The 70,686-nt window shown below is 43.6% G+C and overlaps 6 protein-coding genes across 10 annotated transcripts; 4 read left to right on the forward strand and 2 right to left on the reverse strand.

Moving 5' to 3' along the window:
- Nucleotides 1-26,834: 26,834 nt before the first annotated feature.
- Nucleotides 26,835-29,371, forward strand: LOC124684127 (protein trichome birefringence-like 38). Its single transcript, XM_047218515.1, has 5 exons — nt 26,835-27,016; nt 28,204-28,387; nt 28,517-28,692; nt 28,804-28,962; nt 29,065-29,371. The coding sequence occupies exons 1-5, from the start codon at nt 26,835-26,837 to the stop codon at nt 29,369-29,371; spliced, it is 1,008 nt and encodes a 335-aa protein (XP_047074471.1).
- Nucleotides 29,372-33,868: 4,497 nt separating this feature from the next.
- LOC124697591 lies at nt 33,869-42,330 on the forward strand. Of its 5 annotated transcripts, none has more exons than XR_007000814.1 (9): nt 33,869-34,172; nt 36,137-37,337; nt 37,696-37,756; nt 37,856-37,953; nt 38,194-38,284; nt 38,597-38,644; nt 41,280-41,381; nt 41,771-41,829; nt 41,951-42,330. XR_007000814.1 is itself a non-coding variant. In XM_047230173.1 (7 exons), the coding sequence occupies exons 1-6, from the start codon at nt 36,328-36,330 to the stop codon at nt 41,807-41,809; spliced, it is 1,347 nt and encodes a 448-aa protein (XP_047086129.1). In that variant the 5' UTR covers nt 34,179-36,327; the 3' UTR covers nt 41,810-41,829; nt 41,948-42,330. The 5 variants fall into 5 exon arrangements, 2 of the variants coding, with proteins under 2 accessions (XP_047086129.1, XP_047086123.1); XR_007000815.1 differs by lacking the exon at nt 33,869-34,172 and having other exon boundaries at nt 34,179-36,382; nt 36,482-37,337; XR_007000813.1 differs by lacking the exon at nt 33,869-34,172 and having other exon boundaries at nt 34,179-37,337.
- A 10,766-nt stretch (nt 42,331-53,096) lies between these two features.
- Nucleotides 53,097-56,771, forward strand: LOC124661422 (putative clathrin assembly protein At5g57200). The gene is made up of 15 exons (XM_047199278.1): nt 53,097-53,183; nt 53,329-53,398; nt 53,518-53,615; nt 53,797-53,935; nt 54,010-54,137; nt 54,236-54,328; nt 54,408-54,458; nt 54,555-54,620; nt 54,712-54,777; nt 54,867-54,947; nt 55,234-55,311; nt 55,414-55,590; nt 55,679-55,757; nt 55,961-56,079; nt 56,388-56,771. Exons 1-15 carry the CDS (start codon nt 53,097-53,099, stop codon nt 56,769-56,771), a joined length of 1,716 nt encoding a protein of 571 aa, XP_047055234.1.
- Nucleotides 56,772-57,124: 353 nt separating this feature from the next.
- On the reverse strand, nt 57,125-58,097 carry LOC124684128. The gene is made up of 2 exons (XM_047218516.1): nt 57,590-58,097; nt 57,125-57,384 (listed from the first exon to the last, which is right to left on the reverse strand). The coding sequence occupies exons 1-2, from the start codon at nt 58,008-58,010 to the stop codon at nt 57,290-57,292; spliced, it is 516 nt and encodes a 171-aa protein (XP_047074472.1). The 5' UTR covers nt 58,011-58,097; the 3' UTR covers nt 57,125-57,289.
- Nucleotides 58,098-60,981: 2,884 nt separating this feature from the next.
- LOC124684129 (diphthamide biosynthesis protein 3-like) lies at nt 60,982-63,020 on the forward strand. Its single transcript, XM_047218517.1, has 2 exons — nt 60,982-61,322; nt 62,759-63,020. Exon 1 carries the CDS (start codon nt 61,076-61,078, stop codon nt 61,319-61,321), a length of 246 nt encoding a protein of 81 aa, XP_047074473.1. The 5' UTR covers nt 60,982-61,075; the 3' UTR covers nt 61,322; nt 62,759-63,020.
- Nucleotides 63,021-63,302: 282 nt separating this feature from the next.
- On the reverse strand, nt 63,303-67,530 carry LOC124697617 (TBC1 domain family member 5 homolog A-like). The gene is made up of 5 exons (XM_047230185.1): nt 67,466-67,530; nt 66,907-67,010; nt 66,194-66,370; nt 64,134-65,740; nt 63,303-63,758 (listed from the first exon to the last, which is right to left on the reverse strand). The coding sequence occupies exons 3-5, from the start codon at nt 66,324-66,326 to the stop codon at nt 63,633-63,635; spliced, it is 1,866 nt and encodes a 621-aa protein (XP_047086141.1). The 5' UTR covers nt 66,327-66,370; nt 66,907-67,010; nt 67,466-67,530; the 3' UTR covers nt 63,303-63,632.
- Between the last annotated feature and the right edge of the window lie 3,156 nt (nt 67,531-70,686).

A 70,686-nucleotide genomic window follows, 5' to 3' on the forward strand; every position in this document is an offset into this window, starting at 1 on the left:
TGTTCATCTCGTTCTTCGTTTCTCCACTTTTCCCCTTTTGATTTCGGGTCGATTTCGCAAGATTGGGCCACAAATTGGGTCTTAGACCTCATCACTAGGGGAATGCATCTTGTATTCGTTTGCCAATTACGGGGTTGCCGGAGTGACAGAAACCTAAACCCCCATTGGTATATCGATGCAGGAGGGATCGCAGGATCTCAGAGTTTAAGGCTGTGGTTAGATTTATCTTAATTACTTTCTTGTAGTTGCGGATGCTTGCAAGGGGTATAATCACAAGTATGTATTAGTCCTAGGAAGGGCGGTACATTAGCATAGGTTCACCCACACAACACTTATCATAACAATGAAGATTATTTAGCCGTATGTAGCGAAAGCACTAGACTAAAATCCCGTGTGTCCTCGAGAACGCTTGGTCATTATAAGTAAACAAACCGGCTTGTCCTTTGTGCTAAAAAGGATTGGGCCACTCGCTGCAATTGTTACTCTCGCACTTTACTTACTCGTACTTTATTCAACTGTTACATCAAAACCCCCTGAATACTTGTCTGTGAGCATTTACAGTGAATCCTTCATCGAAACTGCTTGTCAACACCTTCTGCTCCTCGTTGGGATCGACATTCTTACTTATCGAAAATACTACGATACACCCCCTATACTTGTGGGTCATCAACGCACTGCTTAGATGAGACCGAAGGTGCTTATTTGAATAAATGTAAGAAGGTTGTGTACCTGGGGCATCGTCGATTTCTTCCAAAGAGGCACCCCGTCAGAAAGAAAGGCAATCATTTCGGAGGTGAGGCGGATCACCGGAGAAGCCCGAACTCCGTACCGGTGATGCTTTACTTGATATGGTCAAGGACATAAAAGTAATATTTGGAAAGGGTCCTGGCGGCCAATCTGTTCCGAAAGACGACGTTACCGGACACGCACCCATGTGGAAGAAAAAATCTATATTTTGGGATCTACCCTATTGGAAAGTCCTAGAGGTCTGCTCTTCAATCGACGTGATGCATGTGACGAAGAATCTTTGCGTGAACCTGCTAGGCTTCTTAGGCGTGTATGGGAAGACAAAAGATACACCAGAAGCAAGGGAGGACCAGTATCGTATGAAAGTCCCAAAGAACAAGCAAGAACAGAATTACAAGGATGCAGGGAGTCGCTTAAGTCCTGGCAGCTACGCTCTTACCAAAGCAGAGAAGGAAATCTTTTTTGAAGTCCTTTACAGTATCAAGGTGCCGTCTGGATTCTCATCAAATATAAAGGGAATTATAAATATGGCGGAGAAAAAATTCCAAAACCTGAAGTCGCATGACTGCTGATACGTCTCCAACGTATCTATAATTTCTTATGTTCCATGCTACTTTATTGATGATACCTACATGTTTTATACACATTATATGTCATTATTATGCGTTTTCCGGAACTAACCTATTGACGAGATGCCGAAGGGCCGCTTGTCGTTTTCTCGCTATTTTTGGTTCCGAAATCCTAGTAAGGAAATATTCTCGGAATCGGACGAAATAAATGCCCAAGCATCCTATTTTTCCACGAAGCTTCCGGAACACCCGAGAGCCACCAGAGGGGAGCCCTGGTGGGCCCAGATGATAGGGCGGCGCGGCCAGGGCCTGGGCCGCGCCCCCCTGTTGTGTCACCGCCTCGTCGACCTTCCGACTCCGCCTCTTCGCCTATTTAAAGGTCCCTGACCTAAAACCTCGAGACGGAAAAGCCACGGTACGAGAAACCTTCCAGAGCCGCCGCCATCGCGAAGCCAAGATCTGGGGGACAGGAGTCTCTGTTCCGGCACGCCGCCGGGACGGGGAAGTGCCCCCGGAAGGCTTCTCCATCAACACCACCGCCATCTTCATCAACGCTGCTGTCTCCCATGAGGAGGGAGTAGTTCTCCATCGAGGCTAAGGGCTGTACCGGTAGCTATGTGGTTAATCTCTCTCCCTATGTACTTCAATAGAATAATCTCATGAGCTGCCTTACATGATTGAGATTCATATGATGATGCTTGTAATCTAGATGTCATTATGCTAGTCAAGTGGATTTTACTTATGTGATCTCCGGAGACTCCTTGTCCCACGTGTGTAAAGGTGACAAGTGTGTGCACCATGTGGGTCTCTTAGGCTATATTTCACAGAATACTTATTCACTCGTTATGAATGGCATAGTGAAGTGCTTATTTATATCTCTTTATGATTGCAATGTGTTTTGTATCACAATTTATCTCGTGTGCTACTCTAGTGATGTTATTAAAGTAGTTTATTCCTCCTGCACGGTGTAATGGTGACAGTGTGTGCATCGTGTAGTACTTGGCGTAGGCTATGATTGTGATCTCTTGTAGATTATGAAGTTAACTATTGCTATGATAGTATTGACGTGATCTATTCCTCCTTTCGTAGTGTGAAGGTGACAGTGTGCATGCTATGTTAGTACTTGGTTTGGTTATGTTGATCTGTTATGCACTCTAAGGTTATTTAAATATGAACATTGAATATTGTGGAGCTTGTTAACTCCGGCATTGAGGGTTCGTGTAATCCTACACAGCTTAGTGGTGTTCATCATCCAACAAGAGGGTGTAGAGTCTAGCATCTATCTATTTATTCTGTTATGTGATCAATGTTGAGAGTGTCCACTAGTGAAAGTATGATCCCTAGGCCTTGTTCCTAAATACTGCTATCGCTGCTTGTTTACTGCTTTACTGCATTTATACTGCCTACAATATTACTACCATCAACTGCATGCCAGCAAGCACTTTTCTGGCACCCTACTACTGCTCATATTCATTCATACCACTTGTATTTCACTATCTCTTCGCCGAACTAGTGCACCTATTAGGTGTGTTGGGGACACAAGAGACTTCTTGCTTTGTGGTTGCGGTGGTTGCATGAGAGGGATATCTTTGACCTCTTCCTCCCTGAGTTCGATAAACCTTGGGTGATCCACTTAAGAGGAAACTTGCTGCTATTCTACAAACCTCTGCTCTTGGAGGCCCAACACTGTCTACAAGAATAGAAGCACCCGTAGACATCAAGCACTTTTCTAGCGCCGTTGCCGGGGAGGAAAGGTAAAAGGCACTCATACTCCGGTCCCATGTAAAGTACTTTTCTGGCGCCGTTGTGTGTGTGCTCGAAGCTATTTCCTTTAGATCCTGCAATTGCATCTTTTTGTTTCTTGTTTACACTAGTTTGGCATAATGGACAACAATGAGCTTCTTATTCTATTTCCTGATTTAAGACATGGATGGTTTGATGCGAAAATTAAAAAACCCATGGAACATATTAGTATGAACGCTTTGAACACCATTGTTGCTAATGATATGAAAAATTCTAAGCTTGGGGAAGCTGGCTTTGATGAGCATGATATTTTTAGTCCCCCAAGCATTGAGGAGAAAATTTACTTTGACAATACTTTGCCTCCTATTTATGATGATTATAATGATATTGGTCTTTTAGTGCCGCCTACTATGGAGAGTAATTTTTATGATGATAATACTATGCCTCCTACACTTGATGAGAATAATAATGATAGCTACTTTGTTGAATTTGCTCCCACTACAACTAATAAAATTGATTATGCTTATGTGGAGAGTAATGATACTTTTATGCATGTGAATAAGAATGCTTTATGTGATACTTATATTGTTGAGTTTGTTCATGATGTCTCTGAAAATTATTATGAGAGAGGGAAATATGGTTGTAAAAATTTTCATGTTACTAAAACACCTCTCTATATGCTGAAATTTTTGAAGCTACACTGGTTTTATCTTCCTATGCTTGTTACTTTGCTCTTCATGAACTTGTTTATTTACAAGATTCCTATGCATAGGAAGCATGTTAGGCTTAAATTTGTTTTGAATTTGCTTTTTGATGCTCTCTTTTGCTTCAACTACTATTTCTTGAGAGTGCATCATTGAAATTACTGAGCCCATCTTAATGGCTATAAAGAAAGCACTTCTTGGGAGATAACCCATGTGTTTTTTCTTTACTACAGCACTTTTGTTTTATATTTGATTCTTGGAAGTTGTTACTACTATAGCAACCTCTCCTTATCTTTATTTTATTTCATTGTTGTGCCAAGTAAAGTCTTTGATAGCAAGGTTGATACTAGATTTGGATTACTGCGCAGAAACAGATTTCTGTCTGTCACGAATCTGGGCAGAATTCTCTGTAGGCAACTCAGAAAAATCTGCCAATTTACGTGCGTGATCCTCAGATATGTATGCAACTTTCATTCAATTTGAGCATTTTCATCTGAGCAAGTCTGGTGCCACTTTAAAATTCGTCTTTACGGACTGTTCTATTTTGACAGATTCTGCCTTTTATTTCGCATTGCCTCTTTTGCTGTGTTGGATGGATTTCTTTGTTCCATTAACTTCCAGTAGCTTTGGGCAATGTCCAGAAGTGTTAAGAATGATTGTGTAACCTCTGAACATGTGAATTTTTAATTATGCACTAACCCTCTAATGAGTTTGTTTCGAGTTTGGTGTGGAGGAAGTTTTCAAGGGTCAAGAGGAGAATGATATACTATGATCAAGAAGAGTGAAGAGTCTAAGCTTGGGGATGCCCCCGTGGTTCATCCCTCATATTTCAAGAAGACTCAAGCATCTAAGCTTGGGGATGCCCAAGACATCCCCTTCTTCATCGACAACTTATCAGGTTTCTTCTCTTGAAACTATATTTTTATTCGGTCAGATCTTATGTACTTTACTTGGAGCGTCTGTTTGTTTTTGTTTATGTTTGAATAAATGCTTGTGTGGGAGAGAGACACGCTCCGCTGGTTCATATGAACACATGTGTTCTTAGCTTTTAATGTTCATGGCGAAGGTTGAAACTGCTTCGTTAATTGTTATATGGTTGGAAACGGCAAATGCTACATGTAGTAATTGATAAAATGTCTTGGATAATTTGATACTTGGCAATTGTTGTGCTCATGTTTAAGCTCTTGCATCATATACTTTGCACCCATTAATGAAGAAATACATAGAGCTTGCTAAAATTTGGTTTGCATAATTGGTCTCTCTAAAGTCTAGATAATTTCTAGTATTGAGTTTTGAACAACAAGGAAGACGGTGTAGAGTCTTATAATGTTTACAATATGTCTTTTATGTGAGTTTTGCTGCACCGGTTCATCCTTGTGTTTGTTTCAAATAACTTTGCTAGCCTAAACCTTGTATCGAGAGGGAATACTTCTCATGCATCCAAAATCCTTGAGCCAACCACTATGCCATTTGTGTCCACCATACCTACCTACTACATGGTATTTCTCCGCCATTCCAAGCAAATACTTCATGTGCTACCTTTAAACAATTCAAAATCTATTATCTCTTATTTGTGTCAATGTTTTATAGCTTATGAGGAAGTATGTGGTGTTTATCTTTCGATCTTGTCATTTACTTTTGACAGACTTTCACAATGGACTAGTGACTTCATCCGCTTATCCAATAATTTTGCAAAAAGAGCTGGCAATGGGGTTCCCAGCCCCAATTAATTAACTTGCATTAATAATTCTCTTCACATGTTTTGCTCTGATTCATCGATAAGCAACTTAATTTTGCAAATAGACACTCCTTCATGGTATGTGATTGTTGGAAGGCACCCGAGGATTCGGTTAGCCATGGCTTGAGAAAGCAAAGGTTGGGAGGAGTGTCATCTAAAAAATAAAAAAATAAAAACTAAACTAAAATACATGTGTAAACAAAAGAGAAGAGGGATGATCTACCTTGCTGGTAGAGATAACGTCCTTCATGGGAGCCGCTCTTGAAAGTCTGGTTGATAAGGTAGTTAGAGTACCCATTACCATTCGTTGACAACAACAAACACTTCTCAAAACTTTATTTTATGCTCTTTATATGATTTCAAAACTTGAAAAGCTCTAGCACATGATTTAATCCCTGCTTCCCTCTGCGAAGGGCCTTTCTTTTACTTTTATGTTGAGTCAGTTCACCTATCTCTCTCCACCTCAAGAAGCAAACACTTGTGTGAACTGTGCATTGATTCCTACATACTTGCATATTGCACTTGTTATATTACTTTACATTGACACTATCCATGAGATATACGTGTTATAAGTTGAAAGCAACCGCTGAAACTTAATCTTCCTTTGTGTTGCTTCAATACCTTTACTTTGATTTATTGCTTTATGAGTTAACTCTTATGCAAGACTTATTGATGCTTGTCTTGAAAGTACCATTCATGAAAAGTCTTTGCTTTATGATTCATTTGTTTACTCATGTCATTACCATTGTTTTGATCACTGCATTCATTACATGTGTTTACAATAGTATGATCAAGGTTATGATGGCATGTCACTCCAGAAATTATCTTTGTTATCGTTTACCTGCTCGAGACGAGCAGGAACTAAGCTTGGGGATGCTTGATACGTCTCCAACGTATCTATAATTTCTTATGTTCCATGCTACTTTATTGATGATACCTACATGTTTTATACACATTATATGTCATTATTATGCGTTTTCCGGAACTAACCTATTGACGAGATGCCGAAGGGCCAGTTGTTGTTTTCTGCTGTTTTTGGTTCCAGAAATCCTAGTAAGGAAATATTCTCGGAATCGGACAAAATCAATGCCCAGCATCCTATTTTTCCACGAAGCTTCCAGAACACCCGAGAGCCACCAGAGGGGAGCCCTGGTGGGCCCAGATGATAGGGCGGCGCGGCCAGGGCCTGGGCCGCGCCCCCCTGTTGTGTCACCGCCTCGTCGACCTTCCGACTCCGCCTCTTCGCCTATTTAAAGGTCCCTGACCTAAAACCTCGAGACGGAAAAGCCACGGTACGAGAAACCTTCCGGAGCCGCCGCCATCGCGAAGCCAAGATCCGGGGACAGGAGTCTCGTTCCGGCACGCCGCCGGGACAGGGAAGTGCCCCGGAAGGCTTCTCCATCAACACCACCGCCATCTTCATCAACGCTGCTGTCTCCCATGAGGAGGGAGTAGTTCTCCATCGAGGCTAAGGGCTGTACCGGTAGCTATGTGGTTAATCTCTCTCCCTATGTACTTCAATACAATAATCTCATGAGCTACCTTACATGATTGAGATTCATATGATGATGCTTGTAATCTAGATGTCATTATGCTAGTCAAGTGGATTTTACTTATGTGATCTCCGGAGACTCCTTGTCCCACGTGTGTAAAGGTGACAAGTGTGTGCACCGTGTGGGTCTCTTAGGCTATATTTCACAGAATACTTATTCACTGTTATGAATGGCATAGTGAAGTGCTTATTTATACTCTTTATGATTGCAATGTGTTTTGTATCACAATTTATCTGTGTGCTACTCTAGTGATGTTATTAAAGTAGTTTATTCCTCCTGCACGGTGTAATGGTGACAAGTGTGTGCATCGTGTAGTACTTGGCGTAGGCTATGATTGTGATCTCTTGTAGATTATGAAGTTAACTATTGCTATGATAGTATTGATGTGATCTATTCCTCCTTTCGTAGTGTGAAGGTGACGAGTGTGCATGCTATGTTAGTACTTGGTTTGGTTATGTTGATCTGTTATGCACTCTAAGGTTATTTAAATATGAACATTGAATATTGTGGAGCTTGTTAACTCCGGCATTGAGGGTTCGTGTAATCCTACACAGTTAGTGGTGTTCATCATCCAACAAGAGGGTGTAGAGTCTAGCATCTATCTATTTATTCCGTTATGTGATCAATGTTGAGAGTGTCCACTAGTGAAAGTATGATCCCTAGGCCTTATTCCTAAATATCGCTATCGCTGCTTGTTTACTCGTTTTACTCGCATTTATACTGCCTACAATATTACTACCATCAACCGCATGCCAGCAAGCACTTTTCTCGGCGCCGTACTATCGCTCATATTCATTCATACCACTTGTATTTCACTATCTCTTCGCCGAACTAGTGCACCTATTAGGTGTGTTGGGGACACAAGAGACTTCTTGCTTTGTGGTTGCAGGGTTGCATGAGAGGGATATCTTTGACCTCTTCCTCCCCGAGTTCGATAAACCTTGGGTGATCCACTTAAGGGAAACTTGCTGCTGTTCTACAAACCTCTCGCTCTTGGAGGCACAACACCGTCTACAAGAATAGAAGCACCCGTAGACATCAACTCGCCACATTATTATGACGCAGCGTGCTTCCGGTTGCACCGAGGGGGCTTCCGTCGGAAAATGTTCGAATACCCATTGTGAAGCTATGTGCATTCCTTAATGCAATATCTCGGAAGGTAATCGATCCAGCTAGTCTTCCAAGGTTACGGAAGGATGTGGTGCAATGTCTTGTTAGCTTTGAGTTGGTGTTTCCACCATCTTTCTTCAATATTATGACACATCTCCTGGTTCACCTTGTCGAAGAGATTGCCATCCTCGGTCCTCGTCTTTCTACACACTATGTTCCCCTTCGAGAGGTTCATGGGGGTCTTAAAGAAATATGTTCATAACCGTGCTAGGCCGAAGGAAGCATCTCCAAGGGCTATGGAACAGAGGAGGTCATCGAGTTCGTGTTGACTTTATTCCCGACCTTAAGTCGATTGGTGTTCCTGAATCCCGACATGAGGGGCGACTAAATGGAAAAGGCACGCTAGGAAGGAAATCAATGATATGTAGGGACGGCATTTCTTTCACTCAAGCACACTACACAGTTCTACAAAGTTCCACCTTGGTGGCCCCGTATATCACTGATCACAAGAATATTGTACGCTCTGAATATCCGGGCAGTCCGAAGACCTGGATTACACATAAACATATGCGGACATTCGGCGGTTGGCTCCGAACACATCTCATTAATAACAACGATATTGGAGATCGGTTGTACTTGTTGGCCGGGTCACCATCTTCGACTATACCTGACTTTCCAGGGGTACGAGATAAATGGAAATACCTTCTACACGTTCGCCCAAGATAAAAAGAGCACCAACCAAAACAAGTGGTGTCCGCATTGATGCAACAAACTCTAACAGGTGGGGAAAAGGACACATATTATGGTTACATAGAGGAGATATGGGAACTTGACTATGGACCTTCTTTTAAGATCCCTTTGTTTCGGTGCAAATGGTTCAAGCTTGATGGAAAAGGGGTAAAGGTAGACCAGCTGTACGGAATAACAACAGTGGATCTCAACAATCTTGGTTACAGAGACGAACCATTCGTCCTAGCCAATGAGGTGGCTCAGGTTTTCTATGTGAAGGACATGTCCTCCAGACCGAAGAAAAGAAAACATAAGGAAACGAGCTCATCCGATGAGCCAAAGCGTCACATAGTTCTTTCAGGGAAAAGAACCATCGTGGGAGTCGAGGACAAGACAGACATGTCGAAGATTATAATAAGTTTGCTGAAATTCCGCCCTTCACAAGGTGAACATTGATCCAACCATCGCGTTAAATGCTGAAGATACTCCATGGTTACTGGTCGAAGCGATCATAATGTATTAATTATTATCCTGTACCTTGATGAGCTCATATTGTGAAGCGTTTGTTGTGATATGTATCAGTAACATTGGTCGTTTGAACTAAATGCTCTTTCCTTCGAGAAGCTCCCGGAAGCCCTCTTTACCATGAGCTACTGGTTGTTGGGTTTATATATACTAGCAGCTTACGAGCGGAACTTGCGGGAAGAGTTACTCGGGCAAAGCTTCCGAAGATGTCTAAGACGGCCAGCCATCTAAGACATCTTCGAGAAGCTTCACCGGAGAGGCTCTTTCCTTCGAAAAGCTCCTGGAAGCCCTCCTTACCCTGAGCTACTGGTTGTTGGGTATATACTAGCAGCTTCCGAGCGGGACTTGCGGGAAGAGTTACTTGGGCGAAGCTTTCGAAGATGTCTAAGACGGCCAGCCATCTAAGACATCTTCGAGAAACTTCGCCGGAGAGGCTCTTTCCTTCTTGGTCGTTGCCTCTCAGGATGCTCTCTCTACTCTCCCCGGAGGGGGCTATATATAGCAATGTGGCTCCAGATAACCCCCCCCCCCCTAGATGAGGCCACCCCAGATAAGGCAAACACCAGATAAGCCTCCCCTAGATTTAGCCCCCCATCTTTAGCACCGGTTCCAGCCAGGAACCGGTATAAAAGGGGTATATAAACTAATCCACCATCTTTAGCACCGGTTCAAGCCAGGAACCGGTATAAAAGGGGTATATAAACTAATCCACCATCTTTAGCACCGGTTCAAGCCAGGAACCGGGATAAAAGGGGTATATAATCTAATCCACCATCTTTAGCACCGGTTCAAGCCAGGAACCGGAATACAAGGGGTATATAAACTAAAGACAACGACTTTATTGAAATTTAACAAGATACGTTAACTAAACTTAAACTAAAACAACGACAACGACTTTATTGAAATTTAACATTAACTAAATTTAAACTAAAATAATAACAACTTCTACTAGTTCTTCCCCTCATCCGTTGCTGCCCTCCCCGGCTGCCGCCTTCGCCGCAGCCTCCTCCTCACGACGACGCTTTTACATCTCCTCACTATCCAGATCCGCCACACGCGGCCGCTTATGCAGCTCCCGGAGACTCGCCTCTCAAATGCTTCTATGGTAGCCGCTAGCGCCGCCTCCTCCCACTCCTCTATCTCTGCAAGCTGCGGGTCCACCTCATCCTCTGCTGCCCTCCTTGCTGCCACCTCCTGCCGCTGCAGCTCCTCCCACTCCTCTATCTCCGCAAGCTGCGGGTCCACCTCCACCGGCGGCGGGTGCGGCTTTGGGGGCATTGTGCAATGGGATAGGGTTTGGTGATGATCGAAGTGGGAGAGACGGGGACGTACTATTTATAGAGGGAAAATATCCCGCGCGGCGCCGTGGCGGGAAAATATCCCGCGCGCCGTTTGCGTCGTGGCGGGAAAATATACCGCGCGCCGCTTGCGTCGTGGCGGGAAAATCACGCGCGGCGTCATCGCGTGGCGGGTAAATATCCCTCGCGTCGTGGCGGGAAAATATCCCGCGCGGCGTCGTTTGACGGGAACCTACCACGCGCGCGTCGTGGCAGGAACCTATCCCGCGCGAAACACGCAAAAAATGGCGGGAAAATACAAATGGCAGCGAAAAAAAGGGGTCTTTTGCACCGGTTGGTGGCTCGAACCGGTGCAAAAGGGTCTTTTGCACCGGTTCGAGCCACCAACCGGTGCAAAAGCCCTCCCCTATATCTGCCACGCCCCTTCTCCTTTCTTCTCCATTCGCGCGAGGAAAAATTGGACGCCGGCAGGCTGCCCAATTTTCGCACGCCCGCCGGCGCCGTCCTCCTCCTCCCGCGCCGCTCCGGCCGCTCCGCTCGCCGGCCTCCCGCGCCGCCCGCCCGCGCCGCCGCCTAATCCTCCGCCCGCGCGCGCTCCTTTCCTCCGCTCGTGGTGGCTCCGCCGCCCCGGCCTCCTCCACCGCGCCGCCTCCTCCGCGCCGCCGCCGACCGCCACCGCCCGCGCCGCGCGCCGCCGCCGCCCCCGCGCGCCGCCCCCGCGCGCCGCCCCCTTCTCCGGCCGGTGCAGCCGGCTAAGGTGAGCCCGGCCCGGCCGCCCCTTTGTTTTTTTTCATTTTTTTGTTTTAATTAGTTAGGAAATTTAGTAGTTAAATTAGTTAGATAAATTTGTTAGATAATATTTGGTAGAAATTTATATGTTAGAATATTTGTTAGATAATATTTGTTAGAAATATATATGTTAGAATATTTGTTAGATAATATTTGTTAGAAATATATATGTTAGAATATTTGTTAGATAATATTTGTTAGAAATATATATGTTAGAATATTTGTTAGAAAATTTAGGGTTAGAAAATATTAGTTAATTTAGAGTTAGAAAAATTTGTTAGATAATATTTGTTAGAAAATATTTGTTAGAATATTTGTTAGAAATATTTGTTAGAAAATATTTGTTAGAAATTTATATGTTAGAAATATTTGTTAGAAATTTATATGTTAGAAATATTTGTTAGAAAATATTAGTGAAATTTATATGTTAGAAATATTTGTTAGATAAAAATGTATGTGTTAGACAAAAATAGTAATATTTATTCAAATTCAATATTAGTTTGCATACGATGCCGCGCCCGCCGCGTCCTGGAGCTAGGACAATTTTAGAGGAGATGCGGCAGTTGGGGGAAGTTCGGGACTGAGCTCCGCCGGGGTGGCACTAGGAGATGTTATCTTCCGGGGCGCGCACCTTGGTGCGGAATCCGGGTCCCGTCGTCGACCCGGATATTCTTTGGTGGAGGTCTTATGGGCCACGTTCGTTTCAGAGGGAGCCGGCTCCGCCGGAGGTGGTAGCTCAGCGCATTGCAGCGGAGGACGAGCACGTTCGCCGTTACATGTATGCATTAGACACCATGTATAGCTATGCTCCCGTTACTGTTCCGTGGCTTTGGGTGTTCACCCGGCGCGGCTCAGGACCCGGTCGGCGCCGTTGAGAGGTTGTAGTGTGATGTATTAGGGACCGATCGAGCTATATGTGTAACTCAGATCTTTGATTATGTATTGACCATTATCCTTAATTTGCACTTATATATATGTTATATATGTGTAACTCTAATATTTGATCATGTATTTATATCATTATCTTGGTTAACTACTGCTTCGTTGTGTTTATAGCATTAGAATAAAACTAAAGTAAAAAGGCACTCCTTCATGGTATGAGATTGTTGGCAGGCACCCGAGGATTCGGTTAGCCATGGTTTGTGAAAGAAAGGTTGGAAGGAGTGCCACACAAAAATAAAAATAAAATGGGAGCCGCTCTTTGAAGGTTTGTCTGGCAAGGGGGTTAGAGTGCCCACTACCATTCATTGACAACAACAAACACCTCTCAAAACTTTACTTTTATGCTCTCTTTATGTTTTCAAAACCAAAGCTCTAGCACAAATATAGCAATCAATGCTTCCCTCTGCGAAGGGCCTTTCTTTTACTTTATGTTGAGTCGGTTTACCTACTTCCTTCCATCTTAGAAGCAAACACTTGTGTTAACTGTGCATTGATTCTTACATACTTGCATATTTGCATTCATCATATTACTTTGTGTTGACAATTATCCATGAGATATGCATGTTGAAAGTTGAAAGCAACTCGCTGAAACTTAAATCTTCCTCTCGTGTTGCTTCAATGCCTTCACTTTGAATTTATTGCTTTATGAGTTAACTCTTATGCAAGACTTTTGATGCTTGTCTTGAAAGTACTATTCATGAAAAGTTTTGCTATATGTTATCTATTTGTTAGCAACTATAGATCATTGCCTTGAGTCACCGCATTCATCTCATATGCTTTATAATAGGATGATCAAGATTATGTAAGTAGCATGTCACTACAGAAATTACTCTTTTTATCGTTTACCTACTCGAGGGCGAGCAGGAACTAAGCTTGGGGATACTTGATACGTCTCCAACGTACCTATAATTTCTGATGTTCCATGCTTGTTTTATGACAATACTTACATGTTTTGCTTGCACTTTATAATGTTTTTATGCATTTTATGGAACTAACCTATTAACAAGATGCCGAAGGGCCAGCTTGCTATTTTCTCGTTATTTTTGGTTCCGTAAAGGCTGTTCGGGCAATATTCTCGGAATTCGACGAAACGAAGACCAAACATCATAATTCACCGAGACGGACCAGGACACCGAAGGGGAGTCGAGGGGAGGCCTCGGGGCCCCCACACCATAGGGCCGCGCGGGCCAGCCCTCGGCCGCGCCGGCCTATGGGGAGGGCACCCTGTTGCCCCTCCTGCGCCGCCTCTTCGCCTATATAAGCCCTTTCGACCTAAAAACGCGAGACCAATTGAAGAAACTCCAGAAAGACTCCGTGGGCGCCGCCGCCATCGCGAAACTCCGTTTCGGGGGACGAAGTCTCCGTTCCGGCACCTCGCCGGACGGGGAAGTGCCCCCGGAAGCCATCTCCATCGACGCCACCGCCTCCATCATGCTCCGTGAGTAGTTCCCTCATGGACTACGGGTTCTAGCTGTAGCTAGTTGGTATCATCTCTCCCATGTACTTCAATACAATGATCTCATGAGCTGCCTTACATGATTGAGATTCATCTGATGTAATCGGTGTTGTGTTTGTCGGGATCCGATGGATTGTTACGCTATGATTGTCTATCTACAAAGTTTATGAAGTTATTGTTGCTGCAATCTTGTTGTGTTTAATGCTTGTCACTAGGGCCCGAGTGGCATGATCTTAGATTTAAGCTCTATACTTATTGCTTAGATTGTATCTACAAGTTGTATGCACATGTCTATGTCCGGAACCAAAGGCCCCAAAGTGACAGAAATTGGGACAACCGGAGGGGAAGGCTTAGATATGAGGATCACATGTTTTCACGGAGTGTTAATGCTTTGCTCCGGTGCTTTATTAAAAGGAGCACCTTAATTTCCGAGAGATTCCCTAGAGGCCCGGCTGCCACCGGCCGGTAGGACAAAAGATGTTGTACAAGTTTCTCATTGCGAGCACGTATGACTATATATGGGAAACATGCCTACATGATTAATGATCTTGATGTTCAGTCTTAATGCTATTTCAATCCTATCAATTGCCCAACTGTAATTTGTTCACCCAACACTTGTTATTGGAGAGTTACCACTAGTGTAGATAGCTGGGAACCCCGGTCCATTTTTCATCATTATATACTCGTTCTACATGTCATTGGAAGTAGTATCAACTATTTTCTGGTGCCATTGCTCTCATATTACCGCTATCGCTGTCGTGTTACTATTACTACTGCTCTCATATTATCGCTACTTTCACATCACCCCCGTTACTAGTGCTTTTCCAGTGCAGCTGAATTGACAACTCGGTTGTTAAGGCTTATAAGTATTCTTTACCTCCCCTTGTGTCGAATCAATAAATTTGGGTTTTACTTCCCTCGAAGACTGTTGCGATCCCCTATACTTGTGGGTCATCAAGACTGTTTTCTGGCGCCGTTGCCGGGGAGGCATAGCTCTACTCATAAGTTCACCTGGGGAGTACACTCCACCTCTCTCTCTGTTTTATTTTATTTTGTTTTGCTTAGTTTAATTTTGTCTAGTCTATTTGTGCTTAGTTTATTTCTGTCTAGTATTATTTTGCTTAGTTTACTTTTGTTTAGTTTGTTTTTGTTTTGTTTTACTTTTCTCATATACCCAAAAATCCATAAAAATTTGAAAAACCTAAAAACTAAAAAACTGCTATTATGGGAGAACCTACAACCTACTTGGAGCTTATAGAATATTAAAATAATTATAGAGAATCAAGAGCGGGAAAAGTGATGAGTGCTGTGATAGAAAAATTGAATACAATTGCTAAAATCTTGCTTAAACGCCATGATATAAACCGTTGCTCTCAACAGGACACTAAACATCTTAAATTTCAATGTGGCTTTAGTGAGGAATTTTTAATTAAGAACTATAATCGGAATAGCTATATTCATTTTGTGTTTGAAGAGGTAGAACAATTTGTCATATTTATGGGAGCCTCTCGAGATAGAATCCTTCATGGTTAAAAATTATGAAACTTGTGTTGTTTGTAAGGACCTTAAAGATTATGTCTCTTCTATCCTTAATTTTTGCAATGAAAGTTACACCGATAATCCTTATATCATTGATTATAAAGAGAGACTCATTAATGCACAAGAATGCACTCACAATTTGCAGGAACCAGTGGAAGAAGAAATTGATGAACCTCGAAAGCTCATTGGATGAAAAAGAGGAGGAAATTGATGAACCTGAAAGCTCATTGGATGAAAAAGAAGAGGAGAGTGATGAACAAAAGGAGGAAGAATGGATTAGCTACCCATGCCAACCTTCTAATGACAAGTAACTCTTTATCTCTTACACTATTTGATTGTCCTCCATGCTTACCAAAGGAGGATGAATGTTATGTTCCTGTGGATTCTCTTGAAATATTCCCTATGAGTAAAACTTGTGAGAATAATTATGCTACTGTCATTTATGATAATCCATGCTATTTTGATAAATCTTATGATAATGCTTTGTTTGTGCCTGATGTCGAAATGCATGGTACTAAAGAGTTTTGCTTAGCAAATGTTTATGATAAATCTCTAGATGATGGTCCTATGCTACTTGATAAATTTAATTGTACTACTAATGAAAATGTGATTGGAAAGGTCTTGACTTTATCTAGGAGTCCCATATCTCTTGAGATTGATCGATCATCATGTTATATTATTGATAAAAGTGTGTTTGAAAGTTTTAATCCCGCTATTTTTGAGCTTGATAAGAATTATATGTTTATGGATTATGGAAAGTATGCTGCTTGTGATAGTTATATTGTTGAGTTTATCCATGAAGCTACTGAAAATTATTATGAGAGAGGAAAATATAGTTGTAGAAATTTGCATGGTACTAAAACACCTCTCTATATGCTTAAAATTTCGAAGTTACTCTTGTTTTATCTTCTTATGCTTGTCACTTTGTTCTTCATGAATTTATTTGTGTACAAGGTTCCTATGCATAGGAAGTGGATTAGACTTAAATGTGTTTTGAACTTGCTTTTTGATACTCTCTTTTGCTTCAACTCTCATCTTTATGTGAGCATCATCAAAATTGCTGAGCCCATCTTAATGGCTATAAAGAAAGCACTTCTTGGGAGATAACCCATGTGTTTATTTTGCTACTGTTTTGTTGAGTCTTGGAAGTTGTTACTACTAGCAACCTCTCCTTATCTTTATTTTATTGCAATGTTGTGCCAAGTGACGCCTCTAATCGAAGGTTGACACTAGATTTGGATTTCTGCGCATAAACAGATTTCTATCTGTCACGAATCTGGGATGTTTTCTCTGTAGGTAACTCAGAAAAATCTGCCAATTTACGTGCGCGTTCCTCAGATATGTACGCAACTTTCGTTAGTTTTGAGTTTTCTGATTTGAGCAACGGAAGTACCTGTTTAAAATTCGTCTTTACTGGCTGTTCTATTTTGGCAGATTCTGTCTCTGTTTTTTGCATTGTCTCTTGTGGACTTTAAGCAAGGCTTTCTAGACGTGGAGAGCTGTAGCTAATGTTTTATTGAGTTCTTGCAATGTGTCACTACAGGACCAAGATGGATTCAAGTTTTTTGAGTACTAACCCCTCTAATGAAGTTTATGAGAAGTTTGGTGTGAAGGAAGTTTTCAAGGGTCAAGAGAGGAGGATGATATATGATCAAGAAGAGTGAAAAGTCTAAGCTTGGGGATGCCCCCGTGGTTCATCCCTGCATATTTCAAGAAGACTCAAGCGTCTAAGCTTGGGGATGCCCAAGGCATCCCCTTCTTCATCAACTTATCAGGTTTCTTCTATTGAAACTATATTTTTATTCGGTCACATCATATGTGCTTTACTTGGAGCGTCTGTTAGTTTTATTTTTGTTTGTGTTTGAATAAATTCGGATCCTAGCAATCCTTGTGTGGGAGAGAGACACGCTCCGCTTTTTCATATGAACACTGGTGTTCTTAGCTTTATTTTAATGTTCATGGCGGAGTTGAAAACCGCAGCACTTATTGATATTTGGTTGGAAACAGAAAGTGCTTCATAATGTCTTGAATAATTTGATACTTGGCAATTGTTTTGAGCTCTCAAGTAGATCATGATTAAGCTCTTGCATCATGTAGTTTAAACCTATTAGTGGAGAAATACCGTAGAGCTTGTTGAAATTGGTTTGCATGATTGGTCTCTCTAAGGTCTAGATATTTTCTGGTAAAGTGTTTGAGCAACAAGGAAGATAGTGTAGAGTTTTATAATGCTTGCAATATGTTCTTATGTAAGTTTTGCTGTACCAGTTCATGCTTGTGTTTGCTTCAAACAACCTTTCTAGCCAAAGCCTTGTACTGAGAGGAAATACTTCTCGTGCATCCAAAACCTTGATCCAAAACCTATGCCATGTGTGTCCACCATATCTACCTACTATGTGGTATTTCCTGCCATTCCAAGCAAATACTTCATGTGCTACCTTTAAACAATTTAAAAGCTATTATCTCTTATTTGTGTCAATGTTTTATAGCTCATGAGGAAGTATGTGGTGTTTTATCTTTCGATCTTGTCATTTACTTCGGACAGACTTTCACCAATGGACTAGTGGCTTCATCCGCTTATCCAATAATTTTGCAAAAAGAGCTGGCGCGGGATTCCCACTCCCAAATTAATTAACAAAAATAGACACTCCTCCATGGTATGTGATTGTTGGACGGCACCCGAAGGATTCGGTTAGCCATGGCTTGAGAAAGCAAAGGTGGGGAGGAGTGTCATCATAATAAAACTAAAATAAAAAGGCACTCCTTCATGGTATGAGATTGTTGGCGGGCACCCGAGGATTCGGTTAGCCATGGTTTGTGAAAGAAAGGTTCGAAGGAGTGCCACACAAAAATAAAAATAAAATGGGAGCCGCTCTTTGAAGGTTTGTCTGGCAAGGGGGTTAGAGTGCCCACTACCATTCGTTGACAACAACAAACACCTCTCAAAACTTTACTTTTATGCTCTCTTTATGTTTTCAAAACCAAAGCTCTAGCACAAATATAGCGATCAATGCTTCCCTCTGGGAAGGGCCTTTCTTTTACTTTATGTTGAGTCAGTTTACCTACTTCCTTCCATCTTAGAAGCAAAAACTTGTGTTAACTGTGCATTGATTCTTACATACTTGCATATTTGCATTCATCATATTACTTTGTGTTGACAATTATCCATGAGATATGCATGTTGAAAGTTGAAAGCAACTGCTGAAACTTAAATCTTCCTCTCGTGTTGCTTCAATGCCTTTACTTTGAATTTATTGCTTTATGAGTTAACTCTTATGCAAGACTTTTGATGCTTGTCTTGAAAGTACTATTCATGAAAAGTTTTGCTATATGTTATCTATTTGTTAGCAACTATAGATCATTGCCTTGAGTCACTGCATTCATCTCATATGCTTTATAATAGGATGATCAAGATTATGTAAGTAGCATGTCACTACGAAATTACTCTTTTTATCGTTTACCTACTCGAGGGCGAGCAGGAACTAAGCTTGGGGATGCTTGATACGTCTCCAACGTACCTATAATTTCTGATGTTCCATGCTTGTTTTATGACAATACTTACATGTTTTGCTTGCACTTTATAATGTTTTTATGCATTTTATGGAACTAACCTATTAACAAGATGCCGAAGGGCCAGTTGCTGTTTTCTGTTGTTTTTGGTTCCAGAAAGGCTGTTCGGGCAATATTCTCGGAATTCGACGGAACGAAGACCAAACATCATAATTCACCGAGACGGACCAGGACACCGAAGGGGAGTCAGAGGGAGGCCCGGGGCCCCCACACCATAGGGCCGCGCGGGCCAGCCCCTGGCCGCGCCGGCCTATGGGGAGGGCACCCTGTTGCCCCTCCTGCGCCGCCTCTTCGCCTATATAAGCCCTTTCGACCTAAAAACGTGAGACCAATTGACGAAACTCCAGAAAGACTCCAGGGGCGCCGCCGCCATCGCGAAACTCCGTTTCGGGGGACAGAAGCCTCTGTTCCGGCACCCTGCCGGGACGGGGAAGTGCCCCCGGAAGCCATCTCCATCGACGCCACTGCCTCCATCATGGTCCGTGAGTAGTTCCCTCATGGACTACGGGTTCTAGCTGTAGCTAGTTGGTATCATCTCTCCCATGTACTTCAATACAATGATCTCATGAGCTGCCTTACATGATTGAGATTCATCTGATGTAATCGGTGTTGTGTTTGTCGGGATCCGATGGATTGTTACGTTATGATTGTCTATCTACAAAGTTTATGAAGTTATTGTTGCTGCAATCTTGTTGTGTTTAATGCTTGTCACTAGGGCCCGAGTGGCATGATCTTAGATTTAAGCTCTATACTTATTGCTTAGATTGTATCTACAAGTTGTATGCACATGTCTATGTCCGAAACCAAAGGCCCCAAAGTGACGAAATTGGGACAAGCTGGAGGGGAAGGCTTAGATATGAGGATCACATGTTTTCACGGAGTGTTAATGCTTTGCTCCGGTGCTTTATTAAAAGGAGCATCTTAATTTCCAGTAGATTCCCTAGAGGCCCGGCTGCCACCGGCTGGTAGGACAAAAGATGTTGTACAAGTTTCTCATTGCGAGCACGTATGACTATATATGGGAAACATGCCTACATGATTAATGATCTTGATGTTCGGTCTTAATGCTATTTCAATCCTATCAATTGCCCAACTGTAATTTGTTCACCCAACACTTGTTATTGGAGAGTTACCACTAGTGTAGATAGCTGGGAACCCCGGTCCATCTTTCATCATTATATACTCGTTCTACATGTCATTGGAAGTAGTCAACTATTTTCTGGTGCCATTGCTCTCATATTACTGCTACTGCTGCTGTGTTACTATTACTACTGCTCTCATATTACTGTTACTTTCACATCACCCCTGTTACTAGTGCTTTTCCAGGTGCAGCTGAATTGACAACTCAGTTGTTAAGGCTTATAAGTATTCTTTACCTCCCCTTGTGTCGAATCAATAAATTTTGGTTTTACTTCCATCGAAGACTGTTGCGATCCCCTATACTTGTGGGTCATCACAAGCCTCCAGATTTGTGCATATACATGTATTAACGTTGTTTCTTCTTTTAGACCTCCCGATCAACAAACTCTACTGGCAGAACTAAACGAGGCGCGGCCAGAAAGATGGAAGGCCATGAAAGGTGCACCATCACGGAAATCGCGATAGATGGCGAACCGATTTCTCCCAAGGCTCACGCAAAAAAGTTTGTAAGTCAATGCGGAGTTATTGTTAGGGACACCGTCCCGATCACCACTCAAGAATGGAAGAAACCAGGAAAGGGGGGCGAAGGAGTTACTTATGTCGACACGAGATTAAAAAGTCTGTTGTTTAGGAAGCTGCTGGTAAATTTCATCTTTCCGGAGCCAACTGACTCTGATAGTGAGAATGACAGGCCAGACCCTGAGGATCCCGAGCTGAATAGCGTACAGCGAAGAGTTAAGAAGTGGGCTCTTAAGAAGATGGCACTACAGTTCAACGACTACAAGAAGAAATTGGACAACTTCTTTGTCAAGAAAGGGAAGACTCCGATTTCAATGGCCCCTATGAGAAGATAAAGGACCACTGGGAGCAATTTGTGAAGAACAAGAAATCGGACATGGCAAAGAAAAGGTCAGACACCAATACGAAAAATGCTTCTAATAAGATGTACTTCCATACCATGGGGCGAGGAGGCTACAAGGCTGGCAGGCCTAAGTGGGAGAAATGGGAGAACGAGCTAATTAAAAATGGGATCCAGCCAGAGGTACTAAAATGGAACCAGCGGTCAAGGGATTGGTTTTACGCGCATGGGGGCACGTTGGACGCACAAGGGTTATGCATATATACACAAAGACATCGTGAAAACCCACTTCCCATCGAAGCCTTTAGAAATGTTGCAAAGGAAGTTGAAGAGGGGAAGTTCCGTCCCGAAAGAGAGAAGGACCAGCTCACACGCGCCCTTGGGAATCCTGAACACTCAGGACGAACACGAACCACATCGGGTGGCAAGCCGTGGTGTATTGGGTTTCCTACGTAAACGAAGAAATATCCCGATAGAAGCCGTCGGAGGCAAAAGGATGTGGTTCACGAACGCGTTGCTAAGCTAGAGGAGCAAGTGAGGATGATAATGTCGGGCTCGATCCACGGTCACCCAACCTCAACCTAATCCGCGAGATAGAAAAAGTTGCATTCGATGCTACCGGCCGGGGATCTCGGCGGAAGAGCGGCGTGGCTTCCACGGAGCTGCTCGGTGATGATGCACATGTGGATCCGCAGATGGCTCCTCCCTCCCCTGTGGATCCGCATATGGATCTTGATCTCTACCCTGTGGACTTTATCACAGAGTCTACACCTTGTGAGCTACATTTTCAAACGATGGGCTACTTAACGCTCAAGGCGGCGGTCGGCTATGTCTTACCGCCAGTACATGATCAAAGATACCACTTCAATCCGGTTCCACCTGGCTACGCTGTTGCCGGGGTGGATCAAGTTATGGATGGGTATGGGCCGCTGAGGCTTGACCACCCTGCCGGTGAAAGGAATTCATTGTGATTCCGGGTTGTAAGGCACCAACAAGGTCTCCACCGAGGCAGCATTCTCCACCGATGCAGCCGTCTCCAGTGCGTGAGCCTTCCCCGCCAGCGCGTGAGCCTTCCCCGCTGGCGCGTGAGCCTTCTCCGCCGCCGTTTGAGCCTTCTCCGCCGCTGCAGCCCAAGTCTAAGAGTAAAAGGCGGACCGCTACGACACTGAGTCGTACCAAATCACCGAGACGCAAACAAGAGCCCCTCCCAAGAGTGCCTAAGGTTCCTCCCAAGAGACCTTATGACTATACAGTTGAGGAAAATGCCAAGATCGTAGCTGAACATCACAAGCAACAAATGTTGAAACCGAAAAAGCCCCGGCTTGAGCCGGAGCCAGCTATATCTCCGGAAAAGAAGTTGAAACTGCTGAAGAACCTTCATCAACTCTGAGCCAAGTCTTTCATCGAACTATGACCGGTCTATTCGCAAGTCAAATGTGTTAGCAAGAGAGCGGTGGGAAAATATTAAGGTAGAAGGGAAACCAGTTCCCCAGCTTGGAATCCAGAAAAACTCGTGCCCCCCGCTCCAAGTGTATCCCGATGTCCTAGCGTGCCTTGATCCGACGATGGTAAAACTATACAAAGATGAGGCATATGCGGCCGGTATGAGTATTCCTGAGTACTTAAGCCGCATCGAATTCATGTTCAAGGGTGATGATGTCCAAATAGCATACCGAGTACAAGTACGGGCAACCTCTTGTCGGAGCCGAGGAGTTGCCTAATCTATCAACACAGCTGCGAAGACTGCATAATTGGTACATGGATGCATGTAAGGATGGTAAGAACTGGATCATGGTGGCAATCACAGATGAGCACTACGGGCGAAATGACGTGATGAACATCGAATTATGTGAATTATTTCAGTTATTCAACCAAGACGCCCTCGACAAATCTCTGCTGAGTGCCTACTGTCTGTAAGTATTATTTATGTAATTAAGTCTCTACCGCGGCTCGTCCATTGCATGCATATAATCATACTCTCACTGTATTATGCAGAATGAAGATCCGCGAATGCCGCAAGGGGCAAATCTATGATCTTGGGTTCGTTGACCCATATACCGTGAATGGGTATACTGTCGACAACTCTTCCAAGGACACGGAGAATAACTTGGTATATGTCTTAAGGAAAACTCATACAAAAGGGCAATACTATTTCCTTACAACTTCGCGTGAGTGTTACTGTCTTCACACATTAAATCTTTTTCGCTTACTCCATGTGTTAAGTGTAATTGATGAGTTATGCATATATATGTGTGTCCGCAGGTTTCACTATATCCTGCTAGTCATTGAACCCGACACCGGGATAGTAGAAGTCATGGACTCGAAGAGTAAACCCCTTGAGGCGTGGGGGGACATGGCTGATATCCTCCTCAAGGCTTGGAAACGGTTCACCAACAAGTCTCCGGGTTTAAAGAATAAAGAACTTCAAATAAAACATGTACCGGTAAGTACTACTGGCTAGGCCGCGCATCTCTTTGATTCTAGTTTCAATACCATTATTATCATCCTTGATTATATATATATTATTTTGATTGAACTTTGTTCTCGTAAAGTGCTTGAGGCAAGAGGACGGGAATAATTTATGCGGGTTCTACGTTTGCGAGTTCATCCGCCAGAATACCCACCATAAGAGGGACATTTTGGAACAACTTGATGTAAGTAAACAACATTCATGGCTTTATTTTATCACCTTCTGTTTCATTCAAATACACACACATATATATTGACCACCGTACCTTCTTCAAATTATTAGATCCAACGTTTGCGGAACGGTCTTCTAGCAACCGAGCGTGTACGAGCAATTCAAGAAGAGCTGGCGGGATTCTTACTTGAGCAAGTCATAGCTCCAGATGGAGAACACTATGTGGCCGACATCCAATATCAAATTTGATGTAGACATATATATATATGCATGAACGTGTGTCACTTTGATCGATATATGTAATATAATGGTTTCCTATATATATATATATGAATTGTATGCATTAATATATTATACCGTATTTCGAATGGGCAGAGTCTCTGCCGCGGCAGCGTTTTAGTGCAATTCCCTGCCGCGGCAGTCTGCCGCGGCAGGGAATTGCACTAAAACGCTGCCGCGGCACAACCCTTTTGCACCGGTTCGTATTACGAACCGGTGCAAAAGCTCCCCCGCCGAGCGCCCCACAGCCGGCCACGTGGAGACCCCTTTAGCACCGGTTCGTAAGCGAACCGGTGCAAAAGGGGGGGCCTTTTATGGCCATTAACAACCGGTGCAAAAGGCCATATTTCTACTAGTGTGATTTCTCTAAAAGAAAAATGTAGCATACAGCTAGCCTACTACAGAAACTATCACCGATTTTCACACTTATTTTCTTGACAATCAATATCACATATATTTGTAGTAGCGGATAATATACGGTAGAGATACATGAATTGTTTCCAGCGATTATACAAAAAAGGTGTAAAAGAAATAAGAAAATATTTGAGTTATTTCAACATTTTCTTCTTTCATGACACAATCTTGTACTAGTCTGAAGACAGTCGAACGTAAATACCAAATTATAAACTTGTAAATACCAATAAAAGTTCTCTCATAATTTTAATTTAAGCTGGAATACCAAAACTACGTGCACATGGGTAGTCATTAAAGTAGTGAATCAACATCGGCAAGAGAACCAACACCAGTATGTCACGTAAAAGCTACCGATCAGATTGGTCGATGTTGCTAGAGATTGAATAGTATGAATCAGGACGTAGCAGCCGAGATAAATATTGCGAGCACAATCCTCCTCACGGCAAGCATGAGAAAATATCTAAAAACGATATGCCGAAGCAAGATATGAAGAACCATACATAGAGAAATTTAATCTTTCAACACCACTATTGACTTCGGGAAGGAGCTCTCGTCGTGGAACGAAGACCAAATATCACTTATTGTAGACATTGCAATCTCCATCGATGTAGAGGCGAAAAAGAAGATTCTACCAAAACCATAACATAATCTATTGAAAATACTACTTTCATTAAAAACTCCATGCTTCGAGGAATGGTGATGGAGATCACGTTTTCTGTGGATGGGGATGTGTTTCGGTGGCAATCTATTGCTCTGTTGACCTAGGTGCCTTCATAATTAGTATTCTATTTGATTGCGTAGCCACCGGCAGGTGTTATGACCGGACCATACGAGCGGCCGCCTCCTTACCATTGCTCCCTAATTGCGCCGCCGCTTGGTTCTCAAGGCATGTTGACTTAGGATTGTTTACATCGCATAATTCTTCCTTGACTTGCTCCGATTTCCTCATTACTGGAGTCAAATATACACATAATAAACTAACAAAGAGATTTCCACATTTATACAATTGTTAGTGATTAGTGGCAGTTCCGAGAGATATTCTTACAATAATGGTGAGATATTCTTAGAATAATAGTGAGAAATACCCGGTTAAGATGAGTGTATTTTTCACCCATCAAATAGATATGTGAATGTTTGTGCGACTAGGATAACAATGAACTCGGAGCATTATTTCCAGAAGGAGGTTGAAATGGTAGTTAGAATGGTAGGTATATAAGATATTACTGTTAAAACACATGGGATATAATGTAGAGGTTGTAATTTGAATGACCCCCTAGATATGGAAGAGATAGAAGAAGAAACTTTTTACAGTTCCATATGGGATATATAACATTTATTTTAGACTATTAATTTGCTGGAGAGGATCTAATGATCTAGAGAAGATTGAATTAATGTCAAGATCACCTGCTTTTATCATGTCTAGTGAATGAAAATCTTAGATGAGGTGTTGTGGATGGATAGTGATTTAATACCGTGTTATCTTATGTATGCTACATAAATATTTGGTAATGTCCTTAGGGCGTATACAATACTAGATACTACTCCCTATGTCCCAAAGTAGAATGCCTATAATATTTGGATAAAGTCAAACTTCTTAAAGTTTGACCAACTATATAGAAAAAGTGTCAACATTTATAATTCTAAATTAATATTTTTAAAACCATCATGAAATATATTTTCATATTATGTGCATTTAAAATTTTAGATGTTGATATTTCTCTGTACATATTTGCTCAAACTTTAAAAAGTTTAACTTTGACTAAAAACTGTAGGCATCCTAATTTGGGAAGAAGGGAGTAAGATAGTCTTCTCTTAGCATTAAATGTCATGTAGACAAGACAATAGAAACATATTGTACAATAGATTATCTAATAGACTAATAGTGTTATCTCAAACAATTAGTACTTGTGTATCTTCGACTGGAAAACTTTTAATAGAAGATCAGTAATGAGGAGAAGATACGTAGCATAATAAGCAAGTCCACGAGTTGTAGGAGCACAAAACCATGGGGCTCGACTTCAAGATCCCTTTCGGATTACCTGCACTCATCGGAAAGTTTGATCATTCACTTACACCATGCATCGAAAAGCTGTCGAGTAGTAAGTCGCTTAGTAATCCCCATTTAGTTTAGAGGTTTTGATCACTAATGTACACCATGAATCCATATTACTAGCACATAATCACATATACAATCCTTTGCTTCCAACTATCTGCGATCCATAATGCATCCATCCATGGAGAAATACCATTACCTACCATAGCGAAGCGTATCATCTAGCCCTGCCTGGCCGGCTGCTCCTGCCTACATATACCACTCCCCCTCCCTCAGAGTTCCCACTCCTTGACCGTCGCAAGAACCTTTCCCCCGCACCCAGTCCTCACCTGCATTGCTTCGTCTCCTCCTTTGCAGGATGGGGATTATAATGACGTACTGCGCGGTAATCTCAGCGGCCGTCGTGGCCGCGCTCCTGGCCGGGTGCACCACGGCGGCCATGGCATCCGGCTCGTGCGACATGTTCACCGGGACCTGGGTGACGGACGAGAAGTACCCTCTGTACGATTCCACGAGCTGCCCCTTCATCCGCTCCCAGTTCGACTGCCACCGATTCAACCGCCCCGACACGAAGTACCTCAAGTACCGATGGCAGCCCAAACCACCCTGCTCCCTGCCCAGGTTAGTCCGATTGGCGAAATTCAGGGTGTGTTTGGTAGCCCGGGCAACTCAGAAAATCTCATCTCAACACAGATTTTTGGAGAAACATGTGTTTGTTGGCCTGTGTCAATCCATCACAACTATCCCACCTCATACGGAAAAGGCTCCTCAGCCAGGCCCGATTGTGAAGCTCAAATCGGGCTTCACAACTCAGCCAAGCTGAGTCCATCCCGCAAAATCGCGTCGCGGACACCCCCAGACCCCCAACCCCCACCTTTATCCCATTCATTTGCAACAACCACAACTCCCGAGCCCGAGGCTCCTCCGTCGCTGCCTCTCCCGTCGCCACCCACCTACCCCGTTCACAACCAAGGGCGCCGCCGGCAGGAGGATCAAGGGCCGCCGCCTTCGAGCAGCAGCAAGGGCCGCGCCGGCGCCCTCGTCATCTCACGACGACGGACCTCCAGATCTACCGTCGGCCGCGCCCGAGTCCTAGGCTCCCCCGTCGAGCAGCAGCAACGGCTGCGCCGCCGCCCTTCCCATCTCGCGCCGGCCGGCCTCTTGACCTCCCGCCGAGCAGCAGCAACAACCCCGCCGCCGCTGAGTAGCAGCAACGGCCACGCCCCCGCCGTTCCCATCTTTGGACTCGAGCCGGCCGCTCTCTTGCCCTCCCGCCGAGCAGCAGCAACGGGCGCACCACCTCCCGCCGGCGCACTACCGCTCACCGTCGCCCCTTCCTTGGCCGCCGACCAGCGCTGCTTCTCTGCTGGCCGCCGACCATCGCCGCTTCTCTACTGGCCGCCGGCTGGCTCCCAGATGTACGCTGTAGACAAATGGACTCAATTGCTTTCCTTTTTATCTTCTTCAGGGTCTTTTTGCAAAATAGCTAGACCTCTTTGTAAAACTGCTATGTACTATTCTCAGCTCAGCACGAATACTACCAAACAACATCTCAGCCAAGCATATCTCAACGTATACGAGCTGCCAAACACATGATAAAATCTCACCTCAACTTGGCTAGGGTCAACATGTTGAGAGGAGATAGACAATCTGTGTTGGCCCGGGCTACCAAACACACCCTCAATCTCTCTCCTGACCTCCATGCGTTTGATCACGCCCAATATAGCCTTCCATGTTGGTATGGTATTGGGCCGCCTTTGGTCTTGGTGATAATGGCGTCGAGATGATGTCGGGGTGAGTGCGTGTAGGTTCGACGGCCTGGCGCTGCTGAGGATGTGGGCCGGCAAGAAGGTGATGTTCGTGGGCGACTCGCTGGCGCTGAACCAGTACGAGTCGCTGCTGTGCTTGATCCACGCCGCGGCGCCCAACACCAAGTACACGGTCTCACCGCGGTCCAGGAAGATCAATCCATCGAGCACCGTCACGTTCCAGGTACGATTGTCCAAGTAAATAGTTGCTGGGTGCGTTTGGGCATGGGCACTGTGGTAGTGTGATGTGCGCACGATGAGGTGATCGCCTGATCGGTCTGGCCGGCGGTCTGCGCGCTGCATGCATATGCAGGAGTACAATGTGACGCTGGTGTACTACGTGACGCACTACCTGGTGGACATCGTCAAGGAGAAGGCCGGGCGCGTCCTCAAGCTCTACGAGATCAACGAAGGCCGGAACTGGCTCGGCGCCGACGTGCTCGTCTTCGACTCCTGGCACTGGTGGCCGCGCAGCGGCCCGAAGCGACCGTGAGTCTAGAATGCAACGCTGTCTCTGGCAGCTGCCTTTTTTCAGGCAAGCAGAGGTTAATTAAATGGCTGAAACTCTGAATTCGCTGCGTGTGGGTGTTTTTTCTCCAGTTGGGACTACATCCAGGAGGGCAGCAAGGTGATGAAGGACATGGACCGGACGGTGGCCTTCGCCAAGGCGCTGAACACCTGGGCTCGATGGGTCGATGCCAACCTTCTCCATACCAGCACTAAAGTCTTCTTCCAAGGGATCTCTCCCTCTCACTACAGGTAAACTCTGAATTTGGTCTTGATTTCCCAAGAAGATCCTCATGGGTCCTCGTCTCATCACAAGAAACATACGTCTCAATGTGGCTCCTATGTATGATTTAGGGGACAAGAGTGGGGCGCGGCGCGGAGGAAGACGTGCATGGGGGAGACGGAGCCGCTGAACAGCACGGGGACGTATCCTGGAGGGCCGATCCGGCAGCAGGGCATAATTCGGAGCGTCCTGGCTAGCATGGCGAAGCCGGTGTACTTGCTGGACTTCACTTTCATGTCGCAGCTCAGGAAGGATGCGCACCCGAGCAAGTACAATGGCGGCAACTTCGGTGGGGACTGCACCCACTGGTGCATCGCTGGCCTCCCAGACACATGGAACATACTCTTCTATGCCGCGCTCACCGGCCAACGCGGTTAGATTCATTCCAGGAGCTGTAGTATAGGTCAATAATGAAATTTTGTTTTCCCGGTCTATGTTTTTATTGACCGTGGACTGAACAAAATACATTCTTAGTCAAACTTTGCCAAATCAACATTTCAAAAAATCATGACTTTGCAATTTATTTGAACAAACAAAGTATTTCCTTAACAGTTACGTGGAAAATTGTTCTTCAAATCAACATTTTCAGAAGCTTAGGGTTCTCATGTGGCGACTAAAATTTTCTCTCATTTATGAGGTATGTCCATGTATTCGAACATATTGAGTCGTCATTGGACCAATAAGCTATGTCTCCAGCAGTGGAAAAAAAGAAACCATATTACAAAAAAAGATTGTATTTTACCCTTTGAATCAGTTCATTTAGGACTACATTACAATATTACATATTGTATTTTGATACTAAACTTTCTTACTTATAATCATTAGTCTCAAGAAACACACTTGCTTTTGAAACACAAGTTATAATTTGTTTTGCGAGGACAACGTTTTAATCGAAATCTACTCCATTGCTCAGTAAAGTCGTGCATTAATGAAACATGATATGACTTATTTGAAAAAGGATTGAATAACTTTTTATGTAGACAATATAAATAACGCTGCAACGTATTAAGTTACAATGTTTTCATTATATATTTTCTATTTCCAGTGTGAAATATTGCACTTTATCTAAGCTATAACGAACTTAGCTATATCAGAGAAAGACGAGCAGCAAAAGATCGCATGCCTGCATGGACTAATATGAGCAGCTTAAATTTCTTTGCTGCGATATCTAAAGAGTTGGGCTGAACATCCATCCCATTAGAAGTTTCTAGAGTACATTATTATCTACTTAAATTTTCTCGAGAAATTATCTACTTCACTTTTACCAAGTAGAAACATAATTTGTCAATGTACAAGTACAAAATTCCAAATTGCATAGGATGTCCATAAGATGCTTGTTCTCAAATGGTGCCAAATATGTCTTTCATGTTTTCAAGTTCAACCGTCAACTGCAGTTGCATGTGTACTATCTAATTGGTGTTGGAGTAGCAATAGTTACCGCAATGTGATTTGAAGAGAAGGCACCTTATGTACAGTTTAAATGGTCTCACTTTTCATGGCTCGCCAAGTCAGTTTCAAAGTCTTTGACTTTGCAATTTACTAAGAAAGACTAAGTATTTTGTGCAATTATGAGGAAATTTGTTTTTTGAAATCAATTTTTCCAGAAGTTCGATACAGTCATCATTATTTCTCGCAGTGGACAAACAAACCATCCTTTAGAAAATAATTATTTTCCCTTTTCAACCAGTTCATTGCTGGTTGCATTACATCTTGTTTTTTAGTACTAAACTTTTTTTACTTATTTAAAATACTCACTTTTTTGAAATCTAATTTTTTATGTGGATAACTCTTTAAGCAATCTCTATCCATTATTATGTGGTGTATGTGATGAATAGGACATGGAAAAGATAAGTCAAGATTTGGTTATTGTCTTCCTTTTTTTATTTGAGTTGTATTCATAAGTTGTGACAAGGAATATCATATTATGATCCCTTAAAAGATCTGGTATTTGATCCTTCTATAATGTGTTATTGTCTTCATTCTAGATTCACTTGATCTAACCCATAGATCAAATCATCTGAATCCCAAAGAAAGGTTTTAGTAAAAGGTTACATTGAAGTTTATAGCGCTCAACTTTATGACCTACTTCAATTCCATCGAATTAAGTGAAACTTCAATCACTTCGACAAGTTTTATTTGAAAGGGGAAATTTACCAGATTTTTATTCATGGATGCAATGCACATATCTTTTTCCTCGCTATTTGTAGCCTCAAATCCTAGGGTTTACACTCATTGATCGCCTTATCGAATCAAGTTAGGACTAACAAAAATGTTCTGTTCCAAGAGAGGTTGTGCAAGCAAAATAAATTGAACGATAAAGCTCGGAAGGAGGCCAACCAATTTCTTCAAGAAAGAAAGGGGATTGCCGAGGGATCTCCATCAAAATGATGCAGGCTACTGCAAGCACGCCCACACACTGGCAATTGCGAGCTCGACCACCCCTGCCATCCTCAGGCTCTCGTCTGGCTCTCCTAGTGTTGGCCTTCCCTGCCTTCTCCCGTGGAGGTGCTACCATTGGGGAGCTTAGCCATGGAGGTACTCGCCGGGAATCGAACATTGATGTTTGGATCGAGTCTCCTCGTTGTGGAATCGAGGTTGTGCATCGTTGACATTGGCGCCAACGAGAGCGTTGACTCGTTTAGAGTTTATCTCAAATGTCTATCAAAAACTAGTTCTATCGGTTACGCATGTGACATAATACCCGGAACACATTTTGCGATTTTTATGTTTCCCCGGAATCTATTCGGTGCGTCTTTTCGACCTATACTAGAAATATCCAGGTCTCATCACTTTTTTAGGATCTGCTAGAGTTGCTCTTATACGTATATACATGGGATCAAATCTTATTATGGTATTTTTTTGTGTCTCAAGAAGACGGAACATGTATATATGTGCTGAGTTTGTCAATTTTCAAGCTTATCAAAGTCTGGTCATAAATGTGAGTGCTTGCGTGTAATTTGTGTTGGTTAAGACTTAAGAAGTAGTCGTGTCTCTAGAGGACTAGTATAGTTTAGCAAATGAACTCTTGGGACAATCTTATCTAGGTACATGATGTGAACATATATTTAGAATCCGATATGCATACAAAGAAAACTACTATTTATGTACATACAAATCGGTCCCAATGTTGACTGCAGGACTTGAGTAGAAAAATTGCCACCCAAAGTTTGTCTATAAATATACGATGGGTCAGGGGGGAAAGCACCCCCTAGTCCGTTCAAATCTCATCGGTAGTTGGGAGGATGGGAAACCTTGCTGATGCAAAATCAATCTACAACTACGGAATCTATTGAGGTACGAGGCTCTGAGCCAAACTAACATACTCCTTCCGCCACGAAATTTATGTAAGATTTGTCAAAATTTAGATGTATCTAAATATTATTTAGTGTATAGATACATCTAAATTTTGATAATTCTCAGACAATCTTCGTGAAACGGAGAGAGTACATGTGTTGTAATTCATACATGATCTTTCCTTGTTTGTATCTTCCTATCTAGATCCGTTTTGTTCGCACACCTACAAGTGCGCCATTGTTTATTCAGATGCGTGCTGTGAAATTTCACAAGGATCTAATCACGTAGAGGTCTTTATCCTCCAAGAAAGTCAGTAGATGACTCCTCTAGAACTGTGAGTTCATGACATGGCAGATTTGGGCGAATTCCCGCGTTTGTTCGTCCAGCTCGATCTCTATCGCGGTCATGTTCTTTGCATGACTTTACTTCGTTGTCTTTTGGAGACGATGGTTAGGGTCTTGTCTTCTCATCTCAGCCATGGGTAGATTTAGGCCCAGGCCACCAGGGACCATAGCTGCGCAGAGGTTTAATTTTTGGCAACAAACAATCGCATAATTAATATATATCTCTGAATATACAGATAATTTTCTAAAAAAAAATAGTGTGTTTCTGAAGAAAAAGAAGAGCCCGTGCTGGGAGAAGATGCTACCGAACCGGGCCTGTTGCCTAGCTGGGCCGCGCGTGGTGGAGAGGAAATGACCCGTATGGTCATGAGTGGTGCGTTTGTGAGTAGGCCACTAGTCGTGTGGTCGATCCATCGGGAGTCGTGTGATCCTGCTGGGCTCTTCGACTTCGATCATGAGTCGAAGTCGACGTTTCCCTCTGTCATCGGCCGCCTGACGCCGTGCCCTGGCTTCCTCCCGAGGTCCGAACAGATCCTCCGACGAACCTAGGCTAGCCATCTCAAATCCAACCAATAAACCATTTTGGCCACGGAGTCATGTAAAGATGGTTCAATGACATATTTATGCCATACTTTCTTTGCAAATTGTATTTAAGCCATAGTAGGTCTCTATGCTCCATAAGATAGGAAAACAAGTATTCTTTTTTTTTCTCAAAATTGTGATTTATTCGTAGCCCTTGGATCTAGGTCTCACTCTAGATCACACACACGCCGACTATATAACACATTCACAAATAACCCTAGCGTCGTAGTTCTCGACATCCTGTTCCCCTATTCTTTCTAATCTTTGGCGGCGCGACGCCAGATCAGTCACAACCTATCACCACCCTTCTCGTATCTTCACATCCGTTGTAAACTCACGGTCTTAACCCCGATTGCTCTCCCAAGGTGGCATCATCACCTCCTCATGTGTTCAAGGGTTTCATGAATCTTCAACCTAAGGTAAATTTATCCTGATCTGTGCCAGAGGAGAAACAAGGGTAGAGGGGACGGGGAGGCCAAGCTCGCCGATGCACGAATCTCTGATTGATATAAAAAAAAATAGCCCTTTGCTAGATGCAGAATATTTTGGCATGGTAGGGCAAAAAAAAAAACAATTCCATTTATCTATTTGTTTATCAAAGAAAATCTCTGATTGATATTCCAGGGTGGCAGAGCTCCCTCGTTCACAATCCAGCCATCCTTCTTTTTTTGCGAGAGATCCTTATAAATAAATTAGTGCTTATAAATAAATTAGTGTGGATAGTATTTCTAAAATATCAAAAGCGCGTGTTGATCCATGTTGTTTCATTCCCCGTTGAAGGCATATCATTCACTTTACCCATTATTAATTAAAGAAGAAAGGAGAGAGGCGCTTGCTTGAAGAGTTCTGCAGACATATAATTGCTCTTTTATTATTCACTACTGCCACATCCTTGCTCCGCCGCACAGCTGCGCCGTTACTCCGAATCCAATTACAGCGAGGCCACAGTGAAGCGCCAGGTAACCTATCTCTCTTATTCTCCCCTGCGATTTGGTGTAGATTCGGAAGATACACTACTATGCGCAGATCCGTTCTTGTTTTGTTTCGATTTACATGCTTGCTGTTTGTATAATTTTGAACTCGTAGCACTCGATGGTGGGTGGATTTGGGTTGGTTGTCTATGAGTTGGAATCGTGGAGACCAGGGCCCCTCACATTTGGAGGCGGAAGGTATTGAATGGATTCGGGCAGAATTTGGGGAAAGAATGTCTAGGTGGGGAGAGGGGGAATCTATGCTACTGCAGGAGTTAATTGTGGGATAATCTCCATGCTGATCTCATGACCGTGAACTTGCAGGAAAGGCATGATCGTACTCTATTGCAATTCTGGATTATAACTACCCCCATATTAGAAACCCTAGATCTACTCCTCTGCAAAAAAAAACCCCCCAGATCTGCTCCCCTTCAAAAAAAAAATCTACTCCCCTGCAAAAATAAGAAAACCTAGATCTAATACACAATGGTGCGATCTAGTTGTATCCCTGTCACTCAAATTGATTCAAATCTCCTATGGTGGAATACAATTGGATAGGTGATGGGAGTCCAATACTTCTAACCTGGTCCTAATATATAAATAAACCACGATGTAACAAAAAGACAACAAATCGAAACAGGTAGAATAAACAAAAAAAATCGTGGGGAGACCTTTGTGTTTCTCGGCTTAAATCATTCCATATGAGATCATAAGAGGGAGGTATCGTCGCCCGTGGCAAGGGTGTGACCAAACCGGCCATGGGTGGACACTATGGGAGCCTTGGCTAGTTTTCTCTTGGGTTTATCATGTCGATTATGCGCATGGAGGAGCTATGATTTTATTTGTATTTCTTAATTGTATTATACCGTTATATAATCTAGATATATAGAATAGAATAGACTAATCTCGATTTGTCAAGTCTCATGATCGTATCATGATCTATTTTTATTTGGCTCAATCTTTCTAAAAAAGGGCTTTCTTAGATGTAGGTTCGGCACTCGAAGTTGATGTTATCCCCTTGATAGCCCCAACATAGCTCCGCCATTAGTCCTTGTCACTTGAACTCAATGTTATTAGTCTCCAATTTGATTTGTACACACAATCTCGAAGGAATGTTACATTAGACCCACATATCAGGTTTATTCATATAGGTGACTACCATGTTGTGTAGTGAAGCTCCTTGAGGGACACCATTTGGTGGAAAGACGTTGATTACTTTGCCGCTAACGCACGTAAATTTTAACTTTAGATGATTTGTTCGTTACATGTTCCGTGACGAAGTAAAAAAAATATTTTTGTCTAGTAGATGCTACTTACCCTATTTGGACTGGATTAAAGTATCACGAAGGTTTGAGCCTAACAATAGTTGATGTTTGTGTTCTTCTACCTCTGCTTTGATGATAAACCCAAGATATGTGTCCTTGTAAATCACCAAATTATTTAAATCCTATCCAAGCACATTAGTTATGACCATGTAATACCCCAGCCTCGAGCTGGCCCTATATACCAACACTAATTTTTCTTGCGCACCAGGGATCAACTTCCTAGTTGGTATAAGTATCCTATCAATCCTATTAAGCCAAGCACACTTAACCTTGAGGTTCTTTGGAGATGAGCTTCCAAAAAATAATATGCACCTTGTTGATATGAGTATCCTATCAATCCTATTAAGCCTTGGTCTAGGATGTCACTGACCATTAGAGAAGCTTGGCTTCGTGAGCTCTAGATTCGTCCAAAGGGGAAGAATAGAGGTGTTCAAAACAATGCAAGGTGCAAAATTTACAACTCCGCTTACTCCTTGTGAATCGTGCTTAATTTATTTATTGTTGTCTTCATCAAATTCTCTGCTCTTGTTGTGGTTACTTCGCCTGTGTTCTAGCTAGATGATATTGTATATTTTTTCCTGAAAATATACATAGTTGACTAATGCTTTCCTTACCCTTATTGAAGAGCTTGTGGGTAGCCGTGGGAAGAAGCTTTCAAATTTCTCTTGTGGGCAAGCACATTTGAGGTTGTGCTTGTTAAGCACTACAATATTACAACCTCTATATCCAAATCTATTGATGAGTGTTTCCTTAGCCAAATTTTTTTTTGGGTCCAATATTGTGGTAGAAACGGTCACAATTCTTTTCCAAGAGAATATATGACTATTAAACCTAATATGCGCCCAAGGAGATCTATGAAGAACCTCTTTCTATGTGAGAAGAAGAAATCGAAGTCATCAGTTAATTCTTCGGATTTATCCTCGAGCTCAAATTTGCTAGCCATCGATGACGTTTGTTATGTTCCTTCTTCAGAAGATTATCATGATCTGTATAAAGGAAGGAAGACAGACATGAAATGTGATTTTCTTCGGACAAATGGAAATGCGGTCAAGAAGACAAATATAAGTTTCACAACTTTTGGAGATAATTTTCCCCGGGTCCAAAATTCCAGTGGAAAATCACTTATTATTTCTTCAAATGTAGAAGTCCCAAAATCTGAAAAAACAAGTTTTGAATGTACAACGAAATATATAGATCCTCGAGAAGCTTCTAAAGAAAGTATTTGGAAGAACTCATCGGAGTCACTTTCTAATGTGGATGATAGGAACTCAATTTCCATATCAAGCATGCCATCTTATATCAATGACAAGACAAAGGATGCCACGAAGAGTTCATCGTCCGATACCAATGCTACAAAACCATTTACGGAGTTGACGTCATGGGAGCTTTGCATATCCATACTCAAAAGAGATATAATCCCGATTGAAAAATCAGAATGGAGCAGTTCATCAGCTACATTCTCCCATGATGACAATGAAAGCAACCCTTTATTTGCATGCGAGAGTTGTGGGTCTTTGGAAGATCCATGCCGCATGTTAATATGTGATTGTTGTGAAGGAGCATTCCACTTGCATTGCTGCCACCGGCGCATTAAGAAAATACCAGATAAAGAGTGGTACTGCCTAGATTGTTCAAGGAAGAAACATAAGAGGAAACGTGAGATTTTTCCGAGTGCGGAAGATGGATCAGCCAAGCACATTCAAAGACCCCACCGAAGCGTTGGTTCAATAAGAGATATGTTGATGAATCCTGAACCATATGACACTCAAGTGAGGATTGGTGGAAACTTTCAAGCAGAAGTTCCAGAATGGTCTGGTCCGATTTCTTGGTATGCTCACACTTGTTGAATTTTTGTACTTTAAGCATGTCATTACTACTGGGACAGGAGATGCAGCTTCCACTAAGGATTAATTTTGATTTATGAAAAATGGCAATTCACATGGGAAACACTTGTCTTTCCCATGGAGTAGTGCTTATCATGTGACGAAAGGCTGTTGCCAAGTCAACATTCTCCAACTTCATCTTTTGTTACCAAAGTTCCATTATAATGTATAAACAATAACATATATTTGAAATCCTAAAATTACCTTAAAATTGTATGCCCTACTTTAGTTTATTTTCGTTTTTTCATCTTGCACCTTTGTGTCAAATAAAATTTCTAATAGTAATTCCCATTATCTATGCAGCAATGATGATCATTTTATGGATCCCTCTGAACTTGATGCCACTGAAATGACAAGTCCAAGTGTAGGTCTCAGCACACTATGGACCTGTTTAACGATAATAAATAAAAGAGTTAGTGGCCATTTTCAGCCATGCCTCCTGACAGTGGTGCTTTACTTGCAGTGGCCACAAAGGCGTGAAGACAAGAAAAGCAGCATTGGTAACTGGATTCAGTGCCAAGAAGTCTTAGACACAGGAGCTATTTGTGGCAAGTGGCGGAGGTAGCATCGCCCACCCTAATTTATGTAGTTTTTTCTGTGAGTGTGGGGTGCTTGTTGCTGTTAGATTGCTAAATATTGGACATTTTATTCCCCACATGGCAATAGTTTGAATATAGGAGAAAAGGAGCTCATTTTTCATGTGTTAGAACTTAGAAGGCTCTTCTATATTGTGTTTTCCTGTTAACAACTATCATTCGCATATGCATTGATGTTTTCATTACCTCATGGGAATGTTTGCAGGGCACCACTATTTGTTGTTCAGTCGAGCGATTGGGATTGTTCGTGCTCAGTTCTTTGGGATCCCATTCATGCTGATTGTGCTGTTCCACAGGTATGTTTGTGTTATAGCTGCCACGTTTTTTTTCTGTGTGGCCTTGTTGGGTCTTGCTTTACCTGTTAGCCGCAAAGCAAGCTCTTCACAAATTACGGTATATTGATTATGTGGTAGATTTATTGGCTCTTTGTTTAATCTTTGGATGTATTAATCATGTGCGAGTATATTTCATGATTTTCATCCATGCATCTATTTGAAGTCCTGTTGCAACCTCTCTGTAATAACACTCTCAATTGTACCTTATATTGTTTGCACCATTCAGTAATTGAAGTTGCAATACAAAACTGATATCTGGACTATCCATTGTAGGAATTGGGGACTGATGAAGTGCTTGAGCAACTGAAGTACATAAATAAGGTATGTCCATCTGATCCTTGAAAGTGATCGTCAAGTTCTTAGGTGCTAGTATAACCTTGAAGCCAATTCTCTGTCTCAAAATTTGATAATGGCAAACATTTGATCGTGGGTTTTCAATTCCATGACCTGTTAGTGAATTACTCCAAAGTCTCTCGCCTGAACAGGAGTATTGAATTTGACTTCATGTGGAGCCTCCAAATTTTCGAGGCCGAGTTTGGCCAAACTAAGTATTACCATGCCGAGTGATCTGAAATTATCACTCCTATTTGGGCGAGAAAAACACCTCAGCAGTTCAGCACTCCTAAAATGTTTGGATTGGGCACCTAAGAGCATCTCCAGCCGTGTCCCCCAAAGCATCCCCCAAACGGCGCCTAATCTAGCGTTTGGGGGACGTGTTTTGTTCGTTCCGCGTTTGGGGACGTCACTCCCCAGCCGCATCCCCCAAACAAAATTTCAGATATTTAAAACTTAAGCAAATTCATTCAAACTTGCTATATATTACATAGATTCAAATGAAATTCGATGAGATTTAAACTAAACCCTAATCTAGTAGTACTTGCGGCGGCCAGAAGCGTCGTAGTACTGGTGGAAGTTGTACATGTCGTCGGTGACGACCTCCTGCTTGACGCGCTCGACGGGCTCGTCCTTCACCATGCCGCTTGGCCCAGCCTCGCCGTCGTCGGTGAGGTCCACGAGCGGCTTCCCGGTGTTGCGGATGGACATGGCGATCGCCCTGTCGAGGTCGCCCCTCTAGGGGTCCTTGTCGTTCAGCGACGCGAACGCCACGTGCAGCCGTGGGTAGTCCTCGGGGTCGTCGCTGCTGCCGCTCGTACTCCGTCAGCAGCGCCGCCTTCCCGGCTGCCTCGTCGTCCTGCTCCTCCTTCACCTCCGGCTTTGGGATGAGGAGGTCGCCGCCGCCGCGCCTTTGCTGCTGCCACCGCGCCTCGGATTGACGGGCGGTGTCGCAAACTCCGGCTCCTCGCGCTTGGGGACGGTGTAGGCCGCGGCGCGGTGCAACGAGGACGGCGTCGATTGCGCCGGCCCTGACGAGGAAGAGTTGGAGGAGGACGAGTACGTCCTCCTCGGCTGCCAGCGCGTTGCGGGAGATGGTGGCGGCGAGGACGGCGTCTCCAACCTTGGAGCGCCGTTGTGGATGCCGTCGACGACGTTCTCTAGGGTGCGCCTCGGAACGCCCCAGAAGAGGACGCGCCCGTCCTTGTTCCAGCTATTCTGACGACATTGGCTAGGGAGAGGAGATTTGGGAGCAGCGAGAGGTTAGAGCAGCGAGAGATTGGGTTGGGGAAGGAAGCAATGGCGCTCTTAATATACAGCGGTGGCAGACGAAGCGGCAGCGGGGCAATTAACGCCGGCGCGGATGGCCACGCGGCGTGAGATTGGGATGGGGAAGGAAGCATGGGCGCTCTTAATGTACAGCGGCGGCAGGCGAAGCAGCAGCGGGGTGTTGGACGCAATAAACGCCGGCGCGGATGGCCACGCGGCCATGCACGACGAGACGCGTCCCTGCATCGCCTGGGAAATCTGGGACACCATTAACGTCGCTTGACCAAAGGTAGGTGATGGGTTTTAGGCTCCCGACCCATCGGGCCCGCGCCTCCTCGCCTCGCATTTCGTTGTGCCTGGCGTGCCCGGAGCGTCCCCTGTGTAGCGGGGACAGGCTCGAGACGTCGGACACTGTATTGGACCGCGCTGAACAAAAAGAGGCTTTGGGGCACGCTGGGAACGTTTTTTTGTCTAGCGCGCTCCAAATCTCTTTAGGGGACACTTCGGTGGACGCGGCTCCCCGACTTCCTGAAATCCTCAAATCGGGTTTCAGAAACCCAGATCTGACGTCTTGGTTGGAGCAGGAAACGTTCGGTCAGCTTCTTGTTTTTGAATGGACTGAAAGCCCATTAGACAGCTATCAGCCCAGTAGCTTTTGGCCCATTTTTAACCTAGTCGGTTGCCAGGCACGCAGAGGAGGGTCGCGGCTTTCCCTCTTTTTTTTTTCTTTTCTTTCCTGGTCGTCTTCCCCGTCGTGCCTCGCCCAGGAACGGCATCGCGAATTCGCGTCCTCCTGGTCCTCCTGGACAAGTACACGCAAAGGCGCCCAGCAGAGATGAGGATGGGGCGCCAGCACTGAACTGCTCGCGGGACTGAGTCTGGTGGCACCGGTGAGCATGATTTCCCCGGTGCTGCTTGGTCATGTTGGTACGGCAACCGCGACCGCTCCTCCCGACTGCAAGATCCGTCCAGCACTGGGGAGCCGCCCAAGGATGATGCCGTCAAGCTTGGGTTGTCGAACCTGTAAGTTTTGACCAGGCGGTAGCAAAATAGCCGTAAATAAGTGGTGCTCTGCATTTCTCAGATCCATGAATTCCCAAAATGATTGCTCCACACTTTGTACATAGAAATTGCTCAGCTTCGCGAATCTAGCTTCATGGACCTGGGCAGTTCAGCTCGGTTTTGCACGTGTAGTTTGGGAAGCGGGAAGCTAGGGAGAATCTGAACACGCCCCTAATTATGTGCTCCACTGCAGGTGGTGGCTTATTCGCCGTGACATCCTGGTCTAGAGCTTAATAGAATTGATACGGAGTAGAATATTTGTACTAACGATATATACATTCTTTTCCGGAAGCACACATCTCCAAAGAACTGTAAGGTTAAGCATGCTTGGCCTGGAGCAATTTGGTGACCAACTAGGAAGTGGTTCGCCCTCCTGAACACACCATTTTGAAAGGTTGCTAAGATTGGAATCTAGGCATTGTCTGTATTTGCTATCACAGAAGCTCAATCATTTGCTATGAGCAGCACTGTTCGGAGAATAGTTCTTCATTTCCTTTCTGTACTTCTGTTTGTTAAGCTGCATAGTAATGTTGCACGATGTTCTAATTATATCCCGTGTTTGTTAGTGCCACATGGTTTTCCATACTCCAAAAAAATAGATGTCAAAAGAAATTGAACTAGGGGCAGATTGCATGTTCAGTATTGCTCCCTGGCCAGTCAAAGAACTAGGGGCAGATTGCATGTTCAGTATTGCTCCCTGGCCAGTCAAATTTAATTTTGTTTGTACCATGTACACCACTGTTTTAGTCCGAGCTGATTGATAATCGAATTTTATTTATGCAGCTTAAGAACCGTTTGGATATTCGTAAGAAGAAACACTGAAAAGACATAATCCGTCAAAAGTGAGTCATGCATTTCCAGTCTAAACAGATACAATGTACTAACATTTTAGCACTTGTTTCACCTTAGCCCTCTTTGAATTTTGATAGATCTATTTCATGATGATGATCTCTCTCATAGCAGGTGTTATCTACAGAGGAAACTGCAGAGAGGGAACTATTGCACCAGTCCCAGTCCCAGTCCCAGTCCCTTCATTGCGGCTGTTGACAGTTTGATCGCTAGCTGATTTTGCCCCGATTGACCTTGGAGCGAAAAGAAGAGAGGTTTCGTGGTTCCACCTTCGGACATCAGAAGTTTTCCTCCCGAGGATATGTCGAGATGGGTTTTGTTAGCTTCTTTTGAAGAACGAAACGGCATTTGCTGGTTGAGGATTAGAAGAGCAATTGATGTTGATTTTTTTTCTTTTTATTCTTTTCGTGAGATCAAAACTAAAGGCTGTATCATGCATGGTAAGCCTTGGCTTGAGGCGTGTCTCCAATCTCATCATCTGTGAATTTTGAACATAGAACAGAAAGGCCCACTCACCCATGTGTCGCCCTCCCCACGGGTGAATTGGGAGGATACGCGTCCCTGGAGTGATGTCTACTCCCCATTGGGCAAAGTCTAGGTGAATTTGGTGTTGGAGTGATCTGCTTCAGGCTCCCCCCCCCCCCCCCTCCCCCGGGTGTGGAGCTTCTAGAGGGTTGGCCCTTTGGACCTGTTGCGGCTAGCACGCGAGTGGTGCGCAGCGGCCCTACGGAAGTGTGGCGGTGGCTGCTTGGCTTTTCCTAGAGTCTCTAATCTCATCATCTGTGAATTTTGAACATAGAACAGAAAGGCCCACCCAACCCCTATGTCGCCCTCCCCACGGGTTAATTGGGAGGATACGCGATCTCTCGAGTGATGTGTCCCCTCCACCCTCCCCTCGGGTCGTTTTCGGTGGTGACTGTGATCTACTTCAGGCTGCCCCCCCCCCCGAGCGTGGGGGACCAACGAGGCTGATGGTGTGGAGCTTCTCCTGACCTAGGGTTTTGTGGTTGTAGCCCCTAGGTCTAGAGGGTTGGGCCTTTAGACCTGTCGCAGCTAGCACGCGAGCGGTGCGCAGGATATGCTAGATGCGTTGGCTGGTGCTTCTCTCCTTCTATAGTGACGATATGTGTCTTCCCTCTCGGTTTTGGTGGTCTTCTTCGGCAAACTGCTCCCCTGTATGCCTTTTACCGGTCTCAAGGTGGTTGTTCGGAGACTGTGTTATAGGATAGACGGCTACACTATCAAGAGCGAATTTCACACCGTATAGGTCTCTGAAAGTGAAAAATACACAAAACAGGGCTTTCCTGTTCTGCGGAGTTATAAACCAAATGAAGGGGATTATTGGTAAATCCCCATAATTCAATGTAAAACATGGTATTATCATCATATATGGTGTACATATGTGGGAATTCAATATGATAAAGGACAAAGTTCATGTATGCATTTTACATGCATCAACATCCCCAAGCTTAACATATGCTCGTCCCGAGCATAAAGGTGATAAAACTAACATGAACTTTGGAGTTTATAATATATAGCTTCTAAATAATCATGCAAAGCATTACAAGATTCAATCAATAAAGAATGACAATAAGTAATACGAAGTCCTCAAGCGATAACTCTTACATTCTACAAAGCATGCATAATAGTAAATAGCATTTAAAAAAATAAGAATGATAAATAATGTAAATCATAAATCATGATTAAGAGAATCCTATAAAATTGTTGGAAACTCTTTGTCCTCTCTTTTCAGGAATATTTCTTTTGACTCTTAAACACAAGAAAGTAAGCATGGAATGTATGTGCTAAACCTCCAACAAAATAAAAAGTAGAGAGCATAAAACATGGTTTTGAGTTATGCAATTCATATCAACAATAATAATAAGGATGGGGTACCAAGTATCTCATTTATGAAGATGTCTATGTGTCATGAGTTTTATTTCATATGAGTAAGTGTTGCCTCATTTTTTTAATGCTAAGGACTACACCTCTCGTTTCACAACTTCGAGTTACCAAGACCTTTCAACATACATGTTTCAACCAAGTATCGCAATGGGGTACCTTCATGCCACCTGTACAAAGGACCTAAGGAGATGTGTATATCAACTATATGGCTCTGAAGAGTTCTCGAGAGGAGAGCATCGCAGAGAGACAGAAACAAGAAAATGGAGAAGATTTGAGGGAGAAACTCCGACGGTGATTGATGTCTACGGGTGCTTCTATTCTTGTAGACAGTGTTGGGCCTCCAAGAGCAGAGGTTTGTAGAACAGCAACAAGTTTCCCTTAAGTGGATCACCCAAGGTTTATCGAACTCAGGGAGGAAGAGGTCAAAGATATCCCTCTCAAGCAACCCCGCAATCACAAAGCAAGAAGTCTCTTGTGTCCCCAACACACCTAATACACTTGTCGGATGTATAGGTGCACTAGTTCGGCGAAGAGATAGTGAAATACAAGTGGTATGAATGAATATGAGCAGTAGTAACGGCGCCTAGAAAAGTGCTTGCTGCAGCGTGCGGTTGATGGTAGTAATATTGCAGGAAGTAAACATGCGGCAGAACGATGAAACAAGCGGCGATAGCGATATTTAGGAACAAGGCCTAGGGATCATACTTTCACTAGTGGACACTCTCAACATTGATCACATAACGAGAATAAATAAATAGATGCTAGACTCTACACCCTCTTGTTGGATGATGAACACCACTAACTGTGTAGGATTACACGAACCCTCATTGCCGGAGTTAACAAGCTCCACAATATTCAATGTTCATATTTAAATAACCTTAGAGTGCATAACAGATCAACATAACCAAACCATGTACTAACATAGCATGCACACTGTCACCTTCACACTACGAAAGGAGGAATAGATCACATCAATACTATCATAGCAATAGTTAACTTCATAATCTACAAGAGATCACAATCATAGCCTACGCCAAGTACTACACGATGCACACACTTGTCACCATTACACCGTGCGGGAGGAATAAACTACTTTAATAACATCACTAGAGTAGCACGCAGATATATTGTGATACAAAACACATTGCAATCATAAAGAGATATAAATAAGCACTTCACTATGCCATTCATAACGGTGAATAAGTATTCGTGAAATATAGCCTAAGAGACCCACACGGTGCACACACTCGTCACCTTTACACACGTGGGACAAGGAGTCTCCGGAGATCACATAAGTAAAATCCACTTGACTAGCATAATGACATCTAGATTACAAGCATCATCATATGAATCTCAATCATGTAAGGCAGCTCATGAGATTATTGTATTGAAGTACATAGGAGAGAGATGAACCACATAGCTACCGGTACAGCCCCGAGCCTCGATGGAGAACTACTCCCTCCTCATGGGAGACAGCAGTGTTGGTGAAGATGGCGGTGGTGTCGATGGAGGAGCCTTCCGGGGGCACTTCCCCGTCCCGGCGGCGTGCCGGAACAGAGACTCCTGTCCCCCAGATCTTGGCTTCGCGATGGCGGCGGCTCTGGAAGGTTTCTCGTACCATGGCTTTTCCGTATCGAGGTTTTAGGTCGAGGAGGCTTAAATAGGCGAAGAGGCGGAGTCGGAAGGCTGACGGGGCCACCACACAATAGGGCGGCGCGGCCAGGGCCTGGGTCGCGCCGACCTGGCGTGTGGCCCCCCCAGGGCTCCCCTCTGGCGGCTCTCGGGTGTTCTGGAAGCTTCGTGGAAAAATAGGATGCTGGGCATTGATTTCGTCCGATTCCGAGAATATTTCCTTACTAGGATTTCTGAAACCAAAAATAGCAGAAAACAGCAACTGGCTCTTCGGCATCTCGTTAATAGGTTAGTGTCGGAAAATGCATAAATATGACATAAAGTATGCATAAAACATGTAGATATCATCAATAATGTGGCATGGAACATAAGAAATTATCGATACGTCGGAGACGTATCGGCATCCCCAAGCTTAGTTCCTGCTCATCCCGAGCGAGGTAAATGATAACAAAGATAATTTACGGAGTGACATGCCATCATAACCTTGATCATACTATTTTAAGCATATGTAATGAATGCAGCGATCAAAACAATGGTAATGACATGAGTAAACAAATGAATCACAAAGCAAAGACTTTTCATGAATAGTACTTTCAAGACAAGCATCAATAAGTCTTGCATAAGAGTTAACTCATAAAGCAATAAATCAAAGTAAAGGTATTGAAGCAACACAAAGGAAGATTGAGTTTCAGCGGTTGCTTTCAACTTATAACATGTATATCTCATGGATATTGTCAATGTAAAGTAATATAACAAGTGCAATATGCAAGTATGTAGGAATCAATGCACGAGTTCACACAAGTGTTTGCTTCTTGAGGTGGAAAGAGATAGGTGAACTCGACTCAACATAAAAGTAAAAGAAAGGCCCTTCGCGAGAGGAAGCATTGATTGCTATATTTGTGCTAGAGCTTTGGTTTTGAAAACATATAGAGAGCATAAAAGTAAAGTTTTGAGAGGTGTTTGTTGTTGTCAACGAATGGTAATGGGTACTCTAGCTACCTTATCAACCAGACTTTCAAGAGCGGCTCCCATGAAGGACGTTATCTCTACCAGCAAGGTAGATCATCCCTCTTCTCTTTTGTTTACACATGTACTTTAGTTTAGTTTTTATTTTTATTTTTTAGATGACACTCCTCCCAACCTTTTGCTTACACAAGCCATGGCTAACCGAATCCTCGGGTGCCTTCCAACAATCACATACCATGAAGGAGTGTCTATTTGCAAAATTAAGTTGCTTCATCGATAGATCAGAGCAAAACATGTGAAGAGAATTATTAATGCAAGTTAATTAATTGGGGCTGGGAACCCCATTGCCAGCTCTTTTTGCAAAGTTATTGGATAAGCGGATGAAGCCACTAGTCCATTGTGAAAGTACGTCGAAGTAAATGACAAGATCGAAAGATAAAACACTACATACTTCCTCATGAGCTATAAAACATTGACACAAATAAGAGATAATAGCTTTTGAATTGTTTAAAGGTAGCACATGAAGTATTTGCTTGGAATGGCAGAGAAATACCATGTGGTAGGTAGGTATGGTGGACACAAATGGCATAGTTTTGGCTCAAGGATTTGGATGCACGAGAAGTATTCCCTCTCAGTACAAGGCTTAGGCTAGCAAGGTTATTTGAAGCAAACTCAAGTATAAAACGGTGCAGCAAGACTCACATATGAACATATTGTAAGCATTATAAGACTTTACATCGTCTTCCTTCTTGTTCAAACACCTTAACAAGAAAATATCTAGACTTAGAGAGACCAATCATGCAAGCCAAATTTTAACAAGCTCTATGTAGTTCTTCATTAATAAGTGCAAAGTACATGATGCAAGAGCTTAAACATGATCTATATGAGCACAACAATTGCCAAATATCAAATTATTCAAGACATTATACCAATTACCACATGCAGCATTTTCCGTTTCCAACCATATAGCAATTAACGAAGCGGTTTTCAACTCCGCCATGAACATTAAAGATAAAACTAAGAACACCTGTGTTCATACGCAACAGCGGAGCGTGTCTCTCTCCCACACAAGCATGAATTTATTCAAACATAAACAAAAACAAACAGACGCTCCAAGTAAAGTACATAAGATGTGACGGAATAAAAATATAGTTTCAAGAGAAGAAACCTGATAAATTGTCGATGAAGAAGGGGATGCCTTGGGCATCCCCAAGCTTAGACGCTTGAGTCTTCTTGAAATATGCAGGGATGAACCACGGGGGCATCCCCAAGCTTAGACTTTTCACTCTTCTTGATCATAGTATATCATCCTCCTCTCTTGACCCTTGAAAACTTTCTCCACACCAAACTTAAAACAAACTCATTAGAGGGTTAGTGCATAATCAAAAATTCACATGTTCAGAGGTGACACAATCATTCTTAACACTTCTGGACATTTCCCAAAGCTACTGGAAGTTAATGGAACAAAGAAATCCATCCAACATAGCAAAAGAGGCAATGCGAAATAAAAGGCAGAATCTGTCAAAACAGAACAGTCCGTAAAGATGAATTTTAAAGTGGCACCAGACTTGCTCAGATGAAAATGCCCAAATTGAATGAAAGTTGCGTACATATCTGTGAATCACGCATGTAAATTGGCAGATTTTTCTGAGTTAACTACAGAGAATTCTGCCCAGATTCGTGACAGACAGAAATCTGTTTCTGCGCAGTAATCCAAATCTAGTATGAACCTTGCTATCAAAGACTTTACTTGGCACAACAATGCAATAAAATAAAGATAAGGAGAGGTTGCTACAGTAGTAAACAACTTCCACGACACAAATATAAAACAAAGTACTGTAGTACAAAAAACACATGGGTTATCTCCCAAGAAGTTCTTTCTTTATAGCCATTAAGATGGGCTCAGCAGTTTTAATGATGCACTCGCAAGAAATAGTATTTGAAGCAAAAGAGAGCATCAAGAGGCAAATTCAAAAAAAAATTGAGCCTAACATGCTTCCTATGAAAAGGAATCTTGTACACAAATGAATTCATGAAGAACAAAGTAACAAGCATAGGAAGATAAAACAAGAGTAACTTCAAAAATTTCAGCATATAGAGAGGTGTTTTAGTAACATGAAAATTTCTACAACCATATTTTCCTCTCTCATAATAATTTTCAGAGGCATCATGAACAAACTCAACAATATAAGTATCACATAAAGCATTCTTATTCACATGCATAAAATTATTACTACTCCCAACATAAGCATAATCAATTTTATTAGTTGTAGTGGGAGCAAATTCAACAAAATAGCTATCATTATTATTCTCATCATCAAATATAGGAGGCATATTATAATCATAATTAAACTTATCCTCGATAGTAGGCGGCACCAAAAGACCACTATCATTATAATCATCATATATGGGAGGCATATCATAATCAACATAAACTTTCTCCTCAATACCCGGAGGGCTAAAGAGATTATTTTCATCAAAATCGACCTCCCCAAGCTTAAATTCTTCCATAGCATTAGTAACAATGGTGTTCAAAGCATTCATACTAATAACATTCCCATTAGCATGCATAAGTTCCATGGGTTTTTTAATTTTCTCTTCAAACACATTATGTCCTAATTCAAGATAAAGTTCATAAAGATCTCTCATTTTGTTGTTGTCTTCCATTAAGCCTTACTAGTGTAAAACAAGAGACAAAAAGATGCAATTGCGGGATCTAAAGGAAATAGCTTCGAGCACACACACAACGGCAACGAGAAAAGTACTTAGTTACACGGGACCGGAGTATGAGTGCCTTTTACCTTCCCTCCCGGCAACGGCGCCGGAAAAGTGCTTGATGTCTACGGATGCTTCTATTCTTGTAGACAGGTGTTGGGCCTCCAAGAGCAGAGGTTTGTAGAACAGCAGCAAGTTTCCCTTAAGTGGATCACCCAAGGTTTATCGAACTCGGGGAGGAAGAGGTCAAAGATATCCCTCTCAAGCAACCTCTGCAATCACAAAGCAAGAAGTCTCTTGTGTCCCCAACACACCTAATACATTTGTCGGATGTATAGGTGCACTAGTTCGGCGAAGAGATAGTGAAATACAAGTGGTATGAATGAATATGAGCAGTAGTAACTGGCGCCGTGAAAAGTGCTTGCTGGCGTGCGGTTGATGGTAGTAATATTGCAGGAAGTAAACATGCGACGAGAACGATAAACAAGCAGCGGTAGCGATATTTAGGAACAAGGCCTAGGGATCATACTTTCACTAGTGGACACTCTCAACATTGATCACATAACAGAATAAATAAATAGATGCTAGACTCTACACCCTCTTGTTGGATGATGAATACCACTAACTGTGTAGGATTACACGAACCCTCAATGCCGGAGTTAACAAGCTCCACAATATTCAATGTTCATATGTAAATAACCTTAGAGTGCATAACAGATCAACATAACCAAACCAAGTACTAACATAGCATGCACACTTGTCACCTTCACACTACGAAAGGAGGAATAGATCACATCAATACTATCATAGCAATAGTTAACTTCATAATCTACAAGAGATCACAATCATAGCCTACGCCAAGTACTACACGATGCACACACTGTCACCATTACACCGTGCAGGAGGAATAAACTACTTTAATAACATCACTAGAGTAGCACGCAGATATATTGTGATACAAAACACATTGCAATCATAAAGAGATATAAATAAGCACTTCACTATGCCATTCATAACGGTGAATAAGTATTCCGTGAAATATAGCCTAAGAGACCCACACGGTGCACACACTCTGTCACCTTTACACACGTGGGACAAGGAGTCTCCGGAGATCACATAAGTAAAATCCACTTGACTAGCATAATGACATCTAGATTACAAGCATCATCATATGAATCTCAATCATGTAAGGCAGCTCATGAGATTATTGTATTGAAGTACATAGGAGAGAGATGAACCACATAGCTACCGGTACAGCCCCGAGCCTCGATGGAGAACTACTCCCTCCTCATGGGAGACGAGCAGGCGTTGGTGAAGATGGCGGTGGTGTCGATGGAGGAGCCTTCCGGGGGCACTTCCCCGTCCCGGCGGCGTGCCGGAACAGAGACTCCTGTCCCCCAGATCTTGGCTTCGCGATGGCGGCGGCTCTGGAAGGTTTCTCGTACCGTGGCTTTTCCGTAACGAGGTTTTAGGTCGAGGAGGCTTAAATAGGCGAAGAGGCGGAGTCGGAAGGCTGACGGGGCCACCACACAATAGGGCGGCGCGGCCAGGGCCTAGGCCGCGCCGACCTGGCGTGTGGCCCCCCCAGGGCTCCCCTCTGGCGGCTCTCGGGTGTTCTGGAAGCTTCGTGGAAAAATAGGATGCTGGGCATTGATTTCGTCCGATTCCGAGAATATTTCCTTACTAGGATTTCTGAAACCAAAAACAGCAGAAAACACCAACTGGCTCTTCGGCATCTCGTTAATAGGTTAGTGCCGGAAAATGCATAAATATGACATAAAATATGCATAAAACATGTAGATATCATCAATAATGTGGCATGGAACATAAGAAATTATCGATACGTCGGAGACGTATCAGTGATCTCCACCTTCTCCAGCGTCTTCATCATCATCACCATGATCAAGGGAGAATAGTCCACCTCTGGACTACGGTTTGTGGTAGTAGCTTGATCTATTTCCCTCATGTTCTTCATAGTTCTTAGTGCCATATGAGCTGTATAACATGATTATGGCCATATTTGTAATACCTATGTGGTGGATTCTTATTCTATGATATTATGCTATAAGATCTAATTGTATTATGTGTAAGATGTATTGATAGATGCATATTATGTACACCGTTTTTAAGTACTTGTTCTGATCAAACATCTATGCAAGAGCATGTACGTGTGGGGTGATGTGTGTTTTAGATGGAGTACCATGATTTTAGTGATTGGATAGTGACAATAAATTTATGATCTATTATGGCTTTGCCTTTTTTCTTTTGCTACCTCAATATGGATAAAGTGAATGCATGTGGTATGTTCGTCACATGACAGTAGTGATGATCTTGTTGGTTCAAGGTAGCATATTTGATATTCAAACATCATGTCAAAGTACTTATTGCTATGCTTTGTTAATTATTAATACATTGCATGGAGTTTCCCTTTCTTGTAGAGTATAAGAGAGATGTGTTGCATCATCTCTATGTTAGGACGTGATGACCATGTGAATTCTTATCTTACTCATATTATTATTTTGCATCCTTATATCTCATTCATGAATCACTATTTGTCCACTACAACTTAAAAGAGAGAATAGTCAAGTGAACCCATGAACCTCGATCCACTTTTTATCTTTACAAACACTTTTTATTGCTTTTATCTTGTTTTCTATTTGCTGCACTATTTTAATTCGAAAATTCAAAAATATTTACTTTTCTTATTTGCATCCAAAACACCAACACCAATCAACCTCTTTACAGGTTTTACTTAGTTACTTTATTTAGTCTTTTTTACTTGTGTTATTTTTACTTGTGTTTATTTACTTACGCGAAAACTTATGCTTAACAACCACACGGTAGAGTTGGGGACACAATACTTTTATTTTACTTGCATGATTGCTAGAAGAAGGGAGAAGAGAATACTTTTGTCCAGTTTCCCCGAGAGCTTGATATAAACCCCCGAATCACCCTTGTGGGAAGATACTCTGCTGATACAACATTCTGCACTTGGAGTCCCAACGTATCAAGATCTTTTTGGCGTTGCTGTTAGCCATCATCACCCACCAATCATCCCGCCCGCCGAGGTCTTCGCCTAACTCCGCTCCCTGCGAGCACGCCTCGACGTCCTCCTCCCTCTCCAACACGTCGAAGGAACACACCGAATCTAGCACCACCGAGCAACGCGCCGGTTGCTGGTGAGCGCAGCGGGGCCAGGGGGGAGGAACCCTATCCATTCCCATGTCGCTGCCCGAGTCGCCCGCGCGGGGGACGAGACGCTCCGTTAGACACATCTCACTCCAGAGTTAGCTACTATTGAAGCCTCAATCTCTCACACATGTGCACATGATAATACATATATACGTGAAGGAGAAAGCGGCATTTGGCGAAATCACAACACACGGTGAAGGAGAAAGCGACACCTGTAACCAGAAATCACCGAAAGAAGAAGATTTTCCTTTTTTTTTTCTTTTCTCTCAACGAGTTGCCTTTCGTGTGATTTTCGAGTGCTTTTGTAGCGACGATGACCACCTATTTTTCCGATGTTTTGTGGGCACCGGGCCAAGAAACGTCATTTTGCGTATTGTTTTTTACTCCCTCTGATCTAAATTAATAGAGTTAAGTTTGTCTAGATGTTCATATATTTAGAGTTAAAAAACACACCTAAATAGCGTACATATCTTGATAAAGTTAAGTCAATTAATTTAGATCGGGAGAGTAAATCATTTTGCCTATTGTTTTGTCCTTGAGTTCGTCAGCTGCCCCAAAGCAAAACAGTGAGCAAAGAACGGCGTGCTCCCCGTCAGCCTCCTCGGCGGCGCACCAACAGCTCCATCCCCAGCAACCTCCGGCCCAATGGCTTCCGATACGGCCGAAGTATCCGGCTCGCTACGACGCACGCCCCTATTCTGGCCATCGCGCGCCTCCCCTCCCCTCCCTCCCATTCCTCACCCCTGCTAAAATTGGCGCACCGGGCTGACCACCATCGTCGGTGCGTGCGTGCGTGCACGGCTAGGCCGCGGTTGCGGGCGACGGCGGGGGGCGGAGGGCGACGGTGGGGATGGGGTCCGGCACCTGGCGCAAGGCCTACGGCGCCCTCAAGGACTCCACCAAGGTTGGCCTCGCCAACTTCAACAGCGAGTACAAGGTCAGCATCCTCCGATCAAACACATTGCCTGCACACCGCACGGGATCTGCGTTTCCGATGTGCTCGTTCGGCCGAGCGATTACCCTGCAGATTTGCAATGCTGATGAATGCGCCCTGTTGTAAATCTTTCCGTCCGGCTTTGCAGGACCTGGATATCGCCATCGTGAAGGCGACGAACCACGTGGAGTGCCCGCCCAAGGAGAGGCACCTCAGGAGTGAGTCATTTTACTGCAAATGCATGCAATGCAGCCTCTGATCGGTCAGGATGTTGATGATCCATGGCCTGCTCTGTCTCAACAAAACATTCCTAGGCTTACCGTTTTGCTGGATGCAGGGATACTCTTGGCGACCACCGTGAATCGCCCGCGAGCGGATGTCGCCTACACCATTTGTACGTTGGCGAGGAGATTGTCCAAGACCAAGAACTGGATAGTGGGTCTTGTTCCTTACTTGTCTATGTCAATGATTTTTTTATAATTTGTCTGCGATAATGATGATCCTTGATTCAGATCATACTCCGTATATATGTATCCCATTTTTTCTTGGTTCTCCTCTGAGAGGAATTCATTTGGTGCATAAAAATGGTGCATATTAACCACTATGTTTGCTGCAGGTTGCATTGAAAACATTGATAGTGATACATAGATTACTCAGAGAAGGTGATGGGACATTCAAAGATGACTTCTTGAGCTATTCGTATAGAGGAACTATTTTGCAGATTCCACATTTCAAGGATGACTCGAGCCCACTAGGTTTGTTCTTCTGAAATAGCTCTCACCGTTCTATTTTGGTAGCTGAAGCCATGCTCTCCTCCCTCATTTCTCAGCTTGGGATTGCTCTGCTTGGGTCCGCCTGTATGCGCAATACCTAGATGAACGTGTCGAGTGCTTTAGGGTCCTAAAGTACGATGTCGAAGCCGATCGTCTGCTGAAATTACCCAAGGCTTCTGGCAAGGTATTGTCAGCTTCCCAAGCTGCATGCTGATTTTTTGTACTACACCCTTGGCACCGTTGCTGTTTACGGATTTTACAATGTCGGCAAATTTATGCCAGGCACACAGTAGAACGAGAACACTTCCATGCGCAGACCTTTTAGACCAGTTGCCTGCGCTGCAGAAACTACTGCTCAGGCTTATTTCCTGCCAGGTTTGATTCTAGTAAGATGACATACTCTTCTTCTCTGCTATTATTCTTTTCTTCTTGTTCATCTTCTTTATTATCGCAGCCCGAAGGTATGTCCTGCACAAATTACCTCGTGCAGTATGCATTAGCCCTTGTAAGTTAAGAACTTGTGGTGGTTTTTATATAAAATATTTATTTTCTTTTAGTTCATACAATAGTGTGTATTTCTTAGTGACCTTATGGACATCAGGTCTTGAAGGAGAGCTTCAAAATATACTGTTCGATCAATGACGGCATCATCAATCTTGTTGATATGGTAACAATTATTTTGGATATCCTCCTATGTGTTATGTGTATGTCCACTATCAATTCATAAACGTAAGTTCAGTTTCTTCTCGTGTCAATAGTATTTTGACATGGCCAAAATCGATGCTATCAAGGCACTTGAAATCTATAAAAGAGCTGGCCAGCAGGTATAGAAAGTCAGATTTTATTTCTTCTATATAGTGGGTCAACTAACCGGTTCTTGGGACTCCATGATGTGATTTTGCCTATTTTACAGGCAGAAAGGCTTTCTGCTTTTTATGACTACTGCAAACGTCTTGAGCTGGCTAGGACTTTCCAGTTTCCTACTTTGAGGCAGGTATGCTCATTCATTGATTCATCCATACCTTAATGATAGACTACATCCTGATATTGACTTTCAGTGTACCAAGAAGGATAAAATACATGAAATCGATTGTGCCATAACTAGTGCATTTGCGCAGACATGGCCTGTTATTTGGTCTGAATTGTCAACGACCTACAATTGTCTTCACAATATTTTCTTGGCTACTCCTGATTATGCATGTCAATCAGTTGTCCACCGAATCTCCGGATTACAAGGATTTAGATATTTAGTGACATGTTATTGTTTTACCAATATGCAGCCACCTTGTTCATTCCTTGTAACTATGGAAGAGTATATCAGAGAAGCACCCCGTGCCAGCATCACGAGTAAGAGTGTGGTGAGTTTGTTCACAATCAGTAGAAGTGCAAAGAAATAAAGAGTCAATACACTGAGTAACAATCTATTATTTTTCTATTAAATTTTGATGTTGCTAAACCAGGAAACCGAGGAGCGGAGTTTACCTAGTGATAACGAAGACGAAACTCCACAGGAACCCGAGAAACCAGTGGAAGAGGAAACAGAAGAGCCTGAGGAGCCTGAAGAAGAGCCACAGACTACTGCTGACCTCTCAGAAGAAGATGAACCCCAGCCATTGCCCACAACTGGAGATCTATTAGTAATTTTAACCCATACTGATCCATCTTTATTCCAAAACAGTGCATATTTCCTTGAACCTTACACTCTTACTCCTACACTACTGGCAGAATTTGGATGAAGAATTGCATCCCATGATTGCAGACCTTGAGCAAAGCAACGCGCTTGCTCTTGCTATTGTGGGACCAGGTATTTATTGGATGTAATCTCTGCTTAATAATTCCAGTTAACTGATTAATCACAAATACACAAGTAACCATTCTTTTGACAAGGACAACACCTCATGATCAAATAAGTTTAATCATGCGATTTCCTGTGTCGAGAATCTTTCCAATCTTTAAATGTGTATATCTGGTGCTAAATACTGCTTCGTGATTTCTTGAGTAATGTAGGGAGTGGGAACAATACCTCAATTTCCCAAGACTTGTTCGCCATTGACAAATCTGGGTGGGAATTGGCACTGGTCACTGCACCAAGTAACCACACAAGTCAACCAGCTGGCAACCAATTGGTATGTATATGCATTCTTTAGATTCAACCTGTCCGTAACATCTCATACAGCTCATTAGAAAAAGGGTCAGAGTATGGCGGCGGCTGTTGAGTGCTATGCTGAACTGCAGAATCTAGTTAGTTGCAGACACTTACAGTAATTCTAGTGACATTTTGCTGTCACGACTAAATTGTAAAATATTTTGAATCCCCAAAATAGAAAAAGTGCTTTTGAAAATCCATCGTAAAGCCAAATGCAGCCTATAACTGAATCTGAATGCAAGTAAAAGTACTCTAGAGGTGATTAATTCATCTGTATTTGCTCAACAGGCTGGAGGATTCGACAAGCTGTTGCTAGACAGCCTATATGAAGACACATCAAGGAGACAACAAATAGCAAGTGCGACCTACAACGGCAGCTTCGCGACGAACCCGTTTGATCCCAGCGACCCATTCACCATGTCCAGCAGCTTCGCACCACCATCAAACGTGCAGCTAGCTATGATGTCTCAGCAACAACAGTACTACCAGGTGCAGCAGCAGGAGTACTACCAGATGCAGCAGCAACACCAAATGGTGATGATGCCACCACAGACATACCAACAGCAGCAGGCCCAGTACGCTACCAATGCCGGGCTATCCAACCCGTTCGGCGATCCATTCAGTGGCCTCGTCGCGATGGCGAACCCGCCGAAGCAAAGCAATCCACATTAGCCTGAACTGCACAGCATTTTCTGCATTTTCCTCTAGTTTTGATTGTATAACCCCTCTTCCAACTCTGAGAAGCAATTTGTATAGTTTTTCTTGAAACCACATCTTGACAGCCCATTTGTGTAACTCACATTCGGAAACTGATATGACCATTTGATTTGAATGCCAGTATGCTCCAGAAATTCGGCTATTGTGCACATCTCAGCTAATAAATGTTATACTACCACTACCATAGGATCTACTAGAAAAATCACAGGCAAGTGTAACTATTCACCACACCAAACAAGCCAGACAGCATCACAAGGTGTTACTGATCCCATACTGATTGAGTGTTACAAATGATCAGAAAAGATTACTACTTGAATTCAGCAAGTTCTTATTCCCCCATACTAGGTAATGAACTCATCAAGGGTTCTACATATGTACAACCGTAGCAGAAAACAATAGCAAACATTAAAAGGACAAGTGTTTCTTGATTTCCCACTTCACCCAGTGCAATAGCAGAAGTAATCCCCTTCGGTTCAGCCCTGCTCAGTTGGTTCTGCTTCCTCAATCGTCACCTCCACTTCAACATCCGTATCATCCACTGATTCCTCCGCTTCGTCCGGGAAGTGGCCTGCGAAGCCATTAAGCCACAGGTTACATAACGTAGATTGCTAAACAGGGAAGCAGAACCAGCTATAGGGGTTGCAGAGCAGAATTAGGTCAGAATTGTTGTGAACTGTGGAGGATCTTGCTGTGCAAGTATGGGGCATTTCTGAATTATTATTACTTGGAAAGGGGGAAATGAAGATGGGGGGATCTGGGATCGGATTCCTCACCGTCGACGTAGTAGGCGGAGCAGGGGTAGCCGCGGGAGGAGGATGCGACGGCGCGGGCCTCGTCGTCGGAGAGCTGGGGCGGGAGCACCCCGATCCCGCCGCGGGTGACGAGCTCGAGGAGGCCCATGGCGGCGCCGGCGGGGCGGGGCGGCGCGAAGTAGGAGGTCCCGGGGCGGAAGGGCGCCCACTCGGGCTCCGACATCCGGGCCATGGCCCCGTCGATGGCCTCCTCCAGCCGCTGCTTGAGCGCGCTCGCGCCCTCCGCCGACGTCGACGCCCCCGCCGCGTCCACCTCCAGCACCATCGCCCGGCCCGCCCGCCGCGTGTGGTTGGCCCGGCGGCCCAGCACGCGCCCGCCCGGCTGGCCCCCGAGCCGCCGCGCCAGGGCCGCCGCCGTCCGGGAGGAGAGCACCCGCGCCATGCTCGAGGTGGTCGGAGCTCGTGGAAACCGGTGGAAGCCGCGCGTCGCGTGCGTGGTGTGGTGGTGTCGCGAAGGTGTGGGGAGGCGGAGGTGGGTGCGGGAGCTGGTGGTAAATATAGGTGTCGGCCCGGGGGCCTCTCCGCAAATAGGACCACGGTTCCGTCTCGGGCTAGAACTGTTTGCTAGATCTTTTCTTTTTAAAAGTAAAGACGGTTTCGCCCCAGGAAATAAGGGCATCTCCAGCGGCCTAACGACAGACCGACGGAAAAACCGTTTGCGACCACACGAAACATACGATTGCCAGTGGCCCAATGTATAGTGATCGGGTTGTCCGTCGAGCCGTAAACATAGTCTAAATATGCGTCTTAGATGCATTTGGACGCGACGATGCACGGTTGCATCGCGTGACCGCTTGCTTCTCCCACGGGTCCGCCTAGCGGCCGACCTAGCTCGATGCGTCTTCTTAGGGCATGTCCAATCGGGGCGCTTATTGAGACGCTTAGAGAGAAAAAGAAGATTTCATCAATTTAAAAACTCATTGAAGCGTCTATCCTCCCAACGCCGGACGCTTAACGTACCGATGCAAAATTTCCTGGATCATGCTGCGCCGCATGCTCTTATCCCGCGGGGTCCAACGGAAGGAAACAAACTAAGCGCCGGCTCTTTCCTTTGCATCGACACCACAAAGACGCTAGGAATTTCAACCTTAATCGTCCATCAACTGGGATTAGGATCCTAGCGTCGGGGGCTAAGCGCCCCCGTTGTACATGCCCTTAGCGGCGCGCCAGTAGTCGCGACGATGCATCGCTTTGGTAGTCTATGCAATGTTAATGGCGATGCCTCCCGTCCACCTCATGGTAATGAAAAATAAATGTCGTTGTCCGGCGTCTCACGCCCTCGGTTGCCTTGTATAAAGAGGGCACGCGCTAGGCCGCCTCATCTCCTTCACACAAATCCTAGCCGCCGCACTAACCTCCACCGTATCGTCACCCCACCTCCTCTCTCTCAACCCCGTGAGGGGATCCATGGCTGGTCCAGTGGCCGGCGAGGCGGTAGCTGCGGCCGGGGCCGCCGTGCTGGAACAATATCACCCACCCCACCCCCTGCTCGATGTTGCATGCGTCGTCATCATCTTCGCAGGAGGCGAGGTGCTTCAAGTTCATCCTCCACACCGACGAGGGCCCCCTCGGCATCAAGCGGCTGCCGGAAATGTTCGTCGGCTTGGTGAATTTATGCCTCTTCTTCCTTTTCAGTATGAATGCAATATAGATCAAGCTAATGAGGCAAAAAATCCTGCACCACTTAACACACATTAAGGTATCATAAATGTTGTCATCTTACACACAAATCATAATGGTAGAGAGATGTTCTTTCAGCCGAGTTCATCGACGGCATTGAGCCGGCCGAGTTGCAGTTGCGGGAGGCCAGATGTGGCTTTTGCCAATGACCTGTCGATGTCATATTGGACGGACATGGCAAGATGTACCTTCACATCGGGTGGGACAAGTTTGCCCGTGCCCACAACCTTGAGGTCGGCTGTCTACTCACCTTCCTCTATGAAGGCGAAGACGAGATGATCGTCAAGGTGTTCGAGAAGACATCCTGCCGCACCACTACCACACCGACGAGGACACCGACAACTAGTAATGTCAGAATATTTATTCTTTGCAGCGAAGATGGCCATCGGCCAATTGAAGCCACTAGTGTAGGTTTCTGGATGTTCTTCTGCAAATGCGGAGAAGACCGGGCACAACAGCCGTCAGCTGGATTTTCCAGTTTAGATGACTGAGTGTCTGAGAGTGTTTTTTCTTCGCAACGAAAACATAAAACTCGGGAGACCAACACTAGTTAGGTTTCCTTATTTTGTAATGTTTTAACTATGTTTCAAACTATTACGAGTAGTAGTTTGTGTAATGTTTCTATTTATAGATAAATGTAAAGAAAACAAATAGTATGCGTCGAGTCTCTATGGGCACCCAAATAAGAGCATCTCCAGGAGCTCATCCAAATTTGGTCCTCTATATCTCCATATAGAGGATCATCTATAAAGATTCCTTTTTAGATGTCCCCAGTTTTCCGACAGATCATCTATAACCAGGACATCTATATTCTCTCTCCTATATTTTAATATATCCTATAACTACTATTTAACGGATTTTTTCCAACGGCTCTATTTTTTGAACAGTTAGATTTCCAACGGCTATATTTCCAACGGCTATATTCCCAACGGCTATATTTTCCTCTCTATATATATACCACCATCTCCCACCTCTCTCATTACATTCCTGGTTGTAGCTTCTTTGCTCTCTATCCACTCTCTCACGATACAATTAGCACCTCTTGGGATATGATGATGAATTCATCGTCGTCTTCATCGAGCGACGATGAACTTATTATGGCAACGAATCGCCGAGGAGGAAGAGCAGGGAAATGCCCGACGCCGTGGCGGTTCCAAGATTGGATGTCAGATAATCGACAGAGGAAGAGATGCCGGATTTGTTCTTCTCTGGGATGATTACTTCAAAACAAATCCTCGCTACCCCGAGCACTTATTTCGGCGAAGGTTTGTCATTAGAACACTTGTCTGTGCTTCGTCACCCAGATGTGGAGGGCCGACCCAAGTTTTGGATGGACATGTATCGAGCCATGTCCGTGTACATGTGCTGCTGGAGAGCCTTTTTTAGACTTGGTCCTCTACATATCGTATACATGTCCGTTTAGATGATCTCCTGGAGATGCTCTAAAGGCACCATCAAACATGATCATTTTTGTGTTAGGCCGGTCGACGCAAATCGGACACGGACAGCCGCAGCCGGGCACGTCCGTTTGCTTCGCACAAAACCACGGGTGGACGCCACCGGTTTGACCAGTCGTATTGACGGGTTTGCCCCTCAGCGACCTCTTCGTGAATACTTAGATGAGCAAGGGTTTAGCAAAGAAACGTTCTCCACTTTTCCTCCGTAGACGCGGCGCGGCTTCTTCTTCGTGGCGGCGGCGCGCGAAACTATCGGAGGATTTCCGCCGCGGCGAGCTAGGGTTCGGGTTCCGGCGGCCGGCGGGCGAGGATGTCGGCGTACGACGAGGTGGAGATCGAGGACATGGAGTGGAGCGAGGAGCTGGGGGCGTACACGTACCCGTGCCCCTGCGGGGACCTCTTCCAGATCACGCTCGCCGACCTCAGGCTCGGGGAGGAGATCGCGCGGTGCCCCTCCTGCTCCCTCTTCCTCACCGTCGTATACAACGAGGAGGACTTCGCCGGCGCCAAGGAGCCGCCGCAGAAGGCGGCGCCGCAGCCCGTCGCGGTCGCATGAGGTAAAGTTTTTTTTTTTTTTTGCGCGATTGGGCCCAACCCGTGGTGACTCCCTGCAAAGTTTCCAGCAATTGGGATTTCCCTTGATGCTTGGAAGAAAATCATTCCGCTGTGTAATTTTGTACTCGGTTTTAATGTAATACAGTAGGTCTTGGCTTCTGTGTGTTATGTATGAGTTCTGATTCAGCCATTAATTGTCGTGAGATTTTAGGAGCTATGACTCCTAGTACTAAAGGGATTTGATGCTCAATTTGGAATGTATACCAACACTAGCTTGGTGTAGTGATTTGGTTTACAGCTATCGTATTTTGACTATTCTGATCAGGGGAGGAAAGAGCGGGCAACATGAATGCTCAGGATTTAGTTGGATTTCTAATTCCTCGTTATAGTTGGTTCAATCATTTTGTGGAGAACGTTAAGTAGAATGAGATTATAGGAACTATGGCTCCTACTAAGTAGGGATTTGATGGTCAATTTGAAATGTATACCAGCACTAGATTGGTGTAGTGATTTAATTTACAGCTATCCTATGTTGACTATTCTGATCAGGGGAGGAAGGAGCGGGCAACATCTATGCTCAGAATTTAGTTGGATTTCTAATTACTCATTATAGTTGGTTCATTTCACGGAGAAAGTTAAGTAGAATGAGATTGTAAAGTTGGAACTCTGACTATAAGTGGTAGATTGGTGGCGAGCCTTGGGAGCTTCTATCAGCCGATTCGTTGATGGGCTCTGGGTTTTAGTTCCTTGTTTGGCTGTTTGTTAATTGAACAATTCTGACCGGCATGGAATAGTAAGTTCATGCTTGTCTAAGTGTTCTTGTAAGTGTTACCCTTTTTATCAGTTATCTTGCCTTGGCAGATCCTTCAGAATTAGAATAACCGATGTTGGTCGTCTGCTTTCCCTTTTTGTCTCTTAAGATAAAAAGTTTAGAACTTCGGATTGTAGCCACGTCACAGCTGTATTTACCATGTTACCTATGAAGCTAGGAGGATGAGTTTTTATTTTATTAGGCTCTGATTGGCCGTTGAAAACCTTGGTTGCATGTTCTTTTAGAGTCCTAACACGGAGTAATCCTGTAAGAACTTAAACATTGGGTGGGGTCTGTTAAGGTTTCTAAGTGCAATCCTGTAAGAACATATTCAGAGCTTATACGTGAACCTTTGTTGTTAGGGAAAGTACAATTGCATACTGGAACTAGGTTTAGTGTAGCCTACATGTCATTGTCACCCTCATGCTTCCGCATTGGTAAGAGATGGATCGTGTCTAGCTTGATTCATACCATTAATTAAGTAGCTCTTCTGAAGTAGTTTCGTTAACACGAATTCGGGATTTGCAACTTTTGTTGTATTAGAATCTTTCGGTACCAATGCTTTATCTTGCAGTCATTTGTACAACATTGATTTCCACATCTGACCTTCACATCCGATGTTTGCAGGACGATGGGATCATGGTGTAGCTGGGAAAGGAACTGTTTGGCGTACACGGGAGCCTATTACTTGTAGGATGAGAAAATAGTGGGCATCATATCAACCTTTGGCGGTTGAACATAACTCCGCATGGTTTCACTTAGTTGTTACATGGGCATCACTGGTGCATCTAATTTATATCATGTCAAACTTATAATCCCAGTGACTTGCCAATGATGTTTTGATTATTGTATCTGCTGCTACAAAAAAGAATATTGTTGTGCCTTGTTACAACCTGTGATGTGGCCTTGTATGGGTTTGAGATACGGCTTAAGTGCTACCTTGCTCCTTACATCATTGGCATACTATCATTGCCATAAAGATTTAAATAAACAAGCTCCACGTCGACTAAACAAATGGCCTCCTGTAAATGCCCACAAGCACTAGTCCTTTGTTCAGTCTAAAACTGAAATTAAAAAATCCAAAATTATGGTACAGAATTAGTGATGAATGATTATCATGTAGACTGACATAGGATCTCAAGGGCAAGAAAATCACCATGGAAAAGGATAGTAACAGGAAACTTCACGAATCCATTATTGCTTAGGCGCCCAAACAAAGTGGGTAACAATAGAGAATAGGGTCCAGCTCACTTATTTACAGCGATATGTGCCCAGACATGGAGTTAGGACTTTTTATCACGTTACATGGACCATGTACAAACTATTTTGCATCAGTGCACTATTGGTTGAGTGCACATTACACCAGCTGAGCGCTCATACCAGTCATCCGAAGGATTTTGATATCTTGTCAAATGTAAGTGTTATGTGTACAAAAGGGCTAACTGGAACGCATATGTAAATGAGATCATGCTGTGCTCCTACTAGTTAAAATCCACACTAGTTAGATACAACGTAAACGATCACTGATCTTCCTGAGTTGTTCGAGAGCTGCTAGCGCCTTCGCTTGCTCTGTGCTTCCAGGCTCAGAGGCCAATCGTAAATTTGGTTGAAAAAACAATTCAATGACCTGTTGAATAAACGAGTAAATTAGCCAAAGGACATACGGACACACTTATTCATGATGATATCATGATCTGAGCGCTTTGGGGTTTATGTACTTGACAACGGATACAGTTTATTTTATCATTTTGTATAGGAGACCCAATGGAGGATTTTAGACATGTGAATTATGTAATGTACTGCTAAAATGGATACGGCTGTATTATGAAATTAGCAGAATATAGGATCCACATAATACCAACACCAAGTAGGAGCTTTAGCAAAACCTCCAACTAGGTAAAGCTGTATATGCCTCTGACTCTACGAAAATAACTGTGATGTGATGCAATAACATACTCTACTTTAAATTTCATAATCAGCAGATTCAGTCAAGCATGGTTACCTGAATATTTTCAACCATTGAGTCGCCAAAAGACCTTAATGTTCCAATTAACTCTTTATCAACCACATTCAAACTTGGGCCTGCATCAAAACTTAAACTATGCTCCGGAGTTGGTTGATAATCCACCGATTCAGACGTTTGATTTGTAATTGGTACTTCATCAATCTTGCCATTTGTCTGACCAGGTTCATCGATCTTACAATTTTGCACAGAGAGTGGATCAGGCTCATTAACCACCTTCACATCATGGGAAACACATGGTTCATCTGTATGACGGGTATCATGGCCATGATCAGTACGACGCCGGAAAGATATCTTCCTACTCCTGGCTATGTACTCACGAGCTTCACGATTTTTCATTCCAGCCGAAGAGGAGCCATCAATTGCGCCTACCTCGCATAGACTGTTTGAGGTACTCCTAATGATCTCTGCAGTACCTTGATTAACACGATCCTGTTGGTGTTCAATAGGCATGGGTGACAAACTGTTCACCAAATTGTCCGGAACTATATCGGCATTGTGAGGTACATCAACAATAGACTGACTAGTTGAAGTCAAAATACTGTTTTCAGATTTAGCATCCTTGGTTCTGGAAACATTTGATTCTGTGTTAGACCTCCTTAGCAATCCCCTGCCCTTCATCCTAGCAATTGGACCACCACTTCTTTTGTCTACTGACATCTGGAGCGTCTTCCATGTCTCTTCCCAATAGTTTGGTGGAGTCAATGGAGATTTTCCGGTGAGAGATGTAGGAAGATTTCTTTCTAAAGCAAAAGGTTGCAATAACTTGGCTTTCTCAATCAAGTTCTTTAGGTCGATGTCATCAGGAAAATTCAACAGTCTCACCAGGCAAGAAGTCGCATGCTCACTTCCTAGCAAGGAGGATCTGAGATGAAGCATCATAGAGACTGCCATTGACAAAATCAGGGCACCACGTGAAGAACATAAAACCTTAAACTGATAGTGTCCTCGGCTCTTTATCTCTGTACAGTATGAATCGTTAGGGGAAGAGAATATCTCATCCCAAATAAACAGAAGATTGTCAAGTGAAAATTCGCGGCCAAATAGGACTCGGAGCCATCGTAGGGCAAAGTACTGAGGTTCTACTCCCAACTCCACGAGATGACTGTGAAGAGAGGAATCCACACTAGCAAGCAAGTGATATATTGCGGACGATGCCTCCCTTACAGGTGTTAAACCCGCGCTTGATTCTGGTGCAGGACTGAGAGAATAGAAGTCAGTGATAGCAACTACACCTTGCTCACCATTCACCAAACCGTTCATCAAATTCTCAAACATACAATACGCATCATGTTCCATAAACTTTTCTGATAAAATAATACCCAGCTCACCCTCTGCTCCATATGCATCATTTATCAAGAGGAGGTCCCTGGTGTCAGGATCAAGATCGTCCAAACTTCTAATTTTAGCTGCACTGCCCTCAAAAGCGTTTTTCCTCTCACTCCTGTTCAGCTTTGGCCTATCTGGAAACGTTTGGCCAACAAAATCATCACCAAATAACTCTTCATGAAGCTCCCTGACTTGTTTGAAGTGTTGCACATCAATGTGAAGGACATAGAGCAGAGGAGCTAAAAGTTCATGCATTCCTGTAGAGGAGAGGTGAATTATGCTGTCAAACATGGAACAAGAATGGATGGATGTCAGAACCATTAGAAGAAGAAAAATAATGATCGTTGATCAACTCCTAGTAAGGCAAAACATTATGTGGCAGCTAGAACAGCATATTGAGTTCCATATGTGGTTCAAATGATGTGCACCTGCTAGTTAGTTTAATAAACAAAGTTAAGTTCAATCTGCTCATGACATGAAACCCACCAGTATTACACTATCAATTGCCATCAATAGGTTGCAGTTACATAACAAAAATATTGGTAGGAATTTTTTTAAATAGTGGCTCCTAAGAAATATTAAATAAATATGAGACTCACGAACCATTTATCTTATGTATACCATATTGCAGGGCTTGGAGCTACTTGGACTCCTCCTTGGTTAGGTCAGATGAGGAGTGCAAAATAGCTGAATACACGCCAATGACTTACCTTGTTTATATCCGAACTCTGGGTACCTGAGGCTCCATACTAACAGTATACGTTCAAGCATGGACTGACATGCGGCTGTTTGGAAGAATTCTCCCAATTCAGGATAGAGTCGGGACAGATCTTGGTTCAGCATTTTCTCTAGTTCTGCATTCCTGAAATATTGACCCCAGGTGCTTTCTGCATTCATGATGTACAAAATGATTAGAACAAAAAAAAAGATGATCTGACTAAATGGTGTGTCATTTTTCATCCAAAATAATACAAAGAAGATGTGAAAGAAGTCTCTTTGTTGCATTGCCTAGCATACATGCCGAACCAAGAAAATGCATAACAGCCGAGGAAAACAGCAGCACAGTCTTTCTTGTTGTAAATTGTAACTAGTCTATTATCAGTTGAGGGCTGGTGTTAGGTTGCGGTGAGACATAGTAGTAGTTGGCTACTCAGGGGAAAAAAGGCTTAACACTTTATCCTCCTTATCCCAGCCTGCCTCCCCTGAGTCATCTAGCACCAACCATTTAACCAGACATCTGATGACAGATCATCATCAACTTTATTTCAGTAACCATTGTGGTACGAGAAAGATGCTTCAGAGCATCTGATGTAACAGCATAAACCTACGAGTATTTAAGTAGAAGCTTTTCAAGTGAATGCCTGGTGCCGCAAGCAATGTCAAGTTGGAAAGCGTACACATTTGAGGAAAAAATCCCACCCACCTGGGTTCTGTGACAGTGGGTTCTCCACAACGAGATCATGGCCACCTTCTTCATCCTTGGATAGATGAGGATCAATCAACAGCCGTCGCCGCAAATTCGCGTATCTACAACGACAGAAACCAATTGTAAGCCGGGATTCAAAACCCGCGGAGCCAACAATTTCGCATATTTTTCGCACACATTGACAAGTAAACGATTCACAAATACTAGCATGAAACATTTACTATGTTACTTAATGCGATGATTAGACCTTTATATCCATGTGTAAAGCATGCGTTTGTAGCTTCACTAGAATTGAACACTCCAACCTACCATATTACATTCCCGAGCGTAATTTACAGTCACAAGTTATTTAGGATCAGTATTAACATCGCACCGAATCAGACAATTAGGAACACGAACCATTTCCAAGAAACCGGGGCCATGTTGCAAATCAATTATTAATGCCTAGAGAAGTTCAAACCTTTTTTCTCACCTAGGCGCTGATCAATCAAAGGTAAAGATCGCTTTGTTGATCTAACAAGAACACGTGCGGAGTTTCGCCGGGGGCCTGACTGACCTGCGGCGGGAGTCGGCGGCGGCGCGGCGGAGCTCGTTGGTGGGGACGTCGGCGGAGGCGGGGAGGACGCCGAGATCGGCGCGCCACCGGGCGCCGCGGAGGCCGGAGAAGCGCTGCCCCGCCGGTGGCTCCGGCATTGCCGCCGCCCGCCCGCGTCGGCTCCGGTCCAGCCCCCGCGCGCGCGCCCGAACAGGGATCGAGCGGACACCCCGCGGCGTGCGAGGAGTGCGCGCAGACTGGAGAGGCCGGGCCAGGCCAGACCAGACGCGATGATCCGCGATCGGGTTTGGGATCGAGGAGGAGGGGAGAGGGAGAGCCGGAGAGGAGAGGAGGCCTGACCGCCGGAGGAGGTGGAGGTGCGAGGGAGGGAGAGGAAAGGGAAGAAGTGTTCGACAGGGAGAAAGAAAACGTCTTTGGGAGGCCCGTCCCGGTGCCGGTGGTGTCACGATTGCAACTGTCGCCGATTGGATGGATGACGCAGTGCAACGACTTCTTCCATCGGCCAAAATGATCTGCAAATAATAATAATTGAAAAAATAGCAGACCTTCGTAGAACTTCGACACAAATTACATATTAGCTCTGTCTATAAAAGAGGAGATGTAGTAAATTTGTCTAGACACTCTTTGATGTATAGATGCATTTGAATTTAAGATAAATCTCCGACATTTTTTTATGAACGGAGGAGTAGTACATTATGTCACTGAAAGGTGGTCCCTGACACCACACATTGCACGCACAGTTGAAAAAATTAAATCTGAATACGAAAAAATAGTTTTGTTATGCTTACAATTAATAAATAGCCTTTTATTTGCTTTTTTTAGTTAATTTGGTTGATAAGGAAAACGGTTGCAAACTAAGCTTGGCTTTGGTGGCTAGGTTTTTTCTGGTGGAACCAATCAATCCATGTCTAAAGTCCTAGACTTGGTATTGGTGTTTACATTTAGCTGCATCACTGGAAGTCATTTATAGGGGTAGGGTGTATATGTGTGTTTATTAGTGTTTGTGTTGCACCGTGTTCTAAAATTTTCACTGGCCATGGATACATTTGAACGCTAATTTGATCCACATAAAGAGATGAAAATCAACAACAATGTTTTCTCCATTAATTTTGATCAAATATAAGACGTGCTTTGGGATGCTATTCATGCTTCCATGTAGTATCTTGACGAAGACCTTCATGTATGTTTGTTAAATTGGAAAAGATTATTCAACTCCCGTCGATTTTCTCCAGAGGATTCGATTATTCCCATTCTAATTTGCGTTCTCCTCCCATGGGATATGGGTCCATTCTATTGTTAGTTGCATTGTGCGATCTATGGTGATTTGTGTGGTGCAGGTTTCTGAACCCACGCGATGCTTGAGGCTTTTGTCACATCACATATTTTATGAGAAATGACCGTTGTTACCTATGGACAAGCTACAAGGACGAGGTGAAGAAACTTGGTCAAATTTGTTAAATTGTCGTCATCAAACACAACTTTAAATAAAATACTAAACAATACAAAAAAAAAACTATAGAATAAGAGAATAACAAGATACAAAAGAGCCAGCTAACACGGTCCTTGCAGTGGTTGCGAAGCACACCATATGCAGCGGCCATAAAGCTTCAACGTTGCAAACGTGTCACATACTTATTCTCTCACAAGTTCATCTTGCCAAGTTACATGAAGCTTTTCCATGAAATTACACCCAAAAACAGCACGAGCCACCTTTGGAGCGTAGAAAAAAAGCTAGCGAGAGCTCGAGGGTGCATGCATATTTGGTGATTTGCATTATCCAGCCAAACAAAATAGTGGATCATGTGCCCCTTTCCTCCATTATTAGTGTGCTTTGGCCCTAAAAAACAAAAGGACATGCGGATCCATGTAACAAAACATGTCGTTTATTGTTGCATGGTATCAAAATCGAAGAGTCTTTCCTGCACGTAAACAATTGGCAAGAGCCTTTCTATGCATGCAATCACTCGCACCTTTAATGGAACATACTCACTCCACAACCTTCCTTTATGCACATGCAAGTAGTAGTCAAAGATGCCACATTTGATCTTCATCGACTAGCGGTGACATGACAAACTACATCAGGCTTGGCATACATGGTATAAACCGACACGGCGGAGACGTCGGGCTGCTTGTTGTGTCCCTAGTTTAACATCTAATCTAATGGCGTTAGACACATGTTAGGTGGGTAGTGTGTGCTCACCTACCCATATGATCACCAAGTCTATTTTGATTTATACTAAACATTTTCATTTTGTATACACTATTCTACCACCACGTCTATGATTTTAACTACAACTTTAGTATTGTGTTTATCAATATTAACTATACATGATATTGTAAGTTAAACTCCATTATAACATAATTCAAACATATTTTACTATGCATCCAATGATGCCAAAGTAGAACTTTAGCTATACTAAGAATGTGTCACTTTAAAAAAGTGGTTTGGAACATTTGATTGAACCAATTCTACATAAATCGAAGAAAGCCATGTAAAGACGAGATAAAAACCTCCATTCTAGCCATAGAGTAGTTTCTACCATTTTGATGTACTATAATGTGCTTATATGTATTTGTACAAATATAAATATCTATAAATATCATGTTAGAAGGAAATTATACTATTCTAACAAATTCCCTAATTAATAAGGGCATGAGAGGACGATTATGGTAGTTCTTTTGACCTAATAGGATTATCTGGCTTACTGATAAATAGGATAATATAAGGAGGAGATGTGAAGGAGATATCCAACAGAAACATAACACCATTGGGCTATATGAGGGGCAATTCTAGGCTTTGGCGACAGAAAGTGATGAAGATCTGGTGAAGTGCAAGAAAGACAAGGAGGATGTGGAATCCACGGGATCCTAGAGCTCCTCATCATGCCATTCATTCTTCTATTGGTGTCGTTCGCTGGTGGCGGTTGATGGTTGTGAACTTTCTGAGGATTCTGAGATTTAACCTAGAGAATGTAGAAGAAGCCAAAGAGGAAAATGGGAAAGGGGATAATTACCTGATCTTCAACCCAACGAGGAGGATGACGCAGTGCAACGACCTCTTCCATTGGATGGATGACGTAGTGCAACGACCTCTTCCATCAGCCAAAATGATGTGGACATAATAATAACTGAAAAAAACTCCGTACCACACCTTGGTAAAACTTCGACACAAATTACATACCAGTATTTTATGTAACTCGAAGGTGGTCATAGAGGTAGGG

Source organism: Lolium rigidum, chromosome 1 (genome assembly GCF_022539505.1).
Source record: "Lolium rigidum isolate FL_2022 chromosome 1, APGP_CSIRO_Lrig_0.1, whole genome shotgun sequence".
In the NCBI taxonomy this organism is placed as follows: Eukaryota; Viridiplantae; Streptophyta; class Magnoliopsida; order Poales; family Poaceae; genus Lolium; species Lolium rigidum.

Coding starts and splice junctions, on each gene's coding strand:
- LOC124684127 (XM_047218515.1), top strand. CDS start 26,835: ATGGCATCCGGCTCGTGCGACATGTTCACCGGGACCTGGGTGACGGAC. Junction 28,693..28,803: donor CGCAGCGGCCCGAAGCGACC/GTGAGTCTAGAA, acceptor TTTTTTCTCCAG/TTGGGACTACATCCAGGAGG. Junction 28,963..29,064: donor ATCTCTCCCTCTCACTACAG/GTAAACTCTGAA, acceptor TGTATGATTTAG/GGGACAAGAGTGGGGCGCGG.
- LOC124697591 (XM_047230173.1), top strand. CDS start 36,328: ATGACTATTAAACCTAATATGCGCCCAAGGAGATCTATGAAGAACCTC. Junction 37,338..37,695: donor TGGTCTGGTCCGATTTCTTG/GTATGCTCACAC, acceptor TTATCTATGCAG/CAATGATGATCATTTTATGG. Junction 37,954..38,193: donor ATTTGTGGCAAGTGGCGGAG/GTAGCATCGCCC, acceptor GAATGTTTGCAG/GGCACCACTATTTGTTGTTC.
- LOC124661422 (XM_047199278.1), top strand. CDS start 53,097: ATGGGGTCCGGCACCTGGCGCAAGGCCTACGGCGCCCTCAAGGACTCC. Junction 54,621..54,711: donor TCATCAATCTTGTTGATATG/GTAACAATTATT, acceptor TCGTGTCAATAG/TATTTTGACATGGCCAAAAT. Junction 55,758..55,960: donor TCTTGCTATTGTGGGACCAG/GTATTTATTGGA, acceptor TGAGTAATGTAG/GGAGTGGGAACAATACCTCA.
- LOC124684128 (XM_047218516.1), bottom strand. CDS start 58,010: ATGGCGCGGGTGCTCTCCTCCCGGACGGCGGCGGCCCTGGCGCGGCGG. Junction 57,385..57,589: donor CTCCGCCTACTACGTCGACG/GTGAGGAATCCG, acceptor ATGGCTTCGCAG/GCCACTTCCCGGACGAAGCG.
- LOC124684129 (XM_047218517.1), top strand. CDS start 61,076: ATGTCGGCGTACGACGAGGTGGAGATCGAGGACATGGAGTGGAGCGAG.
- LOC124697617 (XM_047230185.1), bottom strand. CDS start 66,326: ATGCTGAACCAAGATCTGTCCCGACTCTATCCTGAATTGGGAGAATTC. Junction 65,741..66,193: donor AGAGTTCGGATATAAACAAG/GTAAGTCATTGG, acceptor TCTCCTCTACAG/GAATGCATGAACTTTTAGCT. Junction 63,759..64,133: donor CAATGGTTGAAAATATTCAG/GTAACCATGCTT, acceptor TTTATTCAACAG/GTCATTGAATTGTTTTTTCA.